A 72,089-nucleotide genomic window follows, 5' to 3' on the forward strand; every position below is an offset into this window, starting at 1 on the left:
ACACATCTTTGTCACATTGCCAATAGAAGGATCTCCATATCATTAGTGATCACAATATTCAAATGCTCATAACTTTCTCATTATTTGTCTGATTTTTCTCAAACTTTCTTTGATCTTATTCTTTGATTTTTCTCTTTTCACACAAGCCCACTTGTTCCAAAGGTTTCATTCCCCTTTAAAATCAAATCCTTACCTCTCAAAACATCTATCCACGTTATCTGACATGAGCAGGAGCATACAAAGTTGTTCCAGTGCTATGAGCTGCATGTCTCTTTCTTCCCCTTGCCCCATCTGGAGCCACTCCAGCAGGGTCTCTGGATCCACTTCTGCCATTGCTGGATCTGCCTCACGGCTCCCCCTAACACCACGGCCAAGTTATGCTGGAGAAACCTCCCCTTATAACCAGTATTTGACTATGAGGCTCTGCACATTGAAAAAATAAAACAAAAAATATTCAATTGAACTTTGACAGTGCATTTACATACATGTATACCACTAACTGAATGTTCAAATACTCCTAGTGAATGTTCCAATACTGATACTACAGCACATGTAGGTGAACCTCTACCGAATCCTGATACATTATTTGACATTTTGGATGGACCTCTATTATCGGGGAAGTACCCTACATGTATGTTCAGAGATACACATGTATCGCTGAACGCGATGTTCCTTAAAGGGATTCAATGGTCCGGGCTGAAAATATTTATATCTTAATACACTGAATTTTTAATAACACGAGATTACACATAATTATTACAATAATAATGATTATTCATAATCACGTATCAAATTTAGTATTTGTTAAATAATAATTTGTATCTATAAATTGTTCTTCAAAACGGCATTTTGTAACATCGCTAATCGAAGGTACGTCATAACGAAGCGGTTAAAGGGTCAGACCTATTGTATTTGCTTTGTTGACAAACGGATCGAGGGATCTATAAGAGATCGGTCTGGTAAGAAACCTTCAATTTTTCACCTTTTTATTAACCAGTTTTTCAACCTTCATACGCATTAGGCATATGAAGGTGAAAAAATAAATAAAATCACAAACATTTACATGATTTCTATCTACAAAGATGGATTTTCTAGGGAAATCCATCTGTTTGATGTGTCTCTTATACATATATGGGAGGCGGTTCAAGGCTCCAAAATGAAGAAGTAGATCTAACGTCTATGCGCAGTGAGTCGCCATGTGCAATTTTTTACTGTTGCACCACTCACCTGTCACTGCCTGACCAAAATGGTTCTAGAAATCTTTTGCAATGTTGAAAAGTGTCTTGTGGCATCTGATATTAATCCTCAGTAATTTCCTGAAATGCTGCAACGTTTTTATTATTATAATAATTATTTATAATCACGTATTAAATTTTAGTATTTGTTAAATAATCATTTTTATCTATAAATTGTTCTTCAAAACGGCATTTTGTAACATCGCTAATCGTAGCTACGTCATAACGAAGCGGTTCAAGGGTCAGACCTATTGTATTTGCTTTGACAAATGTATCGAGGGGTCTACATTTTCATTAACCAGTTTTTGACACCTTCATACGCATTAGGCGTAGGAAGGTGTAAACTTAAAAATAAATAAAATCACCACCATTTACGTAATTTTTTTCTTAAAAGATGGATTTCCTAGGGAAATCCATCTTTGTTTTGGTCAGTCTCTTATGCGTCTATGGGAAGTGTCAAGACTCCATGAAGAAGTTTGTCAAAATATTTAAAAAAACATCATCATAGAGTCCTCAAGTCAGACTACCAATACCATTGACCAGTCTGTCAAAACCACCCTTTTTCTTGAAAATCAGTGTTTTTTATACCCTTAACGAGTCCACACGCGGACCGCGTCCAAAACTGAAAAAACACCCCTTTAAACGTGTTTTTTGGTCACACGTGTGTACAGAAATATATTTCACTGGCCCCCTCCCCCCCCCCCCCCGGGCCCGGGGGGGGGGGAGGGGGCCACATTTTGCACACACAGAAAAACTCGTTTAGGGGGTGTTTGGAAATTACTTGGTCACGGATGTGTCCAGCAATATATTTGACTGGGCCCCGGGCCTTTCTTCTTAAACCGGGCCTGGCTCTTTAAATTTCATGCAGTTCATCTTTCGCAGCGCAACACGCAGCATGATCTGCGCCGCGCCGTGGCCGCTCCACTGTTCACACACGTACACGAAACAAGCCAACAAACATGCATCACCAGGCAGCGAGATCAGAAAATTCGAGATCATCACACTTTTCAACATCATTCTACTACACTTTAGAGCAGGAAAATTGAACAATATTATCACTTTAAAAGCAATACTCACCTGAATTAAAATATTTATAAATATAAGAGCATAATCCTTTGTTTGGACAGTTGTTGTTATTTATTTTCGGAGTGTCCCCTCCGCTTTGTCTCTCATTTTTTCTGTTGTGACGATTGAAACCGGAAATCGTATTAATAGAACAGCGATGTGACCTATGACACACACCGAAAAGCATGCCCTTGCCTTCTCAGTGGAAATGTAAATAGCGCAATCTCTGACAAAGATAATTCCCCCTCAATTCAATTACATTTCCTATCCCATATATTGAGATGAAATTCAGTTTTAGTAAAGAAAGGTTCAGAACTAAGGTAAGGGGAGGGATTCTGGGTGTTCAAGCAGCCCACCCCCGCCCCCCCCCCCAAATAAAGTATATTATACAATAGTTTGTTTTGGTTTGCCTGGTTTTTTTTTTTACTTTGTTTTTCTTTCAACTTGATCTTTCTTTTTTTGTTGTTGCTTGTTTGTTTGACAGATTTTAATTATAGGAGGCAAATGTTGACGCTCCATGGACGATCATTTTGTCGATGAAACCTTAATTTTTCCAAAAAGATAACCCTGATGAAAAAAAAATTGCATGGATTCGGGAAGAAGTTCACTTTTTCCTCGGGCTGATTTTCATCTCAAACGACTAAACTAATAAAAAGGGAGAACTTGAATGAAATCAGATATTACCAAAATAATGAATAGTGAAAAGGTAAGTCAACAAGGGGAAGAGTATCTTGCATCACAAAAAAAGGGGAAAGAAAGGGGGAGCTGGAGCCAATGAGGTAGACATGCAATTTACACATAAAAGAAGCAAGGCCTCCTTCAGCATAAGAGTGCATATAATTGAAATTATAACTTTTCTTAGATTGAATTTTCTCTCCCCTGCATCAGGATGGATTCCCCCTTTGATCTAGTGCCCGGCCGGCCTCGCATTCAGAATCTCCTCCACATGCCTATACTACATGTATTTCTAGATTATTTCACATGTATTATCTTTACTCTGGATTTTATTCATACAGGCCTCAATGTAAAGAAGTTTTTCTATCAATATTGAAATAAAACTTTATCTTAACCCTTTCTACTTTTGCCCACCCTCCCCCCCTCTTTCACTTCTCTTTCTCTCCCTTCCCTGGGTTCTTTCTTTTAGTCTCTCCCATATCCCTTCTCTCTCTAGCTCTTTCCCTTCTCTGTCTCACCTCCTTCGAATCTCTCACTCCCCCTCTCTTTCACTTCTCTCATTTCCCTTTAATCTCTCCCTTCCCTGTGTTCTTTCTTTTCTCTCTCCCATATCCCATCTCTTTCTAGCATTTTCCCTTCTCTGTCTCACCTCCTTCGAATCTCTCACTCCCCCTCTCTTTCACTTCTCTCATTTCCCTTCAATCTCTCCCTTTCCTATGTTCTTTCTTTTCTCTCTCCCATATCCCTTCTCTTTCTAGCTCTTTCCCTTCTCCGTCTCACCTCCTTCGAATCTCTCACTCCCCCTCTCTTTCACTTCTCTCATTTCCCTTTAATCTCTCCCTTCCCTGTGTTCTTTCTTTTCTCTCTCCCATATCCCTTCTCTTTCCCTTCTCTGTCTCACCTCCTTCGAATCTCTCACTCCCCCTCTCTTTCACTTCTCTCATTTCCCTTTAATCTCTCCCTTCCCTGTGTTCTTTCTTTTCTCTCTCCCATATCCCATCTCTTTCTAGCATTTTCCCTTCTCTGTATCACCTCCTTCGAATCTCTCACTCCCCCCTCTTTCACTTCTCTCTCTCTCTCTCCCTTCCCTGTGTTCTTTCTTTTCTCTCTCCCATATCCCATCTCTTTCTAGCGCTTTCCCTTCTCTGTCTCATCTCCTTCAAATCTCCCCCCCCCCCTCTAGCTCTTTCACTTCTCTCCCTTCCCTCTGTTCTTTTTATTATCTCTCCCATATATCCCTTCTCTGTCTCACCTCCTTCGAATCTCTCACTCCCCACCCCCCCCCTCGTTCTCATCCTAGCAGTGTCAGCTCTCAATAACTTTCATTCACCATTATTTTCATACACTCCCCCCCCCCAAAAAAAAAAATAAATAAATAAATAAATAAAAAAAACAAGCAAAAAAAAAAACAAGTGGAATGCCTCTGGCCGTCTCACCTGCATCACGCGATTCAATATAGCAGCAGTGCTGATTTTGAAAACTACTATAACTCGCCCAAGATGTTCAGTGATACTTGGTTACTCGTATTTCCACGTTTTATGAACTAGACCAATACACTTATAGAGATATGATGGCAATTCAACAAATACCCCCAACGTGGCCAAAGTTCTTTGACCTTACATGACCTTTGACCTTGATCATGTGACCTGAAACTCGCACAGGATGTTCAGTGATACTTGATTACTCTTATGTCCAAGTTTTATGAACTAGACCAACACACTTTCAAATTTATGGCTGTAATTCAACAAATACCCCAATTTGGCCAAAGTTCGTTGACCCTAAATGACCTTTGACCTTGATCACGTGACCTGAAACTTGCACAGGATGTTCAGTAATACTTGATAACTATTATGTCCAAGTTTCATGAATCAGATCCATAAACTTTTAAAGTTATGATGGTAATTCAACAGATACCCCCAATTCGGCCAAAGTTCATTGACCCTAAATGACCTTTGACCTTCGTTATGTGACGTGAAACTCATGCAGGATGTTCAGTGATACTTGATTAACCTTATGTATAAGTTTCATGAACTAGGTCCATATATTTTCTAAGTTATGATGACATTTCAAAAACTTAACCTTAGGTTAAGATTTTGATGTTGATTCCCCCAACATGGTCTAAGTTCATTGACCCTAAATGACCTTTGACCTTGGTCATGTGACATGAAACTCAGGCAGGATGTTCAGTAATACTTGATTAACCTTATGGCCAAGTTTCATGAACTAGGTCCATATACTTTCTAAGTTATGCTGTCATTTCAAAAACTTAACCTTAGGTTAAGATTTGGTGTTGACGCCGCCGCCGCCGTCGCCGTCGGAAAAGCGGCGCCTATAGTCTCACTCTGCTATGCAGGTGAGACAAAAATCAATATGAAAAAAATTAAACAAATTACCCAAAAAAAAAGAAAAAATAATCATCAGGAAACTGACACCTACCCATTTCCCAATAATTAACAAATTATTACACAGATTTACTTTTAAGGCAGAACATACCCTGGAAAGAGTGAGAATGAAACACATAAACATAACTCCCAAAATCAAATGCAACCTGATAATTATCCAATCACAAGCAGGTATTGCAGACCTGCATTTGATTTTTAATAAAGTTGTATTTATATGCAAATCTCTCTGTAACTGGTCCCTGAACACATTTTCACTAGGAATACAAATTCTTCTAACAGTGGACACAAAAGAGGAGTCCATCACATACACACACTAATGTCAGGGTTTATTACATTTAAAAGATTTATTACATCACTAAATACAGATGATAGAAATTGTACAATCCAAATATTCTTACTAGGAATTACATAAAGCTTTCAACTTGGTCACAATATTCATATAACCATTAACATAAAAAGTTGAGGAATGTAGGATTTTTTAGAAATATCTACACACCAGTATCATCAATGATATATTTGTCGGAAACTGATTATTATTTTACAAAGTAGAGCACAATCTTTCTAACTGATTTCATGTGAACATAAATCAATGCATGTACCAAATGCAGACACATGACAAATTACTTCCAATCTTACATATACAGTGCGTCCCAGAAAAAATGAAACCGTGATTCAGTGTAAATTTTCCTATCATGATCATAAATTTACTTTATAAATGTACATGAATGGAAAGATATACTTCTCTTCTTTTATTTGAGGCCCATCTAACATTCATAATGCACGCATGACTGAGTTAGAACAATGAAAAGCGGTGGTACTAAATTTCCCTTTGCACGAGCAAATCGTGATTTTGAGTGAGTTTTGCCATCTTTCACCGTTATCTATTCGGAAAACAAATTTTATAACTTGAATATTCATCTTTTCCTATTCCATATGAGACCTTATGCATAAAAAAAGAATGATGCATGGTCAAGAAAAAATTGCATGAAAACATGCTCAATTTCTACCTATTCGGTGGATCGTTGAAAAACAAAGCAGCAGACAATAGGCTAACAGTGAATGCTGTTCGGAAGGGGGAAGGAAAGCCCTTTATTGTTGCAGCCTGGAGTCTATGGCTGTGAGAATTCAATGTTTTTTTTAATGTTTTTTAAATGTTACAATGGTAATAATTTTAATGAGTTTTATCTCAAATTTCTCTCAGTTATTTCATTCGTCGCTACATTTCACACGGGCGGCAGAATATGTTAGAAGGCAGTGGGGCACAGCAAAAAGGGGTACATCACTTTTTACAATTGAAGGGAAGAAAGCCCTTTTCTCAAGTTGTTTTTCTTTAAGTGGGTCACCCCTCCCCCCCCCCTCCAACATTCCACCGCCCCTGCCTTGTCTCATCATTTCAAGCAATTTTTTTTACAAGTTTTACAAAAAGAATTCAAAAATAACATTCAAGCCAACCATAAAATCACACTCACCGCGCATTCACCGGTAGTTTTTCAACAATCCGTCCAATAGGTAGAAATCAAGCATGTTTTCATGCAACTTTATCTCAACAATGCATCAATCATATTTTATGCATGAGGTCTCATATGAAAGATGAAAAAATGAATATTAAAGTAATGAACTTTGTTTTCCAAATACATAGCAGTAAAAGCCAGAAAAAGTCACTCAAATTTGTAATTTGCTTGTGCAAATGGAAATTTGCTAGCATCACTTTCAATTGTTCTAACTCAGTCATTTAAGCACCATGAACGTTGAGATGGGCTTCAAATGAAAGAGGGAAAGTGTATCTTTTCATTGATGTACATCTCATGATGCAAATTCATAATCATGATGGCAAAAAAATACACTGAATTCTGGTTTCCTTTTTTCTGGGACGCATGGTACATACAAAACTAAAATGAAAAAGAAATGTAGATAGATTCTACACATGCTTCAAATTAATGTATTTCTACAGCCAGATCATAATTGTAGAATTTAATCAAAATAAATATCAATCTATGAGTAGATTTAAATACCTTCGTCATTTATATTATTGTCAAAACTGACTGACAATTGGCTCAAAATCTCATACTATTACCATTAAATATTAGTATATATGTATTTGTACACGGGCGATGTTTTCACCAACTTATGAATTTCTAAACCTACTTTCATCATTGTCACTATTAGTAGACAACATCACACGAGTCAGGTTAGAGGTTGATCTATTAAAGTGTTTCCAAGTTTATCGGGAGAATAAAAATGGGAAGGACCATGGACCTGAACACAAAATGTATCTCTAGAGCATTTCATGAAAGGTTTGGTCAGTGATTTTCACTCACTAATATGCACTCAGCCAATCAGATGCAAGCATTTACATTATAGCCTATAACATCTGTCACTGAAAAATCAACGATCAAAATTTAATGAAATACTGACTTCCTTGGCAACCACCTTTGATGGAAACAGGGACTCTCCTTCATTGCTGTAGAAGAGTACAGAACAGAAAAATCAAGAAATGTTATTGTTTGAATGCATATCACACATACTGCTTTCCAATTCATGAGATACATTGCCAATATATTTCATTACTACAATTTAATATAATATAAATAACTGATTATAATATACTGCATTTGAAAAGCATTTGCTAAAAATCAACTATTACCCTGGTCCCTGGATTTAGGTAAGCCAGTACTTCTGATACTACATTATAAACAAAATTATATTCAGCATTGGAAATAGTACCTCATTACATTAACCATATTCCTTCCACCCAACAACATTCTCTAGTATGTGCTAAAGGGATGGTCCGGGCTGAAAATATTTATATCTTAATACATAAGAGTAGAATTCACTGAGCAAAATGCTGAAAATTTCATCAAAATTGGTTAACAAATGATAAAGTTATTGAAGTTTAAAGTTTAGCAATATTTTGTGAAAACAGTCTTCATGAATATTTATTAGATGGGCTGATGATGTCACATCCCCACTTTCCGTTTTCTTATGTTATTACATAAAATCATATTTTTTTCATTATTTCATACTTGTGTGAATAATATGTCTCCCTTATAATGAAATAAGTTGCAGCAATAAATATCCAATGCACTAAATCAGTTGTCAATCCAATTTTTCTAGTTCTTGGAGGAAAAAATTTGAATAAACCTAATTTCATATAATAAAATACAAAAGAACAAGTGGGGATGTGACATCATCAGCCCACCTAATGAATATTCATGATGACTGTTTTCACAAAATATTGCCAAACTTTAAAATTCAATAACTTAATTATTTGTTATCCGATTTTGATGAAATTTTTGGCATTTTGCTCAGTGAATTCTACTCTATTTATTAAGCTATACTTTCAGTCCTTTAATAAGTATTCATTTTACCTTTGAACAATATTACGTATGACAAAAATAATAGGCTACTGAAACCTGGAGTATATGCAAAATGCATAAAATACTGTGAGTTACATTAAAAGCAAAAGGAAGTTATCAAAAATTATTTTAGCAAAAATTATCTTTCACCTATTCATCAGCAATCTACTTGTGTCTAATGTCAAGCAAATGTAAATATATTACAGCTCACCAAAACAAAATACTAAATAACCATAATACACCAAATTATTCTGATAAACATATATTTGGCACTTTAAGCAACTACTGATAGACCATGAACAGGTAGTGGCAAAAATTCAAGACGTAATGTACTACACTCTTAGTGGACTACATTAACCTGTAAAATGATGAGTACTCAAATGGTAAAGTACTAGAATTTAGGAATGTACTACACACGCAGTGGACTACATTAACCTGTAAAATGGTAAGTACTCAAATGGTAAAGTTCTAGAATTTAGGGATGTACTACACACGTAGTGGACTACATTAACCTGTAAAATGGTAAGTACTCAAATGGTAAAGTACTAAAATTTAGGGAGGTACAAGCACTCATTCTGAAAACTATCCTTTTCTTATGTTAAGTGTCACAAAACATGGTTATGCAATGAAGGTCCATGGGTGCAAATACTACAATAATTCACCAACATATTCAAATATTGTGCAATGTGAGATGATATAATATAATTCACATTATTGACTCTCTACCAAATATTTAGATTGGCTTCAACAATACAAGTTACATTGTCTCTAATGGGGCTTTCACAATTGCTCGTGCGAACGTTTGCGATCATTTGATCCGAATATATGTTGCACACAATCGCAATGGTTGTGAGCAGTCGCACCACCAATTGTGGAAGGGGCTTTAGTCACTGATGAGTGCCTAGTGCATGTCTTGCTTAGAACATTTCTATGCTGAAACATTACTCAGAAGTGTTTCATTAAAAAAAAAGTTTTGGGGCCTGTTTCATGAAGGACTTGCAACTGTTGTAACTTTGCTATTATAGCAACTACCATGGCCACCTTGATTCTGATTGGCTGCTGAGCCCTGTTACTATGGTAGTTGCCATAATGGCAAAGTTACAACAGCTGCAAGTCCTTTATGAAACGGGCCCCTGGTGGTGATTTATCAACATCAGACGTTGTAAGCTTCTGTAAATCCTTGCATCTGATTGGCTCAGAGCATATTAGTCTGTGAAAATCACTGACATAATTTTTCATGAAGCGCTCCTCAGAAGAAACATCATTCCAAGTTTTGTACTTCTAATACCAGGGCCCCACAATGAATAGCAAATATGAGAGAACACTTCTGATTGGTTCCTGGTCAGTATTTTGCGCCAAATGCTCGTGTAATGTTGATCTTGATTGGTGAGTTCATTTAGCGATTGATCGCTAATCTTTGTGTTACGGAGCCCAGGAGTGTGAGTAAACACTACAAAATATAGATAAAATTGCAAAAGCTCCACTACTTTTTTCTACACACAAAGTACACATAAAAGCTGAAAATAAGCTGAATTTAAAATGTACAAAACAAATACTGTAAGTAACAGTCTATTAACCGCACCTTTTTCTCGGCGGGATAGAAGCAAAAGTCGGGGGTGCGGTTTATCCACGGTGACGGGTCTGAGCCAGCCCATCGTAACCCCTCCCGAACATGTAAGACGTCTGCCAGTTCACAACACATCGAGTGGCCGGGCGTAGCCGCCCAGGGCAATGTCGTTTAGAGGGGTATGAGCCGTGGGTAATGGGAAGCCATTATTACGAGCTTAATCAAATATTGTCCATAACAAAAGCACCCACCTTCATGACACTAATTTCGACTTTATTCTCGATTCAAAGCAGCGAAGTTACCTGGCTAAGTTCAAAGAGACGCCATGCATACTCGGTATTATTTTGTCACAGCTGAGCGAGAGTTGAGTGAGCTGAGAGCTTGCGTTGTAATTGTGGTTATAGTGTGACTTAAGCTTGCGCTATTCATTTTAACCCCTCCCTCCAAAGTCCCGTTTCGCACCAGCTAATTTTTTCTTTCCCGTTTGCTTTTCATAAGATACCATTTACACCACACAAGAGAGAGACAGCACGAAGCCGTAAAAACAACTGGAAAAAATGCAAATTTCTTTGTTTCTTGAACCTTCCTGTAATCCTGTATCCAAAATTCATTCTAAGACATCGAATGCTAGACAAACTCTGAAAGTGATTGTGAGGTTGTGATGCAAGAAATGTGAATGTTTCTTCCTCCTACGCCAGGAAAGACACAGATCATAATTTGATGATAAGATGTACTAGTACCGTATCGTAGTTTGCAATGTACAAGAACGGCAGTGCTGTGTGTGTGTATACTGTGACTGTGAGGTGAGTGAGTGTGTAAGTGGCCAATATTGTCGGGACCTTTCTTTCTTGCTAACATTTGTAGATGAAATGATCAAGAACAGCAGATTTCCGCATACTGGTAAACTCTTTGGATACTTTGAAATCTTTAACTTAGTTTTTATTTCTTCTTACCTCAAATATGCATGTAAATGTGAGAAGGATTTTTTTTTTAAAGTCCAAAGTTGGGGGTGCGGTTAATCCACAGGTGCGGTTTATAGTCCGTTACTTACGGTATATATGTAGCCATGTAGCTGAAACAAGCTAAAGAGCAAAATTCTCACACCCTTGTGAATACTAACCATCAAAACATACAGGAAGGATGGTAGGGCAAGGTGATCAATGAGATTATACAAAGAAAGACAACTTGGAAATGATTCATTTACATTGAATCTAATCATCATCACTTGCGGGAGTGTCGTCATCATCGTACTTGTCTCTTCCATCACCAGCGCCACTGTAACCTCCATAGTCATCACCGTCATCGTCGTAATCGTAGTTGTAGCTTGCTTCACTCCTGCTCTCGTCTTCCCTTCCTCCCCCACCGCTCAGTATCTGGGTGGCTCCTGAACGCCCCTTACGCTCCAAGAAGTCCTCACTGATTCCCGCATTCTTGAGGGCACTCTCATACTTTCTTTCTGCACGTTTCTTGGCATTTAACTAAAAAAAAAATTTTTTTAAGAACAATTTGAAATGATCTCATAACAGAAGAAATGACAAGCAGTGTTTTTTCTTCATCTAACTATGCCTCAAATCATTGTATTTAAACTTTAATACCTTCTGATTTAAGACTCTATGATACTACTACTACTACTACTACTACTACTAAAAGTAATAACAATGATGATAATAATAACAATAATATTAATGATAATAATAATAATAACAATGATAATCATAAATAATAATAATAATAATATTAATGCAATTAAATACGTTAACAAAATTATGCAATTTCTCGAGTTTAACCGTAACATAGTTTCCATTCTGCAATACAACATTTTCAAGTACATGAAAAATGAAATTTGCATATATTACCTCGGTCTCTCTCTCAAAGAGAAGAGGACGGGATTCAATCCTGGCCATCATTTCCTGCAGCTCTCGTTCATATTCTTCTTCACGAGCTCTCTCAGACTCTCTATGGGTAATACAGTCAGTTTAGAAAAAAATGCTGTAATACTAATCTCATTATCCAAACATACATGAATCAAATATTGAATTATGGTATTCATCCATACTGCAGAAAAACACTGTAATGGCAACACTGGTATCCTTAAATTATTCCAAAATGTTTCACTGTATATTGTGTGGTATTCATTTATTATTTATTTTTCAAAAAATCAAGTGAGAAAATCTTTTTTATACTTAAACTGAATTTGAATAAATAGATGTAGAAAGAACAGTCTAATGCTCAATATTCCAAGTGGAGGGTCCTAAGTGAAGCATAAATCGTTGTGAATAGGCCCTTACAAATAAATAATTCATAACAGATTCACTGCTATAAGAGATAGAAAAGGCCCTGAGCATGTAAAATTATAGTAATTTAAGAATTTACAATGTATTTCAATAAAAAAAGCTTATACTTATGTGTTTGATTTAAATGTAAACACAATTTGCTAAATCGGTTATGATGTTTGCAAGAAACTCACTTGCAATCAGTTGTCACTATCAGTTTACAATTACTTGCAAGACCTATGATCCATTCTGGGATGTAGAATAGACTTGCAATTAATTGTAAGTTTCTTGTATGCAAATTAAATGCAGGTTATTTTGTGCTTTCATGGGGAACTTGACACCACTCTGATACAAATCACCTAGAGTAGATTAGAATGAGATTTATGACCAATTATGGCAAAGTCATTATCTCGCTTTTCCCTGGCCTGACAGTTGCCCAAGACTAAGCAGACTTAACAGCCGAAGAATTCTTGATGGTACACCGGGTTTGCTGTCCCTCAAAGATTTGTCTCTGCTAACAGGGCATTCTCCAATGCTTATCACAAAATCTGGAATCAGCAAATAATGCTCTTCTCCCCCTGAAAACGGATGCCGATCTGACTACATGAATCAAACTTTTGAGGCAGACACTGGCCTAGTTCATGTTTTCACTCAAGACACAGCATTTGCTCCTGCAACAATCACTCCAGGGGAGTGTTTCACAAAGATTGAAGTATGACTGAAGTCGCACTTAAATGCCGACACGTACATGATATGCAACGCGCAATCTTATTGATAGATACGCATTAGTGCGCGTCCTCATGACATGATCTGACCAATGCGGTCAAGCCTTTCATACCGTACGCAAATCGGTATTAAAGTGCGACTCTAAGTCATACTTAAATCTTCGTGAAACACCCCCCAGGCTTTATTTCTAAGATATAGGATTAGGGTTGCAATAGAGTTTATGTTATGTTTAAGGCTAGGTTTAGGGTAGGGTATTGTGTTAAATTCAGGATTAAAGTAAGTCATTCAATTTGTGTGTGGAATTTATATTGGAGCAATTGTCGCCAAAGCAAAAGTCACAGAACCCATTTTTACCTGTGCTGTCTTAATTTCTCCCTATTGGTAGCCTCCAGGCTCTGGGAAGTGTCGTTGGCCCTAGCTTTGCTGGTGATGAATCGTTGAAGCTTTTTCTCTCTGTATCTCCTCTGTTTCTCCTGCTCCACCTCCTGTCTCTCCCGCTCAGCCTTCTCTATCTGTGTCTTACTAAGTGCACTCTTCCGCAGCTCGTTAGCATTGGTCGTCTTCGACGGGAGCGTATCACCCATGTCAATGGATCTATAATCAATTAACCATAAAAATAATAGGCCTAAATCCAGTTTTCAATGTCCGTATGTTTTGATACAGGTAATTTCGCCCAAGTAGAACTGTTCATGACAACAGAAACCTGTTCGAATATTGTTTTGTATAATCAGGACCCCCTTGCACAAAAATTACTTACATGTATGGTAACTTTGTCATCAAACTAACTAACTGGTCCATAAAGATGCAGAACATCCAATTGAAATCAAGGATTTCACTTTATGGATGGCAAATTTACCATAACAAAGTAATAATATAGCGCATGTTTCCACCTTGTTAGGTGCTAAAGGCGCTCCTATATTACCCCGGCTAAGCTAGTCTACCGATTCCAGTGCTCACAGCACTTTGAGGAATTGCTTCCTGCTGGTACCCATTTACCTCACCTGGGTTGAGTGCAGCACAATGTCGGTAAATTTCTTGCTGAAGGGAAACATGCCTTGGTTGAGAATTGACCCCACATCCCTCAGAGTGAAAGACAAGAGTCTTAACCACTAACAATTTTAATGCAATAGGGCTTTTGTCTGAAAAAAATATATTTTGACTTCAGACTTCAACTTATGGAAGGATGACTTTAAAACAAAACTTTCCAGGTAAAATCTGCTGTGATCAACAAAATATCCTTGACCTTGTTCAAATTTGACTGTGTGTGTGGGGGGGGGGGATTGCAATCAATACAAAAATATGATTTGTCCATTTTAACACTGCGAAAAAGAAAATAGAAAAGGGACATTATAAAGGTAATGAATATGAATTTCAGGTATAGGCCTACTGTACCTTCTTAGAGAAGCAGACTTTGACAAAGACCCTCGGAGGGCCTCCTTCCGCCTCTCCTCTTCCTCCTCCATTTCGATCAGAGCTCTAGACTTGCGAGAGGGAATTCTGGCTGTCCTGAGATTGAAGGGCTCAATAACAGTCGGATCCTTTTCTCTCTTTTTCCTCTGAACCTCCTCCTGGAACCTGCGATGTAATTCATCATAGTCTGGAATCTCTCCATTTACCTTCAAATAAAAATAATAAAGTAAGATAGAAGACACAATGTTGTGATGTTGATTGAATATGACTGGGCTTATAAATGTTTATCAACTATAGATCATTAAAGCATATCAAAACAAAATATTAATTTTCCTCACAAAATAAAAAAGTGTGTTCAGAGCATTGTCATACCTTTCATTTTCATTACAAATTGAAAAGATTTCGCTTTTTTGAAAAAGCATTTTCTGAAAGACTTTAAAAAAGAAATAGTTATTTCATCCTCTATTTTCAAGGAAAAATGATAAATTCTGGTAGACTCATTCATTCATACTTAATTTTATCTTACATGTACATGTACTTCCAAGAAAAAACAATAAATTCACCTAGAACCCCTCTTTCATTTATACTTTTTAAAGATATATTGTAAGAAATTTCTTTGGCTTACCTGGGGTCTGAATTTGTGTTCTGTTGTGAGGAAAGCCTGCTTCTCCCGCTTTTTCTGCATCTTCATTCTCATCTTTCCATCAGTATACTCCTTGCCTCTGATCTGCATATTAGGAGGGAGTGAAGATTGCCTCAACATCTCCTCAGCTCTCATCTTGATTCTGATCTTCCGGTATTCTTCTTCCTCTAAAATTTGCTCATCAACTGTCGGATCAAAGACAGAATTTGGAACTGGTTTGGCCTTGAAGGACGGTGTCTTTGGCCGCCTCGCTGACAAAGGAGCACTTGCAGATCTTTGGTGCTTTTTAGTTTCTGTCAGCTTGAATGGTTTTTGAGTAGTTGTGAGTTTCTTGTAGCTCTCTTCTCTGTTCTTCTTCGACTTTTCAACTTGTTGATCCATTATTTCATCATAGAGCGGTAGGAAAGTATGAGCGGGTACTGGGTTCGCTTTGAACTTCTTCTGGCATTCTATTTCCTCTTGTTTCTCTCTATCAAGTCTTGCTTGATCAAGGTCCATGGAGGCTCTTGTTTTCTTCCGTTCTTCACTAGATTCCCTCAAGGACATGCTAAAAGGCTTTGGGATGGTTATTTTAGGAGACCATTCCTTTGCCTTGCTCTGTTGAGTTGAGTTGCTGCGGGCAGATGTTCTGGACAAACTGCGAGAACGGGGTACGTAGGAGTCGACGCTGAAATCTTCCCACATATTGTCAACTACTGCAGCTGGGGATCCAGGCTGCTTACTCAATGAAAGATCAAGCGAAGTGTTTACACTGGATAATATTTCATCCGTTGTAGCTGAACACTCACTCCCGCTCCAAGTGACATCACTCCAATCTGGCTTTTGTTTCTGACCATGGACGCCATTGCGTGCAGAAGATCTGGACTTTGGGCGCTCAGTCCATGCTGTCTGAGGCCGTCCAGTCGGTGGTTTTGATGACATGTCTCTCACATTATCTCTTGGTAGAGCTGACCATGCCGGTAAACTCTGGTTAAACGCCTGCAGCGTGTCATCCATATGTTTGTGTTCATGTTCAGCTACATAAACTGGACCACTCTTAGTCATTCCTTTCACTTTATCAATTCCATTCATGTAATTCATACTCAAGCTCCAGTCGTTGCCATTGTCATCTCCGCCCAATCCCATTTCATTCCGCGCATTATTTTCAAACTCAATTTCTTGTCGCTTTCGAGACACTTTCTTTTTATACCTCTTCTCCAGAGAATTCAGTGTTACCCGATGTTTCTCTTTCAGTTCTTTCAGACGTTTGTAAAAATCTTCACTACTGATGTTCTCCACATCGTTTGTGAGCTGATCAATAAGTGCATCTTCTTCCAAGGAGCCACCGCCAAATCCCTTCGAATGGGACTGAGCAAATTGTTCCTGGTCATATTCATGATATTCAGAGCCATTACATGAGGCCAAAAGTGCATCCTTTTTTAGATCACGACTTCTTGCTAGATCTCGATCTAATTCACTCTCTGGCAAGTTCGAATTCGGAATTCTAGGCCTCGTAATACAAGAATTGGTAACCACTGACAAGGAATGTCCTGTTGCCATGTTGATCTTCACGACGAACCGAAAACACAGATTCGATCAGCTCGCTCGCTCGGCAACATCGACGAATCTCGCACAGCGCCAACATATCATACGCACTGCGTTGATGACCAAAAAACGACACTGGGATCGGATTGATGTTGTAGGGTTCCTCCATTAAAAAAAAATTATATTAACGTATTTGGTGGAAGCTCACATATTTTTTTTGGGGGGGACATAAAAGGGGGGGGGGTAAATTTCTTATTGAGCAAATTCTGTCACAATAACGTGCGAAGAGGTACAACCTGACATCCATTATTAACAAGATGTAGGAATGCCTGGAAGCGTTTCAATGAAAAAAATGACGGTAACTGTTTATGATAACCGGACCTATTTCCAAACTTATGAACTAATTTTAAGGAAAAAGAAATCAATAAAATTAATGGAAAAAATAATGGATCGATTGAAATAACATCTCGCATTGAAAAGAGTTGACGAGTGAAATTGACATTCTTATTTTATGAGACAACCGGATAAATTCCTTTAAACACTATAAAGTCACTCACTCACCCCCTAGAGCGGTTAAGTTCTTAGTATTGTTCTTCTTAATTTGAGTCGTCATCATTAGGCCTAATCAACATTGTTGTCAGATCTTCTTGAAAAAACGTTCTTTGAGTTGAAAAAACGAACGCAAATTCGATTGCAGTTTTCTAGAATAAGTAGAATTATATTCTGTGTACAATAATACTATATATCCCTATTCTGAATGTACACTGTTAGAAACTTAACAATTAAAAAAACAGATTTTACAGAAAGAAATAATTACCAAATTATTCTGTAATTATTATTTCATGTTATAACCATTTACAGTCTGTAAATGATTATAACAGGAAAGAATTTGTCTACAATTTTACAAAATATGCAGGTCTGTTTTAAACAAGCCGGGGGGAGTTTTATTACAATAAATTTGTAAGGTTACATACACCAAATATTACACAGGGCAGTAAGATTACAGGTGTTCTCGAGACTCTGCTGTAGGATTTTTTTTTTTTTTGGGGGGGGGGGGTTAAGTAGAAATTTTCAAACAGTGTACAGAGGTAATTCTTACGTCTCAAGAGACTGATTGATTGATTGATTGCTTTTATTCGTCAAGAATATCACAGGTAATATGAGATAAAATAAGAACGGCTTATTTCCAAGGGTCCTATGATTAAAAACATAATGAAAGTGATTAGGGTTTGTCGACATACATGGTTTGAGTGTTCAACAAATTAATGTTCGATCCCTAAAAGCATTTGATAAGTGGAAGTGGAATAGACAAGCTCTTGCAGAGTGTCCTCCAATAATAAAATGATCAATTAAGATTCGAAACAGTTTGGATATGTACACAATCAAGTCAAATTACTACATTATTATATTTTTTTCTTTTGCAATTTATTTATTTATCTTTATATCGCAATTAATCGATTGAAATGATAATTGCTGATGGATCCATGTTACATTTTGTTTCGCCAAATTAACCGTTGCCAGTTTCATGCAGTTGTATACTTTTAATTCATTTGTTTCTTTTTATATTGTTATACTGACCTGGATGGAGGTAAAGGGGTAAGGGAAGGAAGACCTGTGGGTCATAGTAATTTAGTTAACCTTTTCCAAAATTTGGAAAAGTATATATAATTTTTTGGCTCACGCTTTCGTGCTCGCATTTGAGATACATATCTTGCTCAATAGGCTGATATCGAGCTTAAATCATCAAGTCAATATACATTTTAGGTGATAACCTTTTTTTTCTGCTTGTCAAATTTTCCAGCCCCTGGTCCCCCTACCTTTGGGGACAGATTTCCACCCATGTGTATGTATACCTATATTAATTCTCAGGGGCAGATCAAGGATTTTCCAAGGGGGAAACATTTTCCAGATGAAAATTTGACAAGCCCTAAAAAAATGAGGGGGGGGGGGTTCTCACTTACAAAGGGGGGGGGGGGCACAATTGGGTAAAAACGGCAGATTTACATTATACATTTTTATTATGGCTCTCAAAAGTGGTGGGGGGGGGCACATCCGCCACTGTCAATTCTAGCAAACTACTTTCATGACAGTTTATCAAAAAATTCGGCTCGGAATTTGCGCTCGCATTATTTGATTGTTGAAATGTGTATCGTCTTCATGAGAAACTGCGAACAGTCCTAGGTCCCTTTTTGATCAGGCCAGAACATATATAAACAAGTGGAACGCCTTTGACAGTCTCGCCTGCATTACGCGATTCGATATAGCAACAGTGCTGACTTTGAAAACAGCTGTTGAACAATTATTCACAAAAGAAAATTACATTCAAATGTTAATTAATGAAATACTATGTCCATTGACCCAAAATTACTTATGTATGTTTCACTAGATCCATAAACTTTGTAACTTATGAGGCCGATTCAACAAATAGGCCTACCCCCAACACGGCCAAAGTTCATTGACCTTAAATGACCTTTGATCTTGGTCACGTGACCTGAAATGCACACAGGATATTTAGGGATACTTGATTGCTCTTATGTCCCAGTTTCATGAACTAGATATATAAACATTTTAAGTTATGACAAATCCACTAATACCCCAACATTACCAAATTTTGTTGACTCTATATGACATTTGACCTTGGTCATGTGACCTGAAAATCGCACAGGATGTTTAAGGATACTTGATTGCTCTTAGGTCTAAGTTTCTTGAACTAGATCTATACAATTTCAAAGTTATATTTACAATTCCACAAATACCCCTAACATGGACAAAGTTCATTGACCCTAAATGACCTTTGACCTTGGTCATGTGACCTGAAACTCAAGCAGGATCTTTATTAATACTTAATTACCCTTATGTCAAAGTTTCATGATCTAGGTAAATTTACTTTCTAAGTTATGATTATTTCAAACTTAATCTTGGTTAAGATTTCAATGTTGACGACGCCGCTATGCAGGCGAGACGAAAATGTCTGCTCGTGCTCGCGACATTTATTCATTAAGCGAGACAATTTAATTCCTTTCGGGTAAGGATGTCAAAATTGCTTGTTGAGATGATGTCCACTTTTCAGATCAGAATACGAAAAAGTAGCTTGCATTTTGCGCTCGCGTCATTTATCTAAAAAGATAATCCTTTCCGTGGAAATAAAAAAGCATAACATGTCCCGTTTTTGTCTCACCTGCATAGCAGAGTGAGACTATAGGCGCCGCTTTTCCGACGGCGACGGCGTCAACACCAAATCTTAACCTGAGGTTAAGTTTTTGAAATGACAGCATAACTTAGAAAGTATATGGACCTAGTTCATGAAACTTGGCCATAAGGTTAATCAAGTATTACTGAACATCCTGCCTGAGTTTCATGTCACATGACTAAGGTCAAAGGTCATTTAGGGTCAATGAACTTAGACCATGTTGGGGGAATCAACATCAAAATCTTAACCTAAGGTTAAGTTTTTGAAATGTCATCATAACTTAGAAAATATATGGACCTAGTTCATGAAACTTATACATAAGGTTAATCAAGTATCACTGAACATTCTGCATGAGTTTCACGTCACATGACCAAGGTCAAAGGTCATTAAGGGTCAATGAACTTTGGCCGAATTGGGGGTATCTGTTGAATTACCATCATAACTTTGAAAGTTTATGGATCTGATTCATGAAACTTGGACATAATAGTAATCAAGTATTACTGAACATCCTGTGCAAGTTTCAGGTCACATGATCAAGGTCAAAGGTCATTTAGGGTCAATGAACTTTGGCCAAATTGGGGTATTTGTTGAATTACAGCCATAAATTTGAAAGTGTGTTGGTCTAGTTCATAAAACTTGGACATAATAGTAATCAAGTATCACTGAACATCCTGTGCGAGTTTCAGGTCACATGATCAAGGTCAAAGGTCATGTAAGGTCAAAGAACTTTGGCCACGTTGGGGGTATTTTTTTAATTGCCATCATATCTCTATAAGTGTATTGGTCTAGTTCATAAAACGTGGAAATAAGAGTAACCAAGTATCACTGAACATCTTGTGCAAGTTATAGTAGTTTTCAAAATCAGCACTGCTGCTATATTGAATCGCGTGATGCAGGTGAGACGGCCAGAGGCATTCCACTTGTTTATTCTAAATCTCTCTTTCTAAAAAGTTCACGCTTCGCGCTCGCAATTGAGATTTTTTTTTTCTTTATTAAAAACTTGTACTGTTCAGTTCTTCGATCACACCGGAATATCAAAATCAATTTGCCCGTGATTACAAAAGTGCTGTGCTGAAAAATGTTTTTTTTTTTAGGTCGAAAAGAAATCAGCTCGCAATTTGCATTTAATAGATACCTAAACTCCCCTGTTCGTGACTACAAAAAAGGACTAAAATTGTCCAATTCAGGCTAGAATAACAGCTATTTTTCAGCTCGCGCTTTGCGCTCGCATTATTTGATTTGCCAAAACATAATATATTAAGTATCACTACAAACAATCCTTGTTAGATCTCTTTTCAGGACGGTATAGTAAAACCTTAAGCTTGCGCTTCGCACTCGCATTGTTTAAGTTATTTATTTAGATAGGGCCTATGCATGTTGTTCATGGGTATTTAATCATAATAATAACAATAATAATGATGATGATAATAATAATAATAATAGTCAGTTCTCTATGCGCTTCCAAAGGATTTCGATAATATTACTGTGGCTTTAGCCCCGCAGCCTTTTACAGCGCGGTGGCATTTCAAGGAATGAAATTCTTGCCAGGTACCCATTCACCTCAACTGGGTTGAGTGCAACACAATGTGAATAAATTTCTTGCTGAAGGAAACTACGCCATGGCTGGGATTTGAACCCACGACCCTCTGTTTCAAAGTCCGGAGACTATAATCCACTGGGCCACAACGCTCCACATTAATCTGCTCGAAGTTGTTCAATTTCAGGTATGAAAACATAAAATATCAGAAAAATTGAGCGTGCGTTTCGCGCTTCTCAGGTGCCTTAAATTGCTTGAAAGAATTAAGCAAAGATGTATTCCTATTTGGAATTATGGCTACCCCTTTAAAAACAACGGGAAAAGGGTTTTAACGGCTGATCAGGAAAAGTGTGGATGAAAATAGTTCTCTGGCTTCCTCTTATTTCTCTTTCTCTTATTATTTTGTTGTGGCCACTTTCGGGAGTATTTTGGAGTGTTTTCGGCTGGTTTTGGACATTTCAAAACGAGACGAATTCCTCTGCGAATGTTTCCGAACCCCTCCCGAATTTTCTCGTATTCGCGAAGGGAGAACAGAATACTCCCGAATACGTGTATTCGGATGGATTCGCAGCTGATTCGGTTTCGGTGTAACCACTAGCGTACCTACGGGGGGGGGCATTGAAGACCTTTTTTTTTTTTTTTTTTTTTTTTTTTGCTTGTCAAATTTTTTGGCGGCCGATTTTGCCCCCCCCCTGTGGAAAATCCTAGGTACGCCACTGGGTGTAACCCAGGCCTTAAGCCAGGGTTACACCAAAACCGAATCAGAGACAAAAAGTCCGGAATATGTGTCCCGAATCAGAGCAGAATCGCCAAGAACTGACTACCCAGAATACATCGAATGCCTCCCAGAATCCAACCGAATTCCATCCGAATATATTCCGAAAGTGGCCGAATTAAATTTGTCGAGGCCACATTTGGAAATATTTTGGAGGGTATTCGGCTGGTTTTGAACATTTTAAAACGAGCCGAATCCCTTCACGAACGGTCCAGAATCCCTTCCGAATTTTCTCGCATTCGGGGAGGGAGAACAGAATACTCCCGAATCTCACGATACGGTACTCTGATTAAGGGAGCTTCCCGAATCAGATAAAAATAGGTTCCGAATCCAAAGAATCCATCTGAGTCAGGCCATATTCTGGCAGAATCGGTTCGAATTTATTCCGGGGAATTCGGTTTTGGTGTATACCCCTAGCTTTACACAGAACTCGGCGATTTCATCATTCTGTACAGTCGCCACCCCTCCTTGTCTCTCTTAATTAAGCTCTCACTTATGTTTTTTACTTCTCTCTCTCAGTCACATCACGTTGCAGTGGCAGTGGCGGGGCGGGAAATATTTCCATCCAAATTTCTCCAGATCAGCCCCTAAAAGCGGGTTTTTGTTACCCCTCTTCTTTTTTTTGAGGGGGTTGTCCTAACTAAAGGCTGAAATTTGTAAAGTAGGCCTACATCTTAGCCCTCTTCTTACAAAGAAGATAAGGTAAACAGTTTGTATTATGTTAACAATATTACTTCCGAATCAGAATGCAGCAGATGTGGAGTGCCCCAGGGTTCAATTTTAGGCCCGTTGTTATTTCTTATTTATATGAATGATATATACAATGTATCGTGTCATCTTGATTTTATTCAGTTTGCAGATGATATACCAGTGTTTTCATGTCACATACAAACCCACAGTTACTAAACGATAAATTCAATCGTGAATTGGTACTTTTAGATAAATGGTTATCTGTAAATAAACTAGTACTTGATATTAAAAAACAAATTACATGATATTTACGAATAAGCATTTAGATACTCAATTTCATGTAAATATGGGGAATAAAAAAATCTCATTAGTATCTTCATTAACATTTTTAGGGGTGACAATAGACAACAAATTAACATGGCATGAACATATTGGTATCGTCTGTAACAAAGTTTCCAAAGGAGTTGGTATTATCAACAGATTACGATTCTTGCCAAAATTCATATTGATGACTATATACAGTTCAATTATTTTACCTTATTTAAACTATTGTAATATAGCCTGGTGTAATTCAAATAGCTCATATATAAACAGACTCTTCCTATTGCAGAAAAAGGTTGTCCGTATCATTACAAAGTCCTCTTATCTTGCCCACTCGAAGCCACTTTTTTCAATTACAGATTTTGAATATTTATGATTTAAATCTCTATAATATTGGAATTTTTATGTATCTTTGTTGCAGAAATAAAATTCCCATTCAAATTTCAAAATATTTTCAATTCAATTCTGATTTTCACAATTATAATACAAGATCATCCAGCAAATATCATTTTCCCCAAACAAGAACAAACAGCTCAAAATTTTCTATTTTCTTTAAAGGTCCAGAAATTTGGAACAATATTGAAGTAATTATAAGAGAAAAACCAACATTGAACTCATTCAAAAGGAGATATAGGCACTTTTTGTTACAGCGCGATAAGAGATAGAATTTTCCTGCATGTGTATAAAGTGTAAGAGGGTGCGTGGGTGTGTGTGTGTGTTTGTCTGAGTATATACATGATTATTGTAAATTATTTACTTAGTGATTTTTTTGCTGTATTACATTGAAATGTATAATTTTATGTTTTATGTGTACTTGTTGTTTTGTAAGGGGATAACCTAGATAAGTAATTTTACTTTTGTTATCTCCTCCACTGCATTATAAAATGCTTACTTTGTACACTTTTATTTCGATTGTGGAAATTCAATAAATTCAATTCAAAGGTATCTCATAAGGCCAAAATAAATGACGCGAGCGCGAAGCTGAAGGAATTATCATTCACTATTAGGGCTTCCACCAAACGATTGCCATGTACAAATCGTGATGGAGTTCCATTTTCCGCCCCCCCCCCCCCACCGGTGAAAACGGTGAAAAACAATGCGATAAAGCACAATATTGACCAGGTTACTAGTTCCTGAGTGTTCTGCAAACAATAATACAGCAAAGTTCAAAATCTCGAAATGATCGAAGTTCAATAACTATTGTATGCTATTTCAGGGCACACAAGCACATGTGAACTGTGTCTACATTGCTGAGAACGAATAAATAGTTTAGGGCCTACACAGAAAGTTTTTTAAATTCTTTTCTACTTTACTAGGAACGAGCTAAAAATGATCTTTAAGATAGTGTTTTCGGTTCCCCTCCTTTTAAATATGATCTTGCTTTATGTTGAGAGTAGAGGAACTCCTTTCGTGGAGACCAAGAATGGTCGAATCTTGGGAAGGACCATCGAAGTCACACCCTGGCAGTTACCAGAGGATGAGACCATAGCGGTTGAAGCATACACCAAGATCCCTTATGCCGAACCTCCGGTGGAAGAGTTGAGGTACAAACATCCTGTCAAGAAAGTTTGGAGTGGAGGACTGGATGCTACCAGACCAAACGTTGCTTGTCCTCAGTTACCATATAATGGATTTACGGTTGAAATGGAAGAGACGGAGGATTGTCTGTACTTGGATGTCTTTGTGCCGTCGCCACGGGTAAGTATAGGCCTACAGTGGATATTGACAGGTCGAGTAATCTTGTTTGGGGTTATCTGAAGATATTTGGATGACCATTGTTCAATATAAAATAGAACTGACACGGAAGGTTTTATCATGTACTCATATGAGAAAGTTAAATGGAAAAGAGGAAAATCATCATGAGTTCAGTTTAGAAAACATCCAAGTATATATTAATCTGTGTCAGGGTTGCCCAGCATGGCCCTGGGAAGCGGGGTGCTGAAGAACCCCTAAGCTTTTCCTGGGGAGTGTTGCGTGTGTTAATTTCCATGGGCAACAAGCGCCCCTATAGTATAGGTGTGGCAGCATGAATCAATATAACCAAAGGACCTACATTTTATAGTGAAACCCTTTTTAGTTTTTTTGTTTTCAAACTTCTTGGGACCAAAGCGAACTTACTTTTTACACTCTAAAAAACGAAGAGCTTATTTAGCTCTTAAAGAGCGTGTATTATAGTGACTGCACTTCGGAGTGGTGATTTTTCTTGTTCAAATTTGAACTAGACAAGTTAGCACTCTGAAGTGCAGTCACTATACACGCTCTTTAAGAGCTAAATTAGCTCTTCGTTTTTTAGAGTGTAGTGAAACCATATTTTTGTTGCTTGTCAAGTGAAACACTTTTTTATTTTGCATTTTATAATGCTAGTGTAGTCTAGTAATATGGAGCCACTTGAATGATAACATGCTAATTAACTACTCAGTGCATTTATACAGCACCAAGTAGCAAAACGATTACTTTTCCTCTCAAAACATTTTAGTTTCTCTATATACAAATACAATTATAGGTCAGTTTATTCTCTGTAGTAATAGCAGATATCTAAAAACGTTTATTTTAAGACTATGCATTTACAACACACAGTACAGTCAATGAGAGACCGAACAGTTCACTCCTCCTTTAACTTCTCGAAGGTGCAAAGGAGGTAAGAAATTGCACCTATTTGCATGTTCTCATGTTCTTCCACTGTGACATCCGTCTGCACCTTTCATAATAACAAAAAACAATACTTTTTTAACGGTGTGAAATTGAACCCATTTTTCTTTTAGTGAATATGGTTCTTGATAATAAACAAATCTTTAAAACTTATGAAATATTCCAGCCGATTTCAGCTGCAGTGTTGGTGTGGATTCACGGAGGAGGGTTACAGGCAGGTGCAGGATCTGTGCCCGAACAGCTACCAATACCATTGGCATATTTTGGAGAAGTCGTTATCGTTACCTTCAATTATCGACTAGGAATGTTCGGATTCTTAAATACAGGTGAGATAATGTAAAGGGGGGGGGAGGCAACATATATTTGATAAGAGTGACTGAAGAAAATATGAAGATGAAATGACGGTGATAAAAAAAAAAAGAAACACCAATCGTTGGAAATGCCTTTTTTCTATTAACCGAAATGAATATTTGAACTTGACCTTTGACCCAGACTGCGCTAGCTGTACACTTCTTATCCATGGAGTTCATTGTGATCCATCCATATGGTGGTGGATAAAATACGCATCGTCTTTTGTAGATACTTTGTAATTCTTTACCTCTGAAGTTTGATTTTTTTTTTTACTCATTTTTGTACGACAGGAAATACGTTAAAAGGTTATGTGTAACAACATAGTTGTTGATGACCATGGCGCCAATATACTTCAACGATCCGTTCAAAGACGCCATCAACGGAAACCACTTTGCGGGTTTCAAGACATTTTCTTCGGCGACATTTGCTCCAATGGAAAATCTGCTTGTTAGCCAAACATAAAACCTAACCTCCAAAACAAAATAAAAATCATAATCCTTATCCTTACATTATTCTAAACCCAAAAATATATTACAAGCCTAACACAAACCCTATATACGCCCTTTGAGATATTAAGACCGGAGCAAATGTTGTGTGACCGTTATAGTAATGGTGACGGTGATGGTCAAAATCTTGACGATAGTTGATGAGAAATTGGCGATGATGAAAACAAGATGACATGGGCCTATGTTGCGATAGTCATTGTGCACTGCGATCATTTTTTCTCAGGTGATAAAAATGCGACTAACTTAAGTGGTCTATCTTTTCTAAATGATATTTTCATTTATTGTAGGTGACGGAGAAATCCCAGCTAATCTTGGAATGTTTGATCAACGAGAAGCGCTCATCTGGGTCCAAGAAAACATAGTAGGTACGTTTCTAATAATAGGCGACCATTCTTTTGATCATTGGAGTCACATAATATCAATTCATAAGAGACTGGTTTGACTAGCAAAAAGCCTTGATGAAATTATATAAAATGCTTACATTTGTGGATAAAAGCAGAGTTGAAATTTCCAATGGTTTCGTTTCTTCCAAGGTAAGAGTACTTAGGGGATGGTTGCAACTAATCTGCAGGCACAGACCCTGATTGAAACACGCAAAGACTAGCACATACAAAACTTGTTTGAGAGGGCCTTCAGTACACAAGGCATGAGTAGGCTGCACATTCAGCCCCTTAACTCGAGTGAAGGGTTTGCACAGCAGACTAGGTTGCAACAGTTCACATATAGGTGATGTTTTAAGGTTTGCATGGTGGTAGTAACAGTCAACCTCAACCTGCCCGAAACGTCGAGTGTTCTCATTTGCTCCTGCATGCATTATACTCCACTCGCCGACTCAAACCAGCCTTATCTAATCCCTCATACTCAAACCAGCTTTCTCTCGCCTCCCTCTCCTCTTCAACTCAAGCAAGCCTTCTACTCAAGCCTCTCATCTTGCCTCATACTCAAACTTTACTCTTCCTGGTTTACAGTCCTTTTAAAGTTAAAAGACATTGGTTACAGCAAACAATTATTTCATGAGAAAGTCTTTTAAATCAAGGTTAATTGTCAAAATTCATCTAGATCTGGTACATTCATGTAAACGTATCTTTGTAAAATCATGAAATCTTAGCTAAAAATCGACAATTCTGATGATCACTAAAACAGGAAAGCATATGTGGGGGCAGTGTATTAATATTTTTTTCGAAAAATACCCGACATTTGATGGCATTCCGTGATTATTTTGCTAATTTCTTAGCAATTACGCATTTTCTTTCAGAGCTATTTGGCACATTTTTTTTATTCAAACATACTAACACCTTGGTGGTAATTTTATTTGATTCTGTTCGAGCTCTTTTTGAGGTCGTTACCACAACTGGTATTTATCTTTATAAGGGCTACACTCATTTCAGAAAGATATCCACTTTCTGACCTCCCCTTTCTCGCCTCTCCATTTCACTTCTCCCTGTATCCACTGGACTTTACGGACTTTACACATGATGTACCGGAAACTATTTCCGCGGTTAGTTTAGATATATATTTTGAGGGTGTTGTTAGCGTTGTTATGATGTCTATTTGTTTAAGGACGTTCCATAGTCAAAATTAAATCCATGTCATTTTCACAAAATTTTGCACAGAGTTTCTTTAGAACCTAAAATCCTAAATATTCAAAAAATAACATGGGTTCATGTGCTTTATTTTTTTTGTTATCTTGCTTCGAAGTTCGCCAAATTGACAGTTTTCGAGAATTATGCATTCAAAAGAACTGGGCTGGTGAGTTCTAGACCTCACAAGATCACAACGCTGAGTTTAAGCCTTTATTACTCACTTAAAATCCACGTAAATTTCATCAAATTTTACAGTCCAGTTCAGGAATATATACCAAAGATGGCGAAGTAATCTATATTGATATTCATTAGAACTTTTAAGATTAGAAGCACATTCATATCTGAAAAAATTGAGGTGAACATGACAAAATTATCCAAAACATTTGAAATTACTAAACGAATTTAAGAAGTACAATAAATGCTGCACTTATTCAAAAATCCATGTCATTTTCACAAAAATTTGCAAAAATGTAGAGGAAAGTATATTTAAGAGGTGCAAACATTAAAAAAATGGGGGTTCATGTGCTTGTTTGTTGTAGCTAATGTGACTTTAAAACACACCAACACGCGCCAAAGGCTTAGTATCTATGTGATGAATTATTCCAAACCACTCTCCCATTTATTCAAATTCGAGGCCATATTCGTCATACTTTGCAGCTCTTCGGGAGAAAGTAATCTGAAGTTGTAGAGGAATTTTGAAAGTGGGTCCATGGATTATTTTCATTCTGCAGTTGCCGCAACCTCTCTTTTGTCTTAATCCCATCAGCCACTGTCACATGCGGTATTCAATTGCTTGACTTCTCGTACTGTTTTTCTTCTTTAGCTTTTGGGGGTGATCCATTACGTGTTACCATCTTCGGGGAAAGCGCAGGAGGTGCAAGTGTAAATCAACATCTTGTGTCGCCTCTCAGTACTGGATTGTTTAATGGTGCTATACTACAGGTGCGTAAGCCATCAGTTATGACCGGTGATGATGGTGATGAAGATGATAATGATGATGGGGATGACGATAATGTGGATGGTGTTTGATGACGATGTTGAAAAGATGAAAATGGTGGTGATGATGAAGATGATGGCGTCGCGTGAGACGATAATGGTAATGGTAGTGGCGATGATAAATAGATGCTGATGGTGATGAAGATTCTGGTGATGATAATGATGCGATTAAGGTGATGACGATTATGGTGGTGATGATGAAGATGATAATGTTAATAACGATGGTATTTGATGAAGATGATAATGACCGTAATGACGATATGTGATAAACACGATGATGATTGTGGTCATAATTGTGATGATAACGATGACGGTAATATGATGGTTACGACGACGATAATCATCCGTGTATGGATATTGTTCTATTTTCATTACCTGATTATTCCATCGTGGTTTGTCATTTCAACGAATGCTGACAGGGCGATTCGAACCCGAGCCATGAACATCTGATCTGTTTCTGGGAATGTTAGGCCGATCAACAAGATCACAATACCTTCACAAAAATCTCATTTAATTAATCATTTATTTTAAAGGGTGTTTCCATCATGATCAAGTATATATAATCGGCTATTTTCAATTTTTATCTATCTTAGAGTGGAAATGCCCTTTTGGAATCTGGATTGGATACAAATCTCGTCGACAAGACTTTCAAATTTGGGAAAGGGGTCGGATGTGATGTTAATAACAGCAAGGATCTCGTGGCTTGTTTGAGAAGAAAATCTTGGGAAGAACTGAGAAATGGATATCTCAAATTGGTAAGTTTACCCGCCATTTTTAACTGTCACTGATAGGTTGAAAATCAGTGGTGAATCCAACCGGATTGGACACATTTTGTTTGGACGGCCCGACCATTGTTCACAAACAATAAAACCCGTGAAGCAATATTGAGTCAAACCCGGTTGAACATGTCATTGTAGATCATGATGACCGTAAAATCTAGGTTACTGAGTTCGGATAAACCTCAAATGATTATTTGTAACTATTTGCAAATTTTATTCGTGGCGTTTATAGGTGTTCCAAATTGTAAACGTACATGATATTACAAGATCCTTTAGAAATCGACAAGAGAGCCTAGCAACGACCACATATCAAAATGAGATAATAGTTATAATAGTAGTAGTAGTAGTAATAGTAATAATAATGATAAGAATAATGTGGAATTTACATGTAGGCCAAGGCGCTTAACCTCGGCTAAAGTAGGCTACCGATTTCGGTATTCACAGATTTTTAAGGATTTTTTTTTTTCCGTATTGGTTCCCATTTACGTCACCTGGGTCGGGTGCAGCATGATATGGATGGATTTCTCGTGGAAAAAACCCACGACCCTCGTCATCAATATGATTAGCATGAACTAAAATGTGTCAAGTATATGAATTAGACCTAACCTCACTCTCCTATTTTTCGATATTGCAGTTCCCAGATATGGTTGATAAAAGGGTGGGTTGCATTGTAGATGGGCACTTCTTACCTGACGAACCCATCAACCTGATGCTCAAGGGGCATCTTAACGCCGACAACGTCCTTCATGGTTCTTTATCTAATGAAGGCACCTGTATGTTGGTCTTCAGTGGTCTAGCTTCCACCGAGGACAAACCACCTCCCGTTCTATCAGTCGAGGAGTTCAAGACTCAGCTCTTAAGATTTTTCAAGGTTCCGGATCCACTTCTGCTGGATACACTCGCCTTCCTCTACTCCGACGACGCGCATGTACGTACACAACTTATGGGTAGAGGTGTTAGTATATTTTTTAAAAGAGGGTTTTTGTGTTTAACATCAGAAGGCTGAACTCGATACAAAAGGATATCGACGACTATATGGTGGCGGCAGTGATGATGATGATGGCGAGGATGGTTATGAATATGATGATGACGACGAAGATGAAAAATATGATGAGTATGATAATGATGAAGAAGAATGATGACGAATATGATTATGATGATCAATATGATGATAAAAGTGGTGGTGATGATGATGATAATGATGATGATGAATGTTATGACGAAGACGGTGGGATTTTTATTACAAGTTTTTAAACATCATAAGCAAAATTAGATTCAAAAGAATGTCAATGATGATAATGTTGATAGTGGTGATGATGAATGATTATTATGACCATGGTGATGATGACGATGATAGTGATGACGAAGATAATAATAATATTCAGTTCTTGTATAGTGCATAACACATTATGAATAGCGTCTCTATGCGCTTCCAAAGGACTTGGGTATTATTACCCCGGCTGTAGGTCAAGCAGCCTCCATCGCTCAGCATTTCAAGGAATAAATTCCTGCCAGGTACCCATTCACCTCACCTGGGTTGAGTGCAGCACAATATTAATAAATTTCTTGCTGAAGGAAACTACGACATGGCTGGGATTTGAACCCACGACCCTCTGTTTCAAAGTCCGGAGACTAATCCACTGGGCGCTCCATAGTGGTGACGATGGTGATTGTAATGACTATGATGATAGCGACGATAGCGCTAATGGTGACGATGATGATGATTATGATGATGGTGATGATGATGACGAAGATAATGGTGACGATGGTGATTGTAATAACGATGAAGATGATGATAGCGTCGGTAATGCAATAAAGATGAATAATAATAGACTATCATCCGAGTTTAACCCTTCTCATATCCAACATTTTAGCTTCCCAATGGCTCAGATTTAACAGATCTTGAGCATTAGCCTGTTTTTGTAGCTCTACACGAGTCAAGTAGATAGTAAAGAAATAAATTTTGGCCCCATGAAGTAAGTAATGTCGCAGGTTCGTAGAAATATTGTTCTAATGAGAAATGTCAACAAACCAATTACGATGTTTTGCAATAATTATAACGCAAATGTCATGAAACGAAATAATAATGATATTCTCTAAATGAAAGTCGAGTGTAAAATAATTTGCATTCGAGCCAGAGCAAATGCTAATTTTTCATCAGTGATTGATAATTAAAAGTAATCTTATTTGCTAGACATGTCTTTTAATTTAGGTTGTTGCTGTATTAAACGAATTTTCAAACTTGACGAGATCTTGTTAACCGTTTTCATAACCAAAGATTATAGGAAAAAAGGGCGACTACTTCCTGAAGCTGGCTGATGTTTTCACAGACTTCTTCACTTGCTCCGAAAATGCATTCTCCAGTCTTATGTCAACGGCGGGGAAAACGGTCTACAACTACAACATGACACACATACCCTCTCACTCAGCCTTGGGTCCTCTGAAATGGGCAGGAGCAACTCATGTAGAGGATATCCCTTATGTCTTTGGTAGTCCTCTACTGCGTGGTAGAGAAGAAGGACCCAAAGGCATGTCCGGATTCTTCAATGGGGCCGAGGAGGCTGGCTTGTCAAGACAGATCATGAGATACTGGTCTAACTTTGCGAAATCAGGGTACAGATTGTTTCATTTTAATCCATACTGGTGTAAAAGACAACTATTTATTCCCGCAACAAATGAAGGAACTGTCCTATAAATCTTGCTTTAGTGATTATGAGATTCAATTTTGATGACAGTTCTAGAGTGAAGTGGTTTTGATGGTGTCACAACATAAATTAAATACATGCTAAGCCTTACCTATATATTATATTGAACTCAAATCCTATGACACCAAAGATTATAATAACAATAATGTCTTTAAAGAAATTGCGATGAAGCTAATTTTAAATTGCGATGAAGCTAATTTTTCCAAGAGTCAGGCCTATTTGAATAACTTTAAGAGCATATCACTCTGATTTCCTCGGATTCAAATTTGTCCCGGAACAGTGCCAGCTCTAATTCGAGCTAAAGTGAATCAGATTCTGAATCAATTTGACTTGGAATGGTGGGGCATCAATTGAAAAATCACTCAGTCCCGAGTCAAATAAATCGAAAACGAGAAACTTTCACTTGAAACAGAGATGACCCTCAGTTCTGAGTCAAATTTGACTCCTCAAATATTACCCTACCATGTCTTCTGTTAGAAGCCAACATAAAGTCAGAACCGAAAAAAATACGTTGACAAGATGCGTTTCCCAACAAACTCCAATGAGCTCATGTGACTAAAAGTAATTCTCTTACGGAAATCTGTTCCTTTCATTAACAGGGATCCCAATTTATCATCCAAAGATCCTAAGGTTGTCAACAATCCGCTTGGTCTTGAAGATTGGCAACCATTTACAAATGAACACCCTTACTATAAGGAATTAAATCATGGATTTCATACAACAGAAGGTGTGATGAAAGTCAAGGAATGTCACTTTTGGATTCAGATACTGCCTAAGATGATCATCCAATCATGTAAGTGCACTGCAAAAACTCAGGTGTTGATTTAACACCAGCCCGGAATTTATTATGTCCACACCACAGAAGTATTGAAACAAAAAAAAAACCCATGCTGTTTTAATACTAATTGGTTTTGTATTAAAACCCATCTGGTGTTAGACCGAAACCAAACTGGTGTAGTTTAACACTTCTCTAGAGTGGATATAGATTCCGGGCTGATTTTAAATCAACACCGGTGTTTTTGCAGTGTGTATTCCACACACAACGGTGTGTTCAATACGCAGTTAAGGATCTTTGAAGAATAGCATTTCGTATCATTTAAAAAAAATATTTGTCTGACTTCAACATGTCGATATGATATTGTTGTTTTTCACACCGATTGGTGCTTCATGTTTTCTTAGTGTCCATTGTCCAATCTTTTCATCTCATGGACTTGTCGCTTTTTATATTTATTATTTTCAGTTGAGATGCTAAATCTAAAGAAGATGTTGACTGATCAGGTGGCTGAACAGAGTTCTGGAACATGCGATGGTGATTCCTGTTTAGAACCATAAGATTGAGGGAAACATATTGCTGCCAACCTGGGTGTGAAACAATATAGGCCACCGTTTCATCATTGACCAGTTGTCATCACTAATGGACTGTTACGGCGACTACAAGTTGAAATTAGTAACCAAAATTACCATTAAGAATATATGAGTAGCACCCCTACTGGGCATGCTGGGAGTGGGCATCAAGCTTGAACAAAGAGCTCATTGCTTAGATAAAAGAAAATTGAATGACTTGAAAGCAACATAACCTTGTGCCCATTGCCAGCACTGGCGGATCCAGTGGGGGGGAGGGGGGCACAGCCGGCCCGTGCCCTCCCCCTTTGAAACTGAAGACCTTTTTTCTTGCTTGTTAATTTTTTTTCTGGAACGAAAACTGCTAAACTTTTGGTAAACATTTTTTTTTTTTTTAATTGTTAAATTTTTTGCTGGGACGGAATCTGCTAATTTTTTTGTAAAAAACTTTTTTTTTTGCTTTTCAAATTTTTCCTCTGAAAAAATGTGCCCCCTCCCCCTTTTGGAAAATCCTGGATCCGCCCCTGATTGCCAGTAATGACAACATTAATAAAATTTCGTCCTGGACTATTTAGAATTTAAATTAAAGACCCACTTGGACCCACAGATTGACAAATGGAGTTAACTTATGAATATTTTATTCTCTAATTTGCACACACCAGTTGATACTATTTGTATAGAATAAATCTCCATTGACAAATAAATTTTAATAGAGATGAATAAATAATTCAAATTTATATAAGATTTGTTTTCCCTTTTCTATGACCGAGCTCCTATGGCAGTAGGGTGAATGAAATACTAAAAGTGTGGAGAAAAAGTACATGGGACATAAAAGGTGAAGGATTTAACTGGGAAAGAGAATGATTAAAAGAGTAAAGTTGATAATAAATGCGATATTGGTTGATGGTAAATGCCATTTCAGATTATAGTAAATGCAATATCAGTTGCATGAAAGAAAACAAAAACAAAAAAATAAAGAGTTAGGGTCTGAAACGGCCTCGTTTCCATATATTGTTTGACTTTACTATTATTAATATGTGTAAGCTCTTGAAATAACCGTCTTGTATTAAGACCGATTAAGACCATACAGCTCTCATGCGTAAAAACTGAAACTAGGCCTAAAGCAAAGTAACTTCCGAAATTAAGTCTCCATCTTCTACATTTTTGTGAAGAATATTCATCATGTTTCCTCCAAAATTGCTTAAAGTACTGTAAAATACTTTAGAATGTGATACTGACCTGACGATTGGCAAAAACAACTTTAAAATTCAAGCAAAATTGGTCAAAATCTGACAAAAATTTGGCAGGAGGTTATCAAGATCGCAAAGTTGCATAGAGAATGGGGTTTGTTTACAAAAGTTTGTTATCGGGGCGCTTGAGGGGCACGGTTGTTACCAGGGCGTGGTCAATCAGATTCGCGCATGGCGCCGCGCTCCTACGTAGCGCTTTTCGTTTATTGGTCATTTTTGTGTTTTTAACGCACAACCACGCCCAGTTACGCCAGGTGAAGCGTTGTACGCAGACTGGTGGTGACAATGACATTGTGCTTTTCAAGGTCAATGTTATTGCGCCACCATTGGTTCGGTTTCGTATGAGTTCAGTAAATGTTACGTCACAATTCATTTGAAGGACTAAACTCTATGCGCATGCCTAATATGAGCTCATCTTCATGATAATATCGATGTTGATGTTCGTACCATGCATTCTAAACCAGGGGCCCGTTCCATGATGATAACTACCATGGTAAAAATTCAGAGCTAGCTCAGCATGCATCCAATCGATTATCACAATAGTTATGGCAAAGTTACTAAAACCGTGAGTAAAACGGGTTTCATGGGACAATCCCCGGGACAATCTTACAAAGAGATGTGATAGATTCAAATCACTTCCATAATGAGATTGATCTCCGTTTAAAGGTATTGTTTAACTTTGTGAGCAGCTGATTTAAAAAATTCTCAAACCAAGATGAAGCATGTGTACAAGTGCATGTATTAGAACTAATAAACCCTGAAAACAACCATTATTGAGAATGAAAAGCTTAAAACTACAAGGCAAACCCCGATTTTGTAAATAGGCGTCTTATAGACGCCTAAATAGTACACATAAGTGTATGGGATGAAATTAAGATGGTGTTTTCGGTCACTTTATATTTCAATTTTTGAAGCCCTAAATAATTATTTTCGAACGCAATTTTTTCTGGGCTTCATTTTTGTAACATATCACAGACACAGGTGACAAGTGTGACCTTCTAGCTCAGATTTTTTTAAAGTCAAACCAATGTTAACCAATCACTTTAAATTTGTGTAGGCCTAAATAATAATAGGAATTAATGAACCTGCTCACTAACATCAAAACTTTATAAACCTACATGAAAGTTGTTCTTAACAACCTGAAATATTAGGGAGTTTTTGCAACAACTATACGCAGACGCTTTCTGGAACGTAGATAATCTATTGTCAAAAGCCCGGTTCATGACAAAGCAGTCTTTGTCGAAAAACGGTGAATCAAACAGAACTTTCGTCCGTGACTCTGGACAAACGACATAATTTGCAATTTTTCGTCAGCTCCGAATCTTCGGGCGATCTGCTGTCCCGATTCACCGATTTTCGACAAAGACCTCTCAGTTGTTCATTTTCAATGCATTTATTGTGTTTTAGATTCCGTCCCCATTGCAAATGCAAAAGCGCGCTATTAACAGGAAATAAGTGCAAACGGGATTTTACGTGATTTATCTCTTAAAGATTCCTTTTTCCAAGAATAGAAACATCTACTGATCACATAATAAACAGGGCCCTGTCTTACAAAGTGTTACGATTTATCCAATCAATCTCAATTATATGGAAATCCATCCATACCATAATTTTTTCTCCAAGAAATCTCCTTAGCAAACAAAGATAATCGCACTGAAGCTTCAAGATAACGATGAATGTATGATTATACATTATATCTAGAAAAAGTTTTGAATACATTTGCATTTTAGATGTTGACATTTCTGGCTTTCCATAGTTGCGATTGATCGTAACTCTTTGTTAGACGGGGCCCAGACCTATACTCATGGTGGGTGGGTGGGGGCACGGGACCAAGAGAAGAAAGAGAAACGTCGTGAGAAAAGGAAAAGGGAATACTAGCATTATTTCACAATCTGAAGAAACATAATCCTTTGGGCCTATTCATTCCTCACTTTGTTCCTATCCCCCTTTAAGTGCTCATTCAGTATACGACATAGCAATATTGCACCTCATGTTCACAGAATTTCATTTAGGGGTATATTTCGATGAACATACGCACAAGTTCGTTCCACAAGGGCGATTCCAGCTCAAAACTATATACAAAGTAACCGAGTGTTCACACTTTCTACACGTGTAGAAGATTGTTATACTATCCTAAAAGAGACAAGGGAAACTCAGTGTAGTGTGGGAGCAGCACTACAGGGGAGGAGGGGGGGGGGGGGGGCAGGGGACAACAGCCCCTCTTATTTTTCAAGTAGTAAAAGTAGCATGGTGAAAATTTAAAATAAAAAAGAGTAAAAAAGCAATTCTGGCCTACAATGAAAACAAAATCAATTGACAGATTTAAAGTATAATTTGCACACTGAAAAACTCCCTGGACTAAACAATAAACCAACGACAAAACTAAGCTACTGATTTGTTTTTGGCGGAACAGTTGACTTTCTTAAAAGCTACAGTAGGGTAGATCTACACTAGTAAGAAATCTTAAGTAAAATGGATATCATTTAAAGCTTTTTGAAGTAATAGATAGACTTTTTTAAAGTTGCATATTTACTCTGAAATTCATTCTCGAGAGTCACTGACTCTTGGGTCAAAATGGGTTTTTTAAAACTTGCATGGATTAACTTTTGATTTCATATGGAAAGAAAAGGAACATTTATAGAAATACAATATTCTTTGACAATAACAGGAGAGGGGGGTAAATATGTGAAATTTTTCTGCTAGTTAGTTAATTCACAGCGTATTATATACAGTAGATTCACATTATTCACTATATGTTACGAACTCCAATCTCCCCAAAACAACAATACATTACATTGTTATATATAAAACAATTTATAGAATACCAAGACACTTGCTCGTTTTGTAATTTTAATGATATTTTATTTTTCATTGAAATTCCTCTATACTATAATGTAAACGGATTATTGACGATGCATATAAAAAAGTCATTAAATACAATTCGAAGATGTGAATATATAAAAGAGATGAATTAAAGAAAAACAATAAAGTCCATATAGATCATACTATGTGAAGTAAATAAATACTGTCTAGAAAACGGTTTTGATATTTCAATGATTTTATGGCTAATTCACTTAAAATCATGGCCATATACAGAAATTGTTCCCTACAAAATCATTTTCGAAGACATGGAAAGCGAGAGGGCAAAGTGACTGACCTTAGATACCACAAAGGCATTCTTTTAACTGAAATAGGAAAATAAGGGATGTACGTTTTCTGTAATTTGGTTTGAAAAAATACAATAAGAAATGTAGGTGTCAAAATTTCTTGGAGGCCTACATTGCTCTCCTTTTGTCCCCTGCTTCTCTTGGCTATGCTTTTTAAATGAGTGTACATTGCACATATAACAAACAAATAAAATCATTGTAATTGCATGCAGTTTCTATTCATTGTCTGATTATTTATAAATAAATGGAAAAATACTCACTTTACTTTGTTGATTAATCAATTATGAATAAGAACCTTAATTATCACTATAAACAGTGATAAAAAATGATTATATATGATATTAAATGGATGTTACACATTAAATACACATAGGTGGCGACTGTAGATACAAGATTTTGTTGACAGTATATTTCACAAATTATGTGAGAGAGCAACACTAATACAATGTAAAAAAAATAGTTGAAATTACACAATAAAACTGTGGAAAAAATTGCCTTAATTTTTCAAGTATTTACGACTTTGTCAGTTTTAAGTAAAGTTTTCTTATTTTCTTTGCATCCATTTTACTCAAGTAAATTATGTTATAACATCTTAATTCATTTAAGTAAAACAATCACTGAAATATTAAAAAAAAAATCAAATGGGGGAGTGGACTTTCGTGATTCGAAAGTCCGCTCCCCCATCGTCCCACTTTCAGTGGCATCATTTTCATCTTAGACTTCTTTTATCCAAATATTAGACTTCATGCATTGTCACTTACCTGTACATGAGCTAGGTACTGACATCAGGGCCGTAGCCAGAAGCATTTTGTTGGGGGGGTGTACCAGCTAAATTTGCCAACTAAATTTGGCGTGACAGCGCCAACGTGAGCACAGGGGGGGGGGGGGAGTCTGATGGGGGATGTGCCCCCCCCCCCTACAATAATCACATACCTAAAGATTTTGAATTTTTAAAAGTAAATTATTGGCATTTGGTGAATACTTTAAGGTAAATTATACAAAGATATTTGCACTGTAAAAATAAACATTTTGGATCAAAATAGAAAGGCTAGTGTGCCGTAGTTGCTAACTTGCAGTATAATGATATACCCTATGCATTAATAATATCAAAATAAAAGATTTGTTAATTTTTAATTGACCTTCTGTGCAAGATGTCTCAACTAAAATTTCAAGAGTGCTACTGCTAACAGTGGCGTAACGTGGGTCGCGGCATTGGGGGGGGGACCAGCAAAAATTTTGAGTCATTAAGTGGGCGCGCGAAGCGCGCTCAATTGCCAGGTATACTGACCTATAGAGACATTTTAAGGACTATGCAATTAAACGGATATGTATCTTAGTGATCAAATAATGCAAGCGCGAAGCGCGAGCTGAAAATGTTTGATATTCAGTCCTAAAAAGGGACATTATAAGCAAAGTTTTGTAATCATGATATGTACCTGTCTCACAAAACAAACAATGCGAGCGCGAAGCGCGAGCGGAAATTTTTTGTATAACTTGACCCTAAAAAGGGACATTTTAAGGACTATCTTTTGGAATTCAAGAAGTGCGTACGTATCTCATCATAGTCATCTAATGCGAGCGCCAATCGCTTGCTGTATTGTATTGTATTGTATTTATTTAATCACGGTAAAACTTACATTCAGTCATAACAGACTGCTTTTCAGCAAGTCCGTGAACATTAAAAACATGTAAAAGTGAGACAATACGAAAATATTCAAAAATATTACAGTAACACATAAAATAAAACATACATAATTAAAATGAAAAACAATGATAATTAAAACTACATAAAACCGCATGTACGAAAAGAAATTATAGAAATTCTCTAGCCCCCCCCCCCGGCAGATGAGTTAGAAGTCGATGGAATTAACTGATTTCATAAATAAAGAGAACTGATTTTGTTATAATTACACCTAAGCACATGAAGCACTTTTTGTGGTCATTGTAATCATGAACATGATACGTATTTTACTAATGAAATGTTGCGGGCGAGAAGCGTGAGCTGACAATTTTTGAAATTCATACCTGAAGAGGGGCATTCTATGGCTTGTTTGTAGGAATTCACTATTTCACTAATCAAGTGATGCGAGCGCGAAGCGCGAGCTGAAAATTTGTTATAATTAGATCAGAAAAAGGGACATTTTAAGGACTGTCTTTAGGAATTTGTGCACTGCAAAAAAACGCCGGTGTTGATTTAACACCAGCCCGGTACCTATATCGGTCCACACCAATGCGAACGTAAACACAGACTGGAAATGTTTTATATTAAGGCCTTAAAAGGGGGCAGTCACTTCAAGTATATAGTCATGAAAAAAGTATATATCACTACACAAAACAATAATAACTTGTGTTTTTTTGCCAACTTCAAACTTGTAGACAAGTCTACAAGTTGTACACTTGTCTTCATGAATTTGCCAACTGCAGAGTTACCAGTTTTTTTAAGTCTTGTGTTCTGTTCTTTTCAGTTCTGAAACGGGGCAGTACTTGTACATCACTTTGTCTTGCCTCTAATTTTACGAAACTAATGTGTATGTTAAATCGTCAATAATTGTGGTATAATTTGCAAACTCTCAAGCTTGTTTATATTAGGGGAGGACCGGGGGCTTACTTTGTGCGTTATTATAGCTCCATCTGTTTTGTCCTTTGTATTTTGCTGACTAGTAGGGCTCTAAGCCTGGCTACATGGACTTGGATTTGTCAACTGGTTGTCTTTACTCCATAAGTCGTAACCTTCTTCGAAGTTGATACCTCTATTTTTCTTTCCTTTTTTTTTTTTTTTTTCTTTCTTTCTTTCTTTCTTTCTTTCTTTCTTTCTTTCTTTCTTTCTTTCTTTCTTTCTTTCTTTCTTTCTTTCTTTCTTTCTTTCTTTCTTTCTTTCTTTCTTTCTTTCTTTCTTTCTTTCTTTCTTTCTTTCTTTCTTTCTTTCTTTCTTTCTTTCTTTCTTTCTTTCTTTCTTTCTTTCTTTCTTTCTTTCTTTCTTTCTTTCTTTCTTTCTTTCTTTCTTTCTTTCTTTCTTTCTTTCTTTCTTTCTTTCTTTCTTTCTTTCTTTCTTTCTTTCTTTCTTTCTTTCTTTCTTTCTTTCTTTCTTTCTTTCTTTCTTTCTTTCTTTCTTTCTTTCTTCCTTCCTTCCTTCCTTTCTTTCTTTCTTTCTTTCTTTCTTTCTTTCTTTCTTTCTTTCTTTCTTTCTTTCTTTCTTTCTTTCTTTCTTTCTTTCTTTCTTTCTTTCTTTCTTTCTTTCTTTCTTTCTTTCTCTCTCTCTCCCCTTCTCTCCTTTCTTTTTTTCTCTTCCTTTCTTTCCCTCTTTCTTTTTCTCCCCTATCCTCCATTTTGCCAACTGGTACATGATTTTGCCGACTGCCATGAATGTTGGGGGGGTGTCACCCCCCCCCATACCCCCCCCCCTCTAGCTACGGCCCTGAGTCTGACATTGATATGTATACGTGATCATTTCATTCTAACAGATAAAACAGTGATGAAAAAATGATTATATATGATATTAAATGGATACTAACATTTTCCAAAAACCTAAAAAGAAATCTGAAATTTTCTAATAAGTGACTATTTAATGTTGCTCTTTCTTTGATTGAAAAAAAAAAATAAAATAATTTGCACACCCTAATCCAAAACAATTTCAAACACAAATAGATTTGACAGTTATTTGAAATTTTATAACATGTACTTGCTCTTAATGAATATTCATGTACTATTTAAATAAGGCGTTAACTGAAAAATGTAAGTACATTTAACATGATTTTATAAGTAATAATTATATTTACCGAATTTACCGAATTCTTGCCCGGCCCCATGCACGCCTGACTACAAACCACCACTGAATGAATCCTTGTGATGTATCATGGATCTGGACAAGAGTCACCGCTGCAGGTACCACTACCGTGACCAGCTACTTGGTCGGCTAACATTGTCTTCAGCTTAGAAAGCTCATCTGAAAACAGAAATGAATAAAAATATTTTCATTAAATGAAACTACATGAGAGGAAGAATCAGAAAGAACAGGACTGTTTGTAGGAATTCGTAAACAGGATACGTATCCAGAAATTCTGCAAGCAATTCCTTTTTCAAGTCAGCACATCAACAATTCCAGTTTGCGCTTCGCGCTCGCATTATTTGTTTCATTATGTATACTGTTCAAGACCACAAAAAGTGATTGGAATATCCCGTTTTAGGTCTTAATGTGTAAAGGTTCGCTAATTGTGTTTACTACTTCCTACAAACAGTCCTTAAAATCTCCCTTTTCAGGGCAGCATATCGGAAAATTCGCGCTCGCATTATTGGTTTAGTGAGATTCGTATCATATTTATTCATTCCTACACTGTAAAAAAAAATCTTTGAATCAGTAGTTAACACTTAATGTATTTAAGTAGAATTTACAATTTGTAATTATTTTTCGTTGTTTTTAAGTAGTTTCAACTTGTCTTTTAATTTACTTGATTTACTTGATTTATTTGGGTTCAATATACATTTAAGAAAATTCACGTATTGATAGCTTGCTTTGATTGAGTAAATCTAACTCAATTAGGCAAAGATGATTGTTACTTATAAAATCATGTTGAATGTACTTATATTTTTCAATTAACGCCATATTTAAATAATGCATGAATATTCATTAGAGCAAGTAAATGTTGTTTTTTTTAATAACTGTCATATCTATTTGTGTTTGAAATTGTTTTGGATAAGGGTGTGCTAACTATTGTATTCTTTTGTTGAATCAATGAAAAGGCAATATTAAATAGTCATTTAGCAGAAAATTATTCTCACTGTTTTATTTGTAAGAATGAAACGATCGCGTATAAATATAAATGTCAGTACCTATACATGTACAGGTAAGTGACAATTCACAAAGTCTAATATTTGGATAAAACATGTCTAAAATGAAAATGCTGCCACCAAAAGTGGGACGATGGGGGAGCGGACTTTCGAATCACGAAAGTCCACTCCCCCATTTGATATTTTCAAATATTTTGTTGATTGTTTTACTTAATTGAATTAAGTTATTGTAACTTAATTTTCTTGAGTAAAATGGAAGCAAAGAAAATAAGTAAATTTTACTTAAAACTGCCAAAGTCATAAATACTTGAAAAAATTAAGGCAATTTTTTGCCACAATTTTATTAAGTAATTTCTACTAATTTTTTTTTACAGTGTAGTCATTAAAACGTCCCTTTTTAATGTCAGTATCATTACTAACCAAAAAAAAAAATCAAGCATTCTTCACACTCGCATTTTTTTATTTTTAAAAGTGCTCAGAATATCCCGTTATCACGCCAGATTATAAAATAATTAGCTCGCATTTCGCACTTCCATTATCTATTCAGGCATAATGAAATACCCACCGTTGTTGGTAAATGATATTCACAATTAATACAACTTCACATCTTTGGGACTATGCCCATCCCCCCAAAAAAAAAATATGAGTAGGTGAATTAATAAATTAAATAAGATAAAAAAATTATAAATTAAAATAAATCCCTTTTAAAATCTTCGAGCAAACTGATCCAGGGATATTGTATAGATGAGTCGCCCAAAATGGACAATGCTGGATCTTCCCGTGTAAAGCATAGGTTGGAAAACTGTAGCGACATTCAAACATTGAAACTTAAAAAAAAGTGCACCCCTGGCTTGAAACCAGTTATCAGGAAAACAATTATAATTCGGATAAAAACACTCACGTGATTGGGCTACCATCTTGGGTAAAATACTGGTCCAAAAGTGACACTTCTTGGCATTCAACGAACCTTCTCTCGTTGGGAATCCAGATTCTAATTCCTTATAGTATGGATGTTCATGTGTAAATGGTTGCCACTCTTCAAGACCAAGCGGATTGTTGACAACCTCAGGATCTAGAGATGATAAATTGGGATTCCTGGAAGGGGGTTGGGGGTAAAATCAGATATCATTCAAGAATCGGAAAAACATCATAAATGGCTTTATAACAGCCTCCAACGAAACAATATGGCATTACGAGAACGGCGCGACGGTCTCATTATTTTATTGTTCTATTTATCTTTTATTATTTTATTTTATTTTATTTTTTATTATTATTATCATAATTTTTTTTTTTTTTTTTTTTTCATGGGGGGGGGGGATTAGGCAAACACTTATGCGTGCTCACCTGTTAAGATTGTTGTTCAAAATGGAATAATGTCTAATTTTACAACGGGTTACGAAAGTGGATGTAACCACAACAATCTTTCTTTTTCAAAGATTTATTTCAAATTGATTTAATGCTTACATCATTTATAGAAAGCTCTTCTAGAAAATGAACATTTTTATCTGTAAAGAATTTTCTTTACCCCGTTTTGGCGTAGTTTGACCAGTATCTCATGAACTGTTTTGACAAGCCGGCCTCCTCGGCCCCATTGAAGAATCCGGACATGCCCTTGGGTCCTTCTTCTCTGTCACGCAGTAGAGGACTACCAAAGACATAAGGGATGTCCTCTATATGAGTTGCTCCTGCCCATTTCAGAGGACCAACGGCTGAGTGTGAGGGTATGTGTGTCATGACATAGCGGTAGGCAGTTATATTCGTTTGTGAAATCAGATCTGAGAACGAAACGACGGAGCAGCTGATAAGGGTAGATAAAGCGTCTGTCAGCTCCTTAAAGTAGTTGGTTTTTCTCCCTGTCAACTTTGAAAATGAAAAGAAAGGTTGTGCAGGGGCGTCGATCCATTTTTCAGATTGGGGGGGGCAAAATCATAAACGTTCCAAAGGCGCTCGATCGTACAAAACACCCACCCACACACACACACACATATATATATATATATATGACTCATGAGACACAGACACGCATCTCACTACACAGATAGTACGAGTGCCGAGAGTGAGCTCAAATTTCTTTATATTCTGAGCTGAAAACTTGATATTCTAAGCATTTTTGGTACCAATGATTAAGATTTGTATCTAAAAGAAGAATAGATGCGAGCGCGAGCTGAAAATGTTGACATTTCGATCTGAAAAAATGAGTTTACTGGACGTTTTTGATAAAGAACAAGCTGTATATCCAAGAAAAGATTATTGCAAATTGAAGCAGTTCTTTTGAGGCTTATTTACCAATTTAATCATGAAAAGTATGGGTTTTTGCTACAGAAATGATGCGAGCGCGAAGCGCGAGCTGAAAATTTTTATATTCCAATCTGAAAAGCGGACATTTTGAGCACGATTTTAAATAAAGAACGAGTTGTGTATCTCAATCTCGCTTGCTGAACATTACAATCTTGTTTTTTTAATGCATATCCGGAATTATTGGGGGGGGGGCAAAATGATATGTTTGCCCCCCCAATATTTTTATTGGTGGGGCGATCGCCCCCCCCCCCCTGCCCCCCAGGATCGACGCCTCTGGTTGTTAGTATTACACATGTGTTACACCGTTTCTCGTGTGTAAGTATAATGAAACGATTTGAAACCTCCACATATTTCTGAATATTTTTTCATCGTTGAAATTGACCTATAAGATATTGCTTTTGTTAGATTCTAACCCCATTATTCCACAGCTAGCACTACCCTTGAAGGACCACCGAAAAATATTTCAGCAGTCAGTAAGATCAGCGAAGTTTGTGGTATCTATGGAATGGCTCTGAAAACTCCCGAGAGACAACAACTTCTCCTGCAAAATCGCATTAGGACCTTGAAGAGTCTGAGCTGAAAGTTTGCCAAGACACCAGTAATATATTGGAAGATCACTAAAAAAAAGTATTATACTGCCAGATATCTTTGAAAGATCTCAAGATCTCCAAAGGACCAAACGAGACCACTGTAAAAAACTATGAGAGATCAAGACCGCCAAGAAAATTCTGAAAGACTTACCAATAGGCCTACTTGTTATCTAGCTGAGCTTACTAAAGTGGTACAATAATCTTTCGGTGGTCTTCCCTTCCAATGGTTGTTTATAGATCTTTTTATGTATCAAATAATCTTTCGGCGATCTCTTTCATTGATCTTTATATGAATTCTCAGAAGCCTTTAATGATCTCCGCAAAAAGTTTGGACTTTCGATAGATTATCAAAAACTAACGGGACGCTTCAGAGTTTTGACAACTAAAATACGTACAAAGTCCATTTTCCTGAAATACCACAGAAAGATTGTCTTAAAAGATTTCTAAGTGTTTGATCATAAGGAAACTACCGGAAGGAATCGTGTAAGACCTCGAAGATCTTCGAAAGATCAAGCAACTTTCAGGGGTCTTTCAGCGGTCTTTTCTCTATAACTGAGACATCTCAAAATACCTACATGTTCCGAGTCGGAGTGAACAAATGCAATCATATCTTGAATGAACGGGTCGTCGATCTTGAAATACGAAGCAAGTAGGTTGTTCAGTTCCTCGAGAGTTATGACAGGAGGCGGAGTATCCTCGTTCGTAGCGATACCGATGAACAGAAAGAAGCAGATCCCTTCGTTGAACATGTCCCCATAGAGGACATCATCAACATTGAGATGTCCCTTTTTCATCAGATTTAGCGGTGTGTCATGTAAAAAGTGGCCATCAAAAACTGAGAAGAGCCGTACATGACCTTCCTCTGGAAACTATACGACAAAAATCATGGTTTAAATCAGCTTATTACATTTTTAGTTAAAGAAATATGAACATTTTCTCTACGAAAATAACAGTAAAAATATTGATCGTTTAAAATAAACTTGTTGAAACTCTTGTAAAAATGACATGAATTCAATGTAGTTTTTACGGCAAGGGCCGGGAATGATTGTTAAAGAGAGGATGCTAGTTTCTTAACAAGCCCCTCACCCCCCCCCCCAAAAAAAAAAAGAGGGGGGGGGGGTTCTCTCCAAAATGAAGGTAATTTTGGTTAGAAAAAAAAATGACAAGCAGACTCCCCTCCAAAAAGTTTTTCTCTCCAAAATGAAGATTCGGGTCAAATCCTTACAGCACATGGGATGCTGGCTATATGGTGTGACAGCATATGCAGAGCTCCCCCAGAAAAATCTTGGGGGCGCTTCCGCACCCCTGCTTCCCAGGGTCATGGTCTACGGTACAATGGACACCCTTGTCTTAATTTCAAGACGAAACAGTGGTATACCCACCCTATATGGTACATATTTTCTACAACTATATCATGCAGTAATAACGTGGTGTTACAGTGGGTATAATCTTGGTGCAGTATATGGTGATCAAAGACAGTTTTCCTACTAAATAATGTGCATCAAAGCTTTCAGGACTTGTTTCCTCCTCTTTAAAAAGAATATGAGTCCTAGACTAAACAATGTCACCGGAAACAGATCCAGAGAAGTTTCATAAAGTCGTTCGTAAATTCGTTTGTACCCTACGAACAGCTTTATGATACTTACATTTGTACTTAATACAAAAAAGGATAATCCAATGACAACTATATGACACTTGAACATACCGAGATGTGATATCCATCCCTCAGTTCTTGCCAAGGCTTTTCTCTCAAACAATCCATAAGATCCTTGATATTGTTGTTACCACATCCGACGTCTTTAACAAACTTTAATGTGTTGTCGATAAGATCATTAGTTGTACCAAATTTCATCAATGCACTTCCACTCTGGATTTAAGTTAGAGAGCATCGTTACGGAAGATATATAATTTACGTTGGATCAAATTGATATGTCATGTACCTCTATTGTCAACAATTGCATTTAAAGGCCGCCACACACCTAACGGTTCGTCTGCGACTCGACTTATTTGGAATAAAACGTAATAAAATTTGACCTAATATTGAGACATGGAACATCTTACTGTGTAAAGTTCTAAATTATCATTCAAATTAATTTAATTATGTTAAAATGTGTGACTATGCTACCATCCTTATTCGAATAAAAAACGAATTGAATACCTAGTCGTAATGACGTCACGTCAATCGTACGATTGGTAACGATTTCAAATGAAATCTTGCCTTTACTAAAAAATAAATGCTTGTTATCTTCCAAAAATGTTATATTAGTATTCTTACAGCTAGTATAAAACCTCATATGTAAATGTACTTTTCTTTCACGTTTCCAGAAGAAGAGCAAAATGCGAATTGTTCCATATTAGGATCGTGTTTACGAGCTGTAAGGTGTGCGGTGGCCTTAACCATGTTAACAGGCCTATTCTGAGCAATAATGTAGGCTTCCTGGTGACTTTATCGCCTAGGTCACTTGGTGCCATGGAGGAGTCGTCATAATCATTTTTTGACCGATTTTAAAGGACAAGTCCACCCCAACAAAAAGTTGATTTGAATAGAAAGTGAAAAATCAAACAAGCATAACACTGAAAATTTCATCAAAATCGGATGTAAAATAAGAAAGTTATAACATTTTAAAGTTTCGCTTAATTTTTCAAAACAGTTATAGGCACATCCTGGTCGCCATGCAAATGAGGGGACCGATGACATCATCCACTCACTATTTCTTTTGTATTTTATTCTATGAAATACGTAATATTTTTATTTTCTCGTTATTGTCATATATAACAAAGTTTCATTCCTCCCTGAACACATGTAATTCCATTATTTTAACATTTTGTGGTTCAAGCAAGGGGGTCCTAATTGTCGAATTAATAAAATTTGAAATATTGTATTATTCAAACAATAAAAAACAAAAGAAATAGTGAATGAGTGACATCATCGACTCTCTCATTTGCATATCACCGAGTTGAGCATAGAACTGTTTTGTGAAAAATAAGCGAAACTTTAAATTGTCATAACTTTCTTATTTTACATCCGATTTTGATGAAGTTTTCAGCGTTATCCATGTTTGATTTTTCTCTATTTATTCAAATCAACTTTTTTCTGGGGTGGACTTGACCTTTAAGAGAGTCTAACGTATAATGATAATGTTGATGATAAAATAGTAATAAAGATGAAATGTTAACAGGGGGGGAAAGAAGAAGAAGAAGTTACTTGTTGAAAGACAAAGTTACCAAAATCAATCTACAAACGTAACGCGTATTTAGATAATTATTCCCAACAACTTTAGTAATTTATTTTACTAGCATGAAAAAGAAAGAAATACGCACCTGTATAATAGCATGTTGGAAAAGTCCAGCACTGAGTGTTGATATTAAGTGAGCATTTACACTTGCACCTCCTATACTTTCTCCAAATATAGTTACGCGTGTTGGATCGCCTCCAAATGCTTAAAAAACAAAAACAATTATTAAGTTTTTTTAGGAGAAATAAAAAGTTCTTCGAAGAAGAAGTTTACTGAATTTTTTTTCAGAAACGTCTAACAGGAAATATACCACCAATTATTCATACACAACAGTGACATAATGAGTCAGAAATTTTGAGAGGACAGAGCTGGCGGATAGGACAAAATTTCTTTTAACAGCTGCGAACAAGCGATCAAAATTTTCTCCTTTTCTATACAAAAATCTAATTTTGTGATAGTTTTTGACAGAAAATTTTAAAAATAGTATAAGATTTCACCTTTCCCCCTTTCCTATTCTTTTTCTTAAATTTTTTTCTTGGTCGTTTTTTTTTTTTGGGGGGGGGTGGGCAGGGGGGTTCATGACCCCTAAGTCCCCCCATTTTTGCACTTGAGCTTTCAAAGTTAATTTAATTGAATGGTTGAATGGGAATATGATGATTACCTGTACTTTTTTAAGCTTGAATAACTCATGCAGTTAAGTCAGTGTTATGGGCGAGAAAATGAGTCATTATTCAAAGCAACTTTCGCTTATTAATGTTTTTCTTTTCACTCTTGATAATATCGAGTATTGAATGTGTACCTGCTATGTTTTCTTGAACCCACTTGAGTGCTTCGAGTTGATCGAATAACCCAAGATTGGCTGGAATTCCTCCGAGTCCCTCACCTGTGGAAAAAAATTAATCATGTTCTGTAACTAACGGAATTCGACAGTGTGCTGTATTTACGGGGGAAAATTGGACAGCAAACAAAACAAATCGTATGGCAATGAAGTTTAAACGTTCTATCACTGCGGGCGAAACTATGATTGACTTCTGACCAATCCTTTAGGACCTCTAAAACGATTTTTTAAATGTGGAATATAGTGATAACTAGTAGTAAAAGAAGGAAGTCAGTGAAATTTAACACAGAAGATAAATTGGTAATATTGGGCCTAATTGTGAAAGTAGTAGTAGTAATTAGTAGAAGTAGTAGTAGTAGTAGTAGTAGTAGTAGTAGTAGTAGTAGTAGTAGTAGTAGTAATAATAGTAGTAGTAGTAGTAGTAGTAGTATAGTAGTAGTAGTATAGTAGTAGCAGTAGTAGTAGTTGTGCATGTAGTAGCAGTAGTAGTAGTGGTGGTGGTAGTAGTAGTAGTAGTAGTAGTAGTAGTAGTAGTAGTAGTAGTAGTATAGTAGTAGTAGTATAGTAGTAGCAGTAGTAGTAGTTGTGCATGTCAGTAGCAGCAGTAGTAGTAGTGGTGGTGGTAGTAGTAGTAGTAGTAATAGAAGTAGTAGGAGTAGTAGTAGTAGTAGTAATATAGTAGTAGTAGTAGTAGTAGTAGTAGTAGTAGTAGTAGTAGTAGTAGTAGTAGTAGCAGTATAGTAGTAGTATAGTAGTAGCAGTAGTAGTAGTTGTGCATGTAGTAGCAGTAGTAGTAGTGGTGGTGGTGGTGGTGGTAGTAGTAGTAGTAGTAGTAGTAGTAGTAGTAGTAGTAGTAGAAGTAGTAGTAGTAGTAGTAGTAGTAGTAGTAGTAGAAGTAGTAGTAGAAGTAGTAGTAGTAGTAGTAGTAGTAGTAGTAGTAGTAGTAGTAGTAGTAGTAGTAGTAGTAGTAGTAGTAGTAGTAGTAGTAGTAGTAGTAGTAGTAGTAGTAGTAGTAGTAGTAGTAGTAGTAGTAGTAGTAGTAGTAGTAGTAGTAGTAGTAGTAGTAGTAGTAGTAGTAGTAGTAGTAGTAGTAGTAGTAGTAGTAGTAGTAGTAGTAGTAGTAGTAGTAGTAGTAGTAGTAGTAGTAGTAGTAGTAGTAGTAGTAGTAGTAGTAGCATGTAGCAGTATTTTATCTGGTTCTGTCCATTATGCTTATCTCACCTGTATGCAAGAACCCCAGAATTCCAAGTCTGTAATTGAAAGTTACGACAATGACTTCTCCATAGAATGCCAGGGGTATTGGAAGTTGTTCAGGTACAGAGCCGGCGCCTGAAAAGAAGCCTCCTCCATGTATCCACACCATAACGGGGGCTGAATTTTGCTGTAAATGGTGGTAATAATGATATATATGATTGTTACGGTGGTGGTGGTGGTAGTGGTGGTGTTGATGGTGGTGGTGGTGGTGGTGATGATGATAATGGTGGAGGTGATGTGTAGTGGTGTTGTTGATGATGATGATAATGATAAAAGGGCAAATGAGTTCTATAGAAATGAAAATAATTTAAAATATTTTTTTTCTGAAGAATCATTATAACTCACTATCAATATTGAATGGGTATATAAGATATATAAATAACTTAACTTAATTTCGTTTTTAGAGAGGGTAAAGGGTAAAAAGAATCGCCGCATATAATGTCTTACTGAACAACTAGCTCTTTAACACTCTAATTTAATTACAAACCATTATGAGGGACTTATTAATAATAATAAATTAGCACTTGGTTTCAAATGTCGAAAGTCTCTAATTGATAATGAGTTTCGCACATCTGCAAAATAATAATTTTTTTTTTGTTTTGAATAATATTTTATTTTCTTCCTCTTTCAAATCAAGTTTACAATCACAATTCATAGATTCTTTGCATGTATACAATGTACAATCAATAAACAATCAAACAAATAAATATATCAATATCAATGAGATTACAAATATTTTGAAATGATTACAAATTACAAATAAAATTAAAACTGCCAAGTTTTTCTTCTATAACATTGTGAAAGCAGAGAAAAAAAAAAAAAAAACCATCTCAATCGACAAAACAAAAATACTTTGCAAAAGATGACTTTTTCCCTGAATAGAAAATAAATCTCTTTTGAACATATTAATTGTACAAGAAATAGATTTTAAAAAAAGGGATAAAAGATTTCAAAGGTTAATTAGAGGAAGATTATTATCCTAAAAAAAACGTCACTACACACTCACCTTACCCCCATATCCCCTCCTCCCCCCTCATCTCTCTCCCCAGACACTCACACAAGCTCACTTCAAACTCACAACCACCCACAGCTCCCCCCCCCCCCTCTTCCCCATCACAGAACTCACACATCCATCTACACACGTACACCCACACACGATGCATCCTGCTCTGGTGTAACTATTTGTATTTGAACAAATAAACAAAACAAAACAAAACAGAAACAAAATGAAGCAACCAATACATCCATTAGTATTAAGAAAGGTGTGCATTGATTTGTTCCCATTTTCCCAAGTGCATCCCCAGCTTCCCCTTTTTAAACGCTATTTGATATTCCGTATCTCTATACTCTTTAACCAAATGTGCCACTTTCTGTACGGTTGGCAATATTCCCTGTTTTCTTGAAATAAAAATAATATACTTGATTAAGAATACAATACAGTTTATTAAAGTTACTCTTGTAGTATTTCCAGATATCCCCATGAAAATTGTTTTCCAATTGTCACTGCCAAGTTCATTCAGTTGAAATATTTTACTCATCTCTTCCCATAATCGCTTAACTTCAGGACAATAAAAAAATAAATGTTGGTAAGACTCAACTTCTTTTTTACAAAAGGAGCACAAATTATCTGTCTCAAAACCAAATTTAAAAAGTTCCCTTTTCGTGTACACAGCCCCTTGTAATTGTTTGTACTGAAATTCTCTGTGTTTATTGCATAGCATTGCACATTTCAGTCTCAGAAATACTTCTTTCAGTTCCCCCATTCCCAAATCATATTCGGTTTGCCCATCTGTAACATGAAATACATAATCAATTTGAAAATTTTCAATGAAGTAGTCATATATTCGTCTAGATTTTATATCACATAGTTTCTGAACATGCCCACGTATCATCAATTGAATTTCAAAGTTATCTGTATCCATTTCCATAAAATCACCTTGTATCCACTCTTCTGTTATTACTGAAAATATCTTTTGAATTTTGAGCAAGTTTTCAGATGAAAATGTTTGATTATACCAGTATGAAACTGGTCTTAATTGACCTCCAACTATTATATCCGAGACCTTAACTATACCTTTCTGAAATAATTCAATATCAAAAAAGGTCTTATTATTGAGGCATATACGCTTGTTATTAAAAATAATGGGATTACTTTTCCCTCCAAAATGTCTACACTTATCCAATTCGTGCCATGCCTTCAGCATATCTATGTAAAATAATGGTATACCTTTCAAATTCATTCTAATAGTATCATAATCACACAAAAATATGATTCGACCGCCTAAGGAGCTAAAAAAATATTCGAAGGTTGCTTTCCAACCCGAACTTTTCCCTCCATCTAGTAAACGTTTAATCCACATTATTCGTTGGGTCTTAACAAAGACCTCAAAATTTGGAGCTCTCAGTCCTCCAACAGAATAGTCTTGATATAGAACCTTGCGTTTTATTCTATCTCTTCCTCCCCAAATAAAATTGAAAGAAATTTTTTCTATTTCCTTAAAAACGTCTTTTGGGACTGTCATGAGGGAAGAAACATAATTTAATTTTGAAAAAGCATACATTTTCAAAAGTTTTATTTTACCATACATTGTAAGATCTCTTTGTTTCCACCAACCAATAAGTCTTTTAATTTTACTCAAGATTTCCTTATAGTTCAAATCATCTTTGACTTTACAATCTCGTGCGAAATATACCCCTAAGATTTTAATATGTTGTAACCAATGTCCAAGAAGTGGTAAACCAGGTCTATCTCTTTCTTCTCCCAACCATAAAAAGTTTGTTTTATCCATATTAATCTTCAATCCACTTAAATTTTCAAAATCTGAGAATATTTTCTTTACTCTATGGATCGAATTCATATCTTTTAAAAACAAAGTAATGTCATCTGCATACAGCACTTGTTTTATTTCCCGTTTCCCAAATTCTATCCCTTTAATATTAACATCTCTCCTAATATAATGAGCTAATAATTCAATCGCTATAATAAATAAATATGGAGAGAGTGGATCCCCCTGCCTTACTCCTCTATTAACTTCAAAATATCCCGTAGAATGCCCCCCGTTCAACACGCAACTACTAACATTATTATAAAGAGTTTTGACCCAAGAACACAGATTTTTCCCAAACCCAAAATGTTCCAAAGTTTTGAATAAAAGTTTATGAGAGATACAATCGAATGCCTTTTCAAAATCCACTGCAATTAAAAAACCTAAGGGTTGATACAAAGACTGAAAAAACATATCATCAATTAACCGAACTGCTTCCCCAATATTACGATCTTTGACATAACCCACTTGATCACAATGAATAATATCTCCTAAGACCTCTTTCACCCTTGTCGCTAACACTTTTGACAAAATTTTATAATCTACATTCAAAAGAGTTATCGGCCTGTAGTTTTTCATGTGCAAAGGATTTTTGCCTTCTTTCTCAATTAGAGTAATTACCCCCTGTCTCTGAGAATTTGACAACATTTTAACTTCAAAACTCTCATTGAAAGCTTCAACTATGATTTTTCCTAAAAGTGGCCAAAATGTAAAGTAGAACTCTGCGGTGAAACCATCATTGCCAGGAGATTTATTCCATTTCATTTCCTTTAAAGCCTGAAAACATTCTTCATGTGTTATTGAATATTCACAAAACTCTATATTTTCTTTACTCAATTTGGGTAAATCATTAAAAAACATATTTTCAATATCATCACTAGTTTCAAGATTTTTACATGCATATAAATTTTTATAAAACTCCCGAATGATTTTTATAATACCTTTGCAATCTCGCACCGTTTCCTGGTTTTCATTATAAATCTCCTTAATCGCGCTTCTCCTTTTATTGGATTTAAGTAATTGTTCAAAGAATTGTGAATTTCTTTCTCCTTCTTCAGACCATTGGGCTCTTGAACGGACCTTTAGACCTTGACGAGAATAGTCGAAAAGTTTATCTAGTTCCTCTTTTTTTAATTCAATTTCGTTTTGGATGTCAATATGAAAAGTGATCGTCAAGCGATATTCTAAATATTTAATTTCTTTTTGTAATTTTTCAATGTGATTTTTTCTGAGTTTTGCTCTTTCACGGGAAAATGCCATTATATATTCTCTTAACTTCATTTTCATAAAATCCCAAAATTTAATCTTGCTTGTTATTTGGTCCCGCCATATTCTTTCTATTTCAGAAATCTTCATCTTTACCCCGTCTACAAAATCTTTATCAGCGCATAAACTGCTGTTAAACTTCCAGTACGATCTCCCATATGCAAAGCTTTCGACTAAATTATCAAACTCTACCTGAACTCCAGCATGGTCAGGAGTGATAGAGGGTAAAATGTCTGAACTTTTCACGTCTTTTTCTAAATTCGAGGAGATAAAAATATAATCTAATCTGCTCTGAACAAAAGGATTATTTTGTTTGAAGGTAAATTCTTTTTTGTTAGGGTGCCGCTTCCGCCACACATCAATTAGATTTAGCCTATCAAGAAAATCCACCAATGAATCTTTATATCTATTTTTCGAAATATTACTTCCACCCATGTAATCTAAGTTTCGATTCATAGCAATATTAAAATCTCCTCCAACAATAAGAGAATATTCTTGACTAACAACAGAAGATAAAATTTTGTCCAAATCAGACAGAAAATTGCATTGTAAGTTTTCTTTATTCCCTGTGGGGAAATATACACTACCCAATATAATCTTTTCACCTTGACACTTCCCTTTAATTATAACGTATCGTCCTTCTTTATCAATGATAATTTTTTCTTTGAGAAAATCAACCTTTGATTTAAACATAATGATAACTCCCCTACTGTGGTTACTCCCATGACTGAAAAACATTTCCCCCTTCCAATCAGCCTTCCATCTACCTTCAGTGTCTTTTGTGCTAAAAGTTTCCTGCAGAAATATTATATCCCCCATCATCTGACACCACTGAAATATTTTATTCCTTTTGATTTGATCTCTCAGCCCTCTGACATTGACCGAAAGTAGTTTTAAATTACCCGACATCAATTAACACAAAAAGTCTAAACCTCTGACAAAAACTTTGGAATAAGAATATGAATGATAATGATATTACTGCAAATTGGTAGCTTGATTTTTTTAACATGACAAAATAACCTGTTAAACTAAAATGGGGATAAGATAAATACAGATAGACACCAGAACTGGAAAACACAACACACAACATATCATTCCACTTCACCCCAACAAACACAGCACATACACTTCTGCAAACATACTCAAACACATGCCCATAGACTGTCCCTACCATGAAACCCAAAGAAGAAAGACTTTTCTTCATATCCTAAAAAAAAAAAAAAATGCAAATTACGAATAGGCCTATTTTGAGGCCTCTCCCATCACTTCTGTGATTTTAAAACTACAATTAAAGAAGATTCAAAATTATTTTCACAAAATTTATCACTCCCTCCTAAAAAAAACCTAGATTACCTCACTCATCCCAGTATTTATATTAAATATAACAGTTTTTTTTCCTATCTTAAAAATTGGTTTTAACATTTCATTGATAGATATACAAACTTGAATATTTTTCAGTTAATTAAAGAAAAAAAATAATAATATTTGTGACTCTTATTCCTCTTCATATAATATCTAAAAAACTCAAAATCTTTATGCAATATCTTAATGTTTTCTTTAAAAAAAAAAAAAAAAAACTTTACTATCCTTTCTTTTTTCTTTTCTTTTGAACAGAAATAAAAATAAAATTATTATTCCCATTCATGCGAAAAAAAGATTAAAAGGAAGAGAGAAAAAAAGGGGGAAAATGCATCCTTTGCAAGATTTTGCCTACATTTTATCTGCTTTCGAACCTCTTAAAGATGGCTGAAGACCTGCTAGGGACGAAACCTCTTTCAAAGTACAATTCGTTCCCTTGCCGTATCCACCCCTTATTGATAAACTACAATTGGGCCCCATCCTACAAAGAACCGCGACAGACCTGACTAACCACAATATGGAAGGCCAGCAACGCCAAATTCTACAGATGCACGCTTGTTCCAAAATGTCCCTATAGTTATATGTATATTCACGCAGTCATCATTGTCTTGACAAACAAGCACGCCCCTCCCTATTTATAAAAAGACACTGTAAAAAATTTTCCGCAGATCAATCGCAACTCCCTGCAAGATGGGGCCCAGCTGGATGACCACATACACAGGAAGGTGGTGACGAGGTCTCAAAGATATACGTTCGCCTTCCAGCCTCCCGGGCCAATCAGAGCCGAGAGGACGTGACACGCCATGAATTTAAGATATTCATACCAGTATTCAGTTTATAATTGCAAAAAAACCACGCCCTGTCAGCTCCGATGGTTCCGAGAAACCAGAGACAACTCGGGTTACTAAACAAAACTCTCGGCACCAACCTTCGCGGAACAGTCACGTCATAAACAACCTCACCTAAACCAGGACTCTACCACATTGTACTTGTTCGACAAAACTGATATATTTCTACTATTATTTCGCTAACTAGCAACTTCCCTTCTTGCATCCTAACAAATGGCATTATAAATATGCCAGCCTTTCTGAAAGTTTTTTTATTCAATAGCACCTAGAGTACAAAAACCAGCTATTGTGTGAGAAAAAAAAAAAAAAAAAAAACCATTCTTCCGAAATTTGTAAACTCAAGCACAATATCTTTGTGGATTTCTTCCTCTTCAAAAAAATAGTTCCTTAAGTCTCAAAATCTTTATGCAATCTACTTATATATTCAAACTTACTGTATTATCAATTCATTTATATATACATAAAAAAACAAGGAAATTTCCTGATCCCTCTTTCACGTGAAAAGAGGGAAGGAGCATAAGTTAATACACGATATAAATATCATTTCTGTCTGTTGGCGAACCTCGCCCTGCTCATGTGGATGGCCGAAGACCAGCTAGTGACGAGCCCTATTAAATATACATATTATTTATTATAAAAAAAAAAAAAAAAGAAAGATCGTTCCATATATAGCCGTCAGCCCATTCACCAAACCCCGTGCTGACTAGCCTATAATCCAGGCGGAGGCCGCAGCAACCGTCCCCGCCGCTACGCCGAACGCAAGCGACGCGACCGACCCAGCTAAGGCCACGCACTGTGCCTGCGTAGCCAGCCACAATGCGTAACCCCGCCAGATCAGACGCATCGCCCGCGACCAGCACAGCAACAAAGACACAAACGCAGCCCCCGCCCAGATCACAGACGACCAGCTAAATCCATCCGCTGACCAACAAGAAGCTGGTGACAGGTCTCAAAAAGATATACTCTCGCCTTCCGGCCTCCCGGGCCAATCAGAGCCAGGCAGACGCACCGCGTCATTGATTGATGAAATAACCGGGTATACATTATCCAAATCATTCAGTTGACTAAAGTGCGAATGATGCCCAGTCAGCCCCGATTGTCCCGAGAAACCAGAGACGAGGTCAATAAACATGAACTCTCGCCACCAGCCTCCGCGGACCAATCATAACTGAGAAAAAAAATGCACGTCATAATTACCTCGCCTAAACCAGGGTACTACAACATTTCAAGTATTCGACAGAATTGAATAATAGCTGTTTTCCTTTTGAATTGAATAATAGCTGTTTTATCTTAACCATTGGCATTTTTTTTTATTCTATGCCATTCTTCCATAATGTCTAAAATCAAGCATACCTTTATAATTATGGCTTTATTCCTCGTCATGTACATGTAAATCCTAAGATCTCAAAATCTTTATGCAATCTATCGGTACCTACATTAAAGATACTTAACTGTCAATTTATAAAAAGGAGTAAATTTCCTTATATCCCTTTTGGGAAGAACATCAGTTACAAAAGTTAATTATAATTTTTGCCGTTTGCGAACCTCATCATGCTCATAAAGATAACTAGAGACCAGCTAGTGACGAGCCCGGTGTAAAAAGTACAGCTCGTTCCCTAGCCGTCGGACCAAACATCCACCCCAACCAGCTATATCTGACTCTCGCCTTCCAGCCTTCCCGGGCCAATCAGAGAGAGAAAGCGTACCGCGTCATTGATGAGAAAAGAAATTGATAATTACCCATTCATTATCCAAATCATTCAGTTGACCACTCAAATACCACGCCCAGTCAGCTCCGATTGTCCCGAGAAACCCAGAGACGAGGTCAATTAAAAATCATGAACTCTCGCCACTAGCCTCCGCGGACCAATGTAAGTTGATGAAAAACAGTCACGTCATAGCTAGTGGGTAGCACATTACCTCGCCTGAACCAGGGTTCTACATTTTACGAATTCGACTTAATTGTTTCATTCTCCTATTTTTTAATTACTCAACACCTCACACGTTCCAGCGTCTACATCAAATGTATTTGGCAAAGCCATTTTCTTTTCTTATCTTAACGAACTGTATAGCATGATTCAGTTACGTAATACAATCAGGGTAACCATTCTGAACATTACAGTGATTTATGCCTGCATTGTTATCTATCTTTACTAATTCATTGAAATGCATTCTTTCTCTTAAACATTCCATATACAAATAAGCTTTTAAGCATCATTACCTTCAATCAATCATGAAAAGAAATGGTCCTTTTACCCTTACAAAAGCTTTGAATTCCCAAACATCTCAATCTTCCTTCGTATTGTAGAAACCAAAAAGAACATAATGAAATATTCCCCAATATCATGAAGCTATTATAATTTCCACTACAATTTGAACAGCAGTTTTATGAAGAATCAACTTTTCCCCAAACCAGCTTAAATATGCACCCCATTGGGATGTATTCCATTGAGCTTTTTTTTACAAAATGACCACACACACAAAAAAAAAATATCTTCAGAACTGATCATAACTGACTCCAGAAAAAAGATTCACAGCAACAAGTATCTCTTATAAACTTAAATCATGGAGCTATAGCTCTATGCTTAAATCTAGCTTATTTTTGTTTCCCTTATGAATAAAAAAAGGAGAAAAGCATAAGCCTCATGTTGTTACTATGAAATCTTGTTTCCATTCATCAAGTCAAGGTGTGTTATGACTCGGTACTCTAATCAATTTCTTGCAATATCATAATCAATTTTTCGTATTTCTTGCATCTTTGAAGATATTGATCTTTTCCAGTTGTAAAGTTTTTCTTTTATCAAAATAAATAGCAAATAGAAAAGAAAGGAAATATACCTCATCTACTCCTGTTCATTCAGTTATGTTATGATTTATCATTCCTCATTCAGCAGTTGCTTGCCAAGTCTCGTTCTTGTGATGAGTTGACAGTAAAATCTGCAGTTCTCGAGTGTTCAGTTACACTCCCTTTTTTGAGCTTGATTGTAGAGTTGGTACCTCGCAGGCTCGTAAATGGTAAAAGATACATATCCTCCACTCGGTAAACATTAATCAGTTGAGAGAGAAAATCATTCACCTCCATAATAATAAAGCACACTGAATCGTTATTTCACTTGCATAATCGACGAAATGAACAACCCGACCCGACCAGAGGGAACGAGTTTCACAAAATAAATACATGTCACCTCCATGATCGCTGGTAACTTGTGACAAATTTCAGATACTTTCTCCAAAGCAAATTTCCTTCAATCTATGCATTAGAAAAAAAAAACAAGATGACAGATGAAATCACAATACCATCAAATTATGATCTGCAGCTACATTTGCACCTTCCATCATCTCCCCATCAGTGGCAGCCGCTGCAGCCCCCTCGTTGAAATCTGTTGTCGGCTTTGCTATCCCTGTGGTCATGTTGGTGGTCGATGCAGCTCCCGCCATCGTTGTCGGAATCCTCATGTTAGGCAAATTCTTCCTCACTCTTTCGTCTACATCTTTCCCTCGTTGGTTTTCGAAGTCTCGCACAAAAGCTTCCTGTTGATTTCGAGGCATATGTACGTTGTCGATAAATAGCTTGACTGGATCTGTTCTTGAAAAGTATGCCAATTTCCCCATTCTTCTGGCGACTTTCAACGCCACAATTTGGGGGTGTCTAGCCTCCCTAATCCTCTTCGGTAGATCTTCTGCAATATATATGTTGGTCCCTTTCAAATTTTTGGCATGCCTTTGTACCAAAACTCTGTCGGAGTATCTTAGGAAGCGAGCCTTAATGGCTCTTGGCCTCCCTCCGGCTGGCTTTCCTGAAAGTCGATGTAACCGTTGATATTCGAAGTTGTCTGCCAGTGCAGGTGGGATTTTAAGAAAATTCACGTGGAGGTCCCGAAGAACTTTCTTAACATCCTCATTGGGCTTCTCTTCAATCCCGCTGTATATTAGATTTTCTCTTGCCACGTAGGTACTAATCTTATCTATCTCATCCTGGAGCATTTTTTCCTTTGACTTAACGTCCTCTTCAATTACTTCCATCTTTGCCTTCATATCCTGAGATTCGTGACTCTGAAATTCGATACTCTCCTTGAGATTGATTATCGTTTCCTCAAGTTTCTTCAAACGTTGGCCAAAAGTCTCTTGCAACGTATTCAATCTCACATCAATTTTTTCCCATTGACTGTCAAGGAGTATCCGAATCGATGGCAACAAGTTTGTCTCCGGGCTTGGCGGCGTGCCCGACCTTGCACGTTTCGCTGAGCTTGTCTTCCCTCCCTTACTCGTATAGTGAGCCATGCTTATGTGTATTATGTAATGAGGATGAGAGAGGCCTAACAAAACACGTCTTAATCCTTCGAGCACATCGTAATGATAATAATAGCCATTAATATAGCGCCATCTATCTAGAAATATTTTATTCCAAGGCGCAAAAGAAAAAGAAAGAATTGGAAAGTTTAGATCAGTGTCAAAGTGCCAATAACTAATACTGACAAAAAAGATAAGACTTCAGTTTAGATTTGAAATTCTCTACTGATGATATAATTCTTAAATTCAATGGCAAATAACATGGGTGTCGATTTGTGTTCATGGTTGGGGGGAGGGATGACCATGATCGTAAGCAGAATTTTTTCCGGGGGCTGGGGGACGCTTTTGCATTTACTAAAGTGAAATTTAAGGATTTCATGCACACTTGTGATTAATTTTGTGAGTATTTTCAGTAAAACATGTTATTAATTTTTTTTTTTTTTTTTTTTTTTTTTGGGGGGGGGAACTGCCACTATGCCCCCACCGCTGCGTAGGGCCATGCATCGTTCTCTTTAAGGGGACTTTTTGTTAGTTTGAGGGGGCCAATTGCGTAATGAGTCTAAAAAATTTCGAGGGCCAGAGGCCAACTTTATTTTTTTTTAACTGCGAGCGAAGCGAAAGAGCAAAATTTTTGATATTTTAATGCAAAAAACTAATTTTGTAATAGATTTTGACATTACATCTAAAAACATATATATATCAAATTCACACTCTTTCTTCCATGGTCCCTTTGCCCCACTTCTGCACGCCAGCAGGGGTAGTTCTTAAGGACCAAGACCGGACCCCAAAATGAAATTGACAAATCATATACCGATCGAAAGCTAATAAACTACATAATACGGAAATGCAAGCTTTATGCATTTTCACAGCTTAACAGGTGAGTATTTTGCTTAAGAATAGCTCCAATTATTGGGCTTCGAATATAAACTTTCTTGCAAATGCCTTTTCACCGGCCTCGAGACCGTGATTTCATGTTGTGTTAGAAGCAGTGTAATTCCATAGAGTTGTACACAGAAAAAAGTCAGTGATTTCCCCCCTTTCAGATTATCCATTTCATTTCCTTCACTTCTATCACATAGAGATATCATAAATATCTTTTTCTGCAAGCCTCAATTGATTAAATCTACGAGTTTTGACTAGTTTTCACCATATTTTATTTCCTGCTTATTTGGCACAGCTTTCGAATTATATCTACATTCAGATTATGTGTAACAAGTATACCTGCCATAGCAAATTTAGGCCCAATAAGAGCTCAGAAAAGAAATCACCAAAAATCTAGTGATGAGTTTCCATCCATTTGAGCACTTAATAATTGTCATTTCCTTTTTTTTTTTGGAAATTGGACAAAAAAATCGAATTCAGGATCTGAAAAGCAGAAAACAGCCCCCTTTTCAGTGTACAAGCCTATGGAATCGCAACGCTTCTAACACAACATGACGTCACAGTCTTGAGGCCAAAGAAAGGCAATGGAAAGCCTTTTGTCCACCCCCCCCCCGCGAAACCCGCAAATAATAGTCAGCTGTCAGACAGCGCAACCTGAAAATGAGCCAATTTGAGAAATTTTGTCGGAATTCAGGGTTATTACTCTTTTATACACTCTTTTAAATGTTAATTATCATTTGTTTTACATGTTCTCCATTTACTTTACATCATAAAGAATACTGACAAAAAAATAAGTGACATTCAAAAGGGTGGTAAAATAAACGGGGCACGTACACCCTAAGCGCTTGGTTGTGGGGAGGGGAAAAAAATAATATCATGTATATAGGAAAACATTAACATGTTATTTCATTTAATCCTGGATTTTTTTTCCTCGGGAAAATGTGCCCCCTCCCTATCGAAACATTTTTGATCCGCCCCTGCCAGTGGCGTAACAGGCGGGGGGGCAGGGGGGGGGGGCAAGCTGCCCCCCCTGGCGGATTTCACCGGGAAAATAAAAAAAACGGGAAAATAAAAAAAGGGAGGGAGAAAGAAAGGGAAAGGGGGAGGAAAGGGGAAAAGGAAAGGAGGAAAGGGAAAGGGAAAAAGAAAACGAAGGTTTCTTTTTTTGAAATGGAAAAGGAAAAAAAGCGGGAAAATGTACGAAAGAAAAACATTTGACAATGAACAAATCATTCCGCAATAGGCTTATGTAATGCAGTAGCTTGATGGAAAATAAATTAGAATATGACAAAATGACAAACAATAGCGGGAAACGAAGGTAGAATGGAATTAGTCAAAAGCTAAATTAGAAAACAAACAAAAGGGACAAGAAAAAAAACAATAACACGACCGGGCTGCCGAGGATTGAAAATAAAGAGCGGGAAGAAAGATGACCTGCACGCAACATTGTGCTATAAGCTTGCTAAATTTTATGCAAAGCAGTAGGGGCTCTTCATCTATAACCATCAAATGGCTCTATAACGCCCCCGTTCAATCACGTTCAATCACTGGCGTACAGGCGCGGGGAGGGGGGTCTTGGTTCCACACCCAAGAGGAAATAAAATAAATTATACAGGAGACAACGTATAATAAAATGAATGGAAACAATGAAATGTGTTATTTGCTGTCAGCATTGCTGAATATAATGGAAAAATCTATCACTTAATTATAATTCAATTTCAATAGGCAATTTTCCAGCTCGCTTTGCACGCTGGCGACTTTTAACAAATTCAATTCAATTCACTTTACTCACATCCATTAAAAAGGTACAATATACAATATTATATGAACAATAAAAAACAATACATAAAAAATCAATATAATGACAAATAGAAAGAGTAGGACCAACATGCAGTGGATGTAGGATGTAAATTTTCCCACAATGCTATGTTTTACCACCTCAAATATTTGGTTCATTACGCAACTGGGTTGAATAAATGTGTTGTGTAAAAGCTATATTCTGTAAATACTCGCGATTTGATTAAAATAGCGGCAATCTGCGAGGTTTAAGTGACTTTGATATCAAGAAGTTCCGGGGGGCTCCGCCCCGGACCCCAACCGCACAGCACTGCCATATATGAGTTCTACAAACAAGAACAAAAAAGAAGGAGGAAAGAAAAGCAAAGGAAAAGTGTCGGATATCATTTTATTTACTGAATATAATTTCAAAAATATCTCAAAGGTAGATTCTCATGAAAAAGGTGATTTTTTCTCGCTCGCTTCACTCGCTCGGGACTTATATTAAGCAGCTTTTTATCACATGTGACATACTGCGCCCCTCGTTTTTTTTTTACTCTTCACGCTACTGCCGCAAAGAATCCTGTTCACAGTGGCGTTCAGACCACAAAAAAGGAATGGAAGAGAGAAGAGTGAAATATATTATTTTCTGGATATCGATCATTTCAAAATCTATCACAAAAATTGGATTATTATGTATTAAAAAGGTCAAAATTTTTGCTCGCTCGCTTCGCTCGCTCGCAACTTAAAAAAAAAAAGGATAAATTCTGCCCGATACGCAATATCTGGCCCTGTCAAAATAGTCGCCTCATTACACCATTACGCCTGTTCATACCATGATATGACCGGGAAATTTTTGGCTCTTGCCCCCCCCTGGCCACCGACCCCTGTTACGCCGCAGGCCCCTGCCGCAATGTGACCAGTGGCATACATGACATGTTTCCTTCCTATAGTAAGTGCAAACTGAATGCCAAATATAGAAATCTATTGATCAGAAACAAGTTAAAGGAAAAGTTTGACACTACGTCCAAGGAAAAGAGCGTAATTTTGCTCTATCAAACTTATGCATTCGAGTCCCACGCTGCAGCGTGACGTCGCATTGTTCAAAAGGCTAGCAATTGCTTTCTGAAGGCAAGAAAAGGGTCTTTAAGCACAAGCAAAGGGGTTATGCGTACAAAATAAAGCAATTGCTAAGGCATGGTCTCAGTGGCGTAACAGGCGGGGGGGCAGGGGGGGCAAGCTGCCCCCCCTGGCGGAGCTCACCGGGAAAATAAAAAAAAAACGGGAAAAAGAAAAAAAAGGGAGGAAGAAAGGAAGAAAGGAAAGGGAAAGAAAAGAAAAAGGGGAAAGGGGGAGGGGAAAGGGAAAGGAAAAGGGAAAAGAAAACTAAGAAAAACATAAAAAAGGGAAAACGGAAAGAAAACGGGAAAAGGAAGGAAAAAAGAACAAGTGAGAAAAAACAATTCGCCCCGATATAATACATTAGCATGATTAGTAAGACAGGGAAATAAATTAAAGATGACAAAAAGGCAAACAAAAGCTGGATATAAAGGCAGAATGGAATTAGCCAAAATCCAAATTGGAAAATAAAGAATAGGGACAAGATAACGTACACTACCGGGCTGCCGAGGATTGAGATAACGAGCGGGAAGAAAAAATGGATGGAATACAGTATAATGTCGTATGAAAGTCTATCATAAACTTGCTAAATCTCCAAAGGCTCTGTCCAAGAGTCAAGACCCCGTGTAGTGGGGCTCTTCATCTGTAACCTTTAATGGGTTCTATAACGGGCCCCTATATGGACCCTTCCTGCATTAAGCTTTACGTTGAAACACTGGCGTACCGGGGGTGGTTCCACAGCCAAGGGGAAATAAAAGAAAATAAAGGAGGCAGCGAAATGAGATGAATGAAAAAAAATATATGACATGATATTTGCTATAATGATGTAAAAATCTATCACATAATTAGAATTTCATTTTAACAGGCCTTTTGTTTGTCTGGCTCGCTTCGCTCGCTGGCGACTTTTTACAAATTTTCCCACATTTGCTATGGTGTGCCCCTCACAATATGTGGATTACGATACACAACTGCATTATATTTATGTGTTGTGTTAAAGCTATATAAATATACACGCAATTTGATTAAAATAAGTGGCCATCTGCAAGGTTTAAAATGGCTTTGATATCAAGAGGTTCCGGGGCTCTACCCTGGACCCCACCATAAAGCACTGTTATATGGATGAGTTGGACCATGGCCCCCAAAAGTTCTACAACCAAACAAAAAAAAAATGAGGAAAGAAAGGAAAGTGTATTATATTTTTCTGAATATCACGTTAAAATCTATCTTCATGTTAGATTCTCATGAAAAGGTGATTTTTTTATCTCGCTCGCTTCGCTCGCTCGGGACCTAAATTAAGCTACTTCTTGCCAGAAGCGCCATACTCGTCCCCCTCGAGCATATAGAGCTTCGCCCTGATGCTCACAATCATAACAAAAATCCTGTTCACCGTGGCGTACAAAAAAGAGAGAAAAAAGAAAAGAGAGGAGGGTGAAATATGATATCATCTTTTGAACATTATGTCAAAATCTATCACAAAATGGGATTTTTGCAATAAAAATGTCAAAAAATTTTGCTCGCTCGCTTCGCTCGCTTATATATATATATATATTGGCCCGATATGCCATATCGCCCCCTCAAAATTTTTGCCTTATGACGCCATTGCCTGTTCCATGATATGACCGGGAAATTTTTGGCTCTTGCCCCCCCTGGCCACCAACCCCTGTTACGCCGCTGCATGGTCTTTTGCTTAGCTAGCAATTGCTTGCAAGTACAAGGCCACTTTTTATGCATCTGACCCATGGTATTAAAATATGATGTTCGACCTTAAATCATTGGGGGGTTGATAACACAGGCCGCCCCCCCCCCCCCAGCTTGAAATATTGGGATATATACCCTCAGCCCCCGGGACCCATGGAAAATTATTCAAAAGAGAATGTACTGCGGCAGGGAAAGCGCGCTCACCATATGACACGTGTTTTGGGAGTGGGGGTGATCCATGGGGTGATCTCAGGCTACGAGCTGGTGTACACGGCATGGCAAGGCCTTGTAAATATGTTGGTGCAATACATTTAAAACTTTCCAAGTGAGAATTTTTTTTAAATTCTAAACGCTTCCGGATTAGTAATCATTGTAACTTTTGAAGAATTTGAGAAATGTGTTTAAGTTAGTTTGACGTTCCAGTTATAAAACCCTGGCAGTTGTATTCTGAGCATATTGAAGTTTATTGACATTACGTACGGTTATGTTGAAATAAAGAGTATTCCCATTAGCTAAACGAGATAGTATATACAATTATTGAGTGCATACGCTTAGCACCAGACTTATGGTCAAGGACTTTCCTAATGCTGTTATTACAGTATACTGATTGCCATCCTTTTTTACATGTGCATCCATGGACATGTTTCCGTCAAACACAACACCGAAATTTCGAACTGATGACGAAGCCTGAAACAAGGAGTCACAAACCTGTAGGCCTATATAGTGCGGTCCTTAATTAAATGACCTTGTGATTTAGAACTAATGATCAGTAGCTCTGTTTTTCTTTCATTTAATTTCAACTTATTATTAATATTTTAATTGTTGTGTCACGGGCATGACCACGGACGTCGGCTTTACCTCTTCTTACATTGGGTTTAGTACCACCCAACCTCCCATGCACACCTCATTCAAATCGCACTCGAAACGCTAGTGTTGGGCAAAGTACATCTTTTATAAAGCATTTTAGTCTCTTTTATACCCTCGCAAATTCGACCGTAAACACGTAGCTTTCCTGGCGAAATATGCCCCTTTTCCGTGTTTTTAACACTCTTAGTACGTAACTTGACCAAGCTTGAAAAGAGATCCCTTTTACGCGTTTCTTTGTTCGCGCCTGGTATCATTTCATTCATTTATTATATTTTGACGCGGTACAAGTACATCAGCCAAATGGGAGACAGGGCCTCAACGAGAGGCTAGAACTGCAGTGACGTAGCGTTGGTGTAAAGGGGGTATTCAAAGTTTGGAGCATATTCAACCATTGTTAATTTCAGGCATTTTCTTCATTTTCTGGCATCCTCTCTTCGCAAAACATTTACGAATGACCTGAAAACACTATAATCATGATTAGGTTACATACAGTGGCGTCGAAAAACAACCCAGAATCTCTCTAACATAAAATCTGCCATCAAAATTTTAATTTCAATTCATTACGATTAGTACTTTTATTCTTAAAATACACAGGTATATCCTATAAAATTTTGAATACTTACCCGTGGTGTTGGAACAAAAACATCCAAGTACAGACAATCCTCCTTCTCTTCCATTTCTACAGTGAATCCCTTCAGATGGATTTGGGGACAAGCAACATTTGGTTTGGTGGCATCCAGTCCTCCACTCCAAACTTTCTTGATGGGATGTTTGTACCTCAGCTCTTCCACAGGAGGTTCGGCATAAGGAATCTTGGTGTATGCCTCGACCGCTATGGTCTCTCCCTCCGGTAACTGCCAGGGTGTGACTTCGATGGTCCTTCCCAAGATTCGACCATTCTTGGTGTCCACGAAAGGAGTTCCTCTACTCTCAATGGCACCGATAATGATGTTGAAGACGAGAAAATGCGCTAATCCCAATGTCAGGAGCATGTTGAAACATTGGTTTGAACACTGGTTTGATTTGCTTAGCAAGTTCGTCTTTATGCGTAGATACCCAATGCAATGAAATATTCGATAGTGACATTGCAAATATATCTCATGGACCGTTTAGCATGAGTTCATAACGCAGGGCCCGGGGAACGATTTTTTTCAGTGGGGGTGCTGAAATCGGCTGAAATCTCTCCTCAAAGGTGGGGGGACACAATTGAGTTTCCACTGCTATATACACACACACTAGGGCAATTTTTTGAAATTTCATGTATTTTGTCCTGAAAATTAAACACTTTGAGCAATATGTTTGTGATCCTGAACAAGATTCGTATGCAACAAAATAATAATCACTGCGAGCGCGATCAGCGCGAGCAGAAATCTTCAGTATACGTTCTCGCCTGATCGAAAAGGGACCTGTTATGAGGACTGTTTGCAGTTACCCATGAAGACGATACCTATTCCAACAATCGAATAATGCGAGCGCGAATTTTGGGGGTGCTGAAGCACCCCCCAGCACCACCGCTTCCCAGGGCCATGTCAAACATTGTTTTCTCATTGGTGTCACTTTATACCCAGGTCAAACATTCACATCCGGCCATCCGGGGCAATCATGGCTTTGTTTTTTTTTAATGCAGAGCCCTGTTGCATACACTTTGATTCATATATTGATTAATGGCATGATTTATGTCACGATTTATGTCATATAGCATGAATCATGACATAAAAACAAATATTGACATAAAGTCGTTACATAAAGCTAATAATAACAAGAATGATTATTGTATTGATGGTTATGCATTTTTTTATTTATGCAATTTATGCATGATGACAATTGATTTAGTCTTTCTTATATTTTATGTTTTATTGTAATTGACTGATTGAATGAAACCATTCCATTATTTAAACTGATACTATCAAGTGGATGGAGAATGAAACAAAATCCAGTCAGGATGAAGTAGAATAAAATGTTCATGTTTTTATACACGACAATATTTTTTTAATGAACCCCTCTCCGTAACTAAGTGCATATGGGGTGTGCCCCGTTTACTTCACCACCCTTTTGAATATCACTTCATTTATTGTTAGTTTTCTTTATTCTTGTTCATGGTCTAAAATTAGTGAAGAACATACAATAGAAATGATGACTGAAATTTAAAAGGGAAAAGAAAAGGGAAATATCACTGTTATCAAAATGGATAATTTACGGTCATCCCATTCTTTTTCTCATGGACCGTGAAAAAAGGAACAGTTTAGCACAAGTTCGTTACGTTGTTTTTTCATCGATATCACTTACCCAGGTCAAATATACACAACAAAAAAAGTAAGTCCCCCCTAAATCAAATTACTGTAACTTTTGAACGGAATTATTTTGAGATATGATATTCCGTAGGTGGTTTTTTACACTCATTAAGCAACTCCTGGAGAAAAATAAGATTGATCGGTTGAGTCATGCATGAGTAATTAAAGATTGAATTAAAAATGACAATTTTTGAAAGTCACAAGAGTCGTTTTTCAGATTGTGCAAATACAAAGTTGGGCAAATGTTGTCTTTAGGTTAATTTTATGGTGTTATGCTGTTTTACTATCCATCATTTAGCCACTCCATAACACAATTTTGATATCAATGTTCATGGTTGAGTGAGCACAATGTATTGCAGGGGCAGCGGAAGCGGGGGGGGGGGGCTGGGCGGGGAGCTTCAGTCCCCCCCCCCCCCCACTTTTTTCCAAAAGCATGTAAAAAAAATTAAAAATGACCATACGATTGTGATTTTTTGCATGGTCAGCCCCCCCCCCCACTTTGAAAACCCTTCTCGGCCCCTGTATTGTGACGTATCATCATAGGGGTTTATGGTAGTATCCTCTGCAACTTGTTAGATCATGTTAAAATTTGAAAATGTTGGTGGCTCCCCCGATTATAGGCCCCTCCCCCATTTTAAAATTCTGGACCCACCACTGATTTGTCCATAAATTAAACTGATCGTAAGAAATTGTTAGGAAAAGAATACATTTATGCAGTATAAAGAGTATTCATTCCTAAGTTTTCGAATGTGCTCGCTCAACCATGAAAATGTTTAAAGTTCGGAATGTGTGTGGTGATAGAAATGATGGATGATAAAAACAATAGCAATTAAAATCTTATTTTAAACCGAATTTGCCCCCAATATTCACTTTATTACCCTTTAAAATGAGTCTGTGACATTGAAAATACCAGTTTTCCCACTTTGATGCGTGCTCACTCATCCATAAATAAACAAATCGATTTCATTTTTGCACAGAATTCTGCCCATAGGTTGATAAACATTACTGCCAAATGACATTGCTAAAGACAGCCTTGAAAAAAAGTTCCACCATATTGAATAAGGGGTTACTTATTCTTAAACATGTGCACCCATAATGTACACAAGTCTATGAGAGACGAAGTCAAAATTTTAACCAATATGAAATGAGGG

General features: G+C 36.9%; 3 protein-coding genes across 4 annotated transcripts; 1 reads left to right on the forward strand and 2 right to left on the reverse strand.

Annotated features, from left to right (window-relative positions):
- Positions 1 to 5,696: 5,696 nt before the first annotated feature.
- On the reverse strand, positions 5,697 to 16,951 carry LOC129264505 (protein FAM161B-like). Of its 2 annotated transcripts, XR_010294193.1 has the most exons (6): positions 15,335 to 16,951; positions 14,692 to 14,915; positions 13,654 to 13,893; positions 12,157 to 12,256; positions 11,421 to 11,778; positions 5,697 to 7,838 (listed from the first exon to the last, which is right to left on the reverse strand). XR_010294193.1 is itself a non-coding variant. In XM_054902390.2 (5 exons), exons 1-5 carry the CDS (start codon positions 16,889 to 16,891, stop codon positions 11,512 to 11,514), a joined length of 2,388 nt encoding a protein of 795 aa, XP_054758365.2. In that variant the 5' UTR covers positions 16,892 to 16,951; the 3' UTR covers positions 10,628 to 11,511. The 2 variants fall into 2 exon arrangements, 1 of the variants encoding a protein (XP_054758365.2); XM_054902390.2 differs by lacking the exon at positions 5,697 to 7,838 and having other exon boundaries at positions 10,628 to 11,778.
- A 7,637-nt stretch (positions 16,952 to 24,588) lies between these two features.
- On the forward strand, positions 24,589 to 34,733 carry LOC129265238 (cholinesterase 1-like). The gene is made up of 9 exons (XM_064102560.1): positions 24,589 to 25,087; positions 26,205 to 26,364; positions 27,183 to 27,260; positions 29,302 to 29,420; positions 30,068 to 30,229; positions 30,888 to 31,181; positions 32,532 to 32,866; positions 33,558 to 33,751; positions 34,199 to 34,733. The coding sequence occupies exons 1-9, from the start codon at positions 24,719 to 24,721 to the stop codon at positions 34,288 to 34,290; spliced, it is 1,803 nt and encodes a 600-aa protein (XP_063958630.1). The 5' UTR covers positions 24,589 to 24,718; the 3' UTR covers positions 34,291 to 34,733.
- A 7,689-nt stretch (positions 34,734 to 42,422) lies between these two features.
- Positions 42,423 to 60,939, reverse strand: LOC129265801 (cholinesterase-like). Its single transcript, XM_064102561.1, has 9 exons — positions 60,854 to 60,939; positions 51,685 to 51,844; positions 50,425 to 50,508; positions 49,711 to 49,829; positions 48,095 to 48,256; positions 46,965 to 47,258; positions 45,027 to 45,361; positions 44,403 to 44,596; positions 42,423 to 42,659 (listed from the first exon to the last, which is right to left on the reverse strand). The coding sequence occupies exons 2-9, from the start codon at positions 51,824 to 51,826 to the stop codon at positions 42,568 to 42,570; spliced, it is 1,422 nt and encodes a 473-aa protein (XP_063958631.1). The 5' UTR covers positions 51,827 to 51,844; positions 60,854 to 60,939; the 3' UTR covers positions 42,423 to 42,567.
- Positions 60,940 to 72,089: the final 11,150 nt, after the last annotated feature.

The sequence above is a fragment of the Lytechinus pictus genome, chromosome 7 (genome assembly GCF_037042905.1).
Source record: "Lytechinus pictus isolate F3 Inbred chromosome 7, Lp3.0, whole genome shotgun sequence".
NCBI classification, from domain to species: domain Eukaryota; kingdom Metazoa; phylum Echinodermata; class Echinoidea; order Temnopleuroida; family Toxopneustidae; genus Lytechinus; species Lytechinus pictus.

Bases quoted from the DNA above. Each gene is read 5' to 3' on its own strand.
- LOC129265238 (XM_064102560.1), top strand. From the start codon at position 24,719: ATGATCTTTAAGATAGTGTTTTCGGTTCCCCTCCTTTTAAATATGATC. The intron at 25,088-26,204 runs GTAAGTATAGGC...GAAATATTCCAG, and splicing joins TCTTTGTGCCGTCGCCACGG to CCGATTTCAGCTGCAGTGTT. The intron at 27,261-29,301 runs GTACGTTTCTAA...TTTCTTCTTTAG, and splicing joins GGTCCAAGAAAACATAGTAG to CTTTTGGGGGTGATCCATTA.
- LOC129265801 (XM_064102561.1), bottom strand. From the start codon at position 51,826: ATGGTGTGGATACATGGAGGAGGCTTCTTTTCAGGCGCCGGCTCTGTA. The intron at 49,830-50,424 runs GTACACATTCAA...TTGTTTTTTAAG, and splicing joins GGTTCAAGAAAACATAGCAG to CATTTGGAGGCGATCCAACA. The intron at 42,660-44,402 runs GTGAGTGTTTTT...TTCTGTTTTCAG, and splicing joins CAAGATGGTAGCCCAATCAC to ATGAGCTTTCTAAGCTGAAG.
- LOC129264505 (XM_054902390.2), bottom strand. From the start codon at position 16,891: ATGGCAACAGGACATTCCTTGTCAGTGGTTACCAATTCTTGTATTACG. The intron at 14,916-15,334 runs GTAAGCCAAAGA...TTTTATTTGAAG, and splicing joins AACACAAATTCAGACCCCAG to GTAAATGGAGAGATTCCAGA. The intron at 13,894-14,691 runs GTACAGTAGGCC...AATTGATTATAG, and splicing joins AAGTCTGCTTCTCTAAGAAG to ATCCATTGACATGGGTGATA.